This window comes from Oncorhynchus mykiss, chromosome 9 (assembly GCF_057628025.1).
Source record: "Oncorhynchus mykiss isolate SJ-2025 chromosome 9, ASM5762802v1, whole genome shotgun sequence".
Taxonomy (NCBI): Eukaryota; Metazoa; Chordata; class Actinopteri; order Salmoniformes; family Salmonidae; genus Oncorhynchus; species Oncorhynchus mykiss.
The window spans coordinates 6,919,306-6,991,159 of record NC_143030.1 but is presented as its reverse complement, the minus strand read 5'-3'; the positions used below and the strand labels follow the sequence as shown (position 1 = coordinate 6,991,159).

At 47.3% G+C, this 71,854-nt stretch overlaps 2 protein-coding genes across 11 annotated transcripts; one reads left to right on the top strand and one right to left on the bottom strand.

Moving 5' to 3' along the window:
- Positions 1-2,004: 2,004 nt before the first annotated feature.
- Positions 2,005-31,138, top strand: LOC149980734 (thyroglobulin-like). 5 transcript variants are annotated; one of them, XM_090183366.1, is made up of 25 exons: positions 2,005-2,151; positions 3,834-3,870; positions 5,634-5,697; positions 6,348-6,479; positions 6,655-6,744; positions 8,470-8,601; positions 8,741-8,827; positions 9,989-10,123; positions 10,275-10,364; positions 11,963-12,094; positions 12,254-12,340; positions 13,437-13,571; positions 13,722-13,811; positions 16,928-17,059; positions 17,298-17,387; positions 20,877-21,008; positions 21,241-21,330; positions 24,134-24,265; positions 24,415-24,504; positions 27,589-27,720; positions 27,848-27,937; positions 28,319-28,453; positions 28,604-28,693; positions 30,304-30,435; positions 30,623-31,138. In XM_090183366.1, the coding sequence occupies exons 1-25, from the start codon at positions 2,105-2,107 to the stop codon at positions 30,712-30,714; spliced, it is 2,595 nt and encodes an 864-aa protein (XP_090039492.1). In that variant the 5' UTR covers positions 2,005-2,104; the 3' UTR covers positions 30,715-31,138. The 5 variants fall into 5 exon arrangements, with proteins under 5 accessions (XP_090039492.1, XP_090039496.1, XP_090039495.1 ...); XM_090183367.1 differs by having other exon boundaries at positions 2,057-2,151; positions 3,797-3,870; XM_090183368.1 differs by lacking the exon at positions 3,834-3,870 and having other exon boundaries at positions 2,013-2,151.
- A 3,417-nt stretch (positions 31,139-34,555) lies between these two features.
- On the bottom strand, positions 34,556-58,663 carry LOC149980733 (thyroglobulin-like). Of its 6 annotated transcripts, none has more exons than XM_090183371.1 (23): positions 58,525-58,641; positions 56,806-56,842; positions 54,990-55,053; positions 54,197-54,328; positions 53,892-53,981; positions 48,327-48,458; positions 48,096-48,185; positions 47,615-47,749; positions 47,390-47,479; positions 45,881-46,012; positions 45,628-45,717; positions 44,004-44,135; positions 43,763-43,852; positions 41,716-41,847; positions 41,487-41,576; positions 41,005-41,139; positions 40,800-40,889; positions 37,961-38,092; positions 37,728-37,817; positions 37,212-37,346; positions 36,987-37,076; positions 35,244-35,375; positions 34,556-35,102 (listed from the first exon to the last, which is right to left on the bottom strand). In XM_090183371.1, exons 1-23 carry the CDS (start codon positions 58,569-58,571, stop codon positions 35,011-35,013), a joined length of 2,379 nt encoding a protein of 792 aa, XP_090039497.1. In that variant the 5' UTR covers positions 58,572-58,641; the 3' UTR covers positions 34,556-35,010. The 6 variants fall into 6 exon arrangements, with proteins under 6 accessions (XP_090039497.1, XP_090039498.1, XP_090039499.1 ...); XM_090183372.1 differs by having other exon boundaries at positions 56,806-56,879; positions 58,525-58,619; XM_090183373.1 differs by lacking the exon at positions 56,806-56,842 and having other exon boundaries at positions 58,525-58,663.
- Between the last annotated feature and the right edge of the window lie 13,191 nt (positions 58,664-71,854).

Here is a 71,854-nt window from a genome sequence, read left to right as displayed (position 1 = left end):
AGCTTGTTAGCATCGGCCTGCTAACTGTCGGAATCGCCGTGTCCCCAGTCAGCCCAACCACTCACTGGATCCATATATTCACTTGGCTACGCATGCCTCTCTCTAATATCAATATGCCTCGTCCATTACTGTCCTGGATAGCTCCACTCCCACTCCCATAGGTGCTCACATTTGTTCACTTCTGTAACCATAAAAGCCTTGGTTTCATTCATGTTAACATTAGAAGCCTACTCCCCAAGTGTGTTTTACTCACTGCGTTAGCACACTCTGCCAACCCAGATGTCTTAGCCATGTCTGAATCCTGGCTCAGGAAAACCACCAAAAACCCTGAAATCTCCATCGCTAACTATAACATTTTCCGCCAAGATAGAACTGCCAAAGGGGGTGTTTCAATCTACTGCAAAGATAGATAGTAATACAGAACTCTGCAGAATAAGCTTAGACTTCTAAAAATGAACCTTTCCAGAAACAAGTCTCTCACTGTTGCCGCTTGCTATAGACCTCCATCTGTCCCCAGCTGTGCCCTCGGGCACCCTCATAGATGTCAACCTAACACACCCTCCAAATAACCCTCTGCTGTTTTCAATCAAGATCTCAGCGATCACTGCCTCATTGCCTGCATCCGTAATGGGTCTGCAACCAAACGACCACCCCTCATCACTGTCAAACGCTCCCTGAAAGATTTCTGCGAGCAGGCCTTTCTAATCCACCTGGCCGGGGTATCCTGGAATGACATTGACCTCATCCCGTCAGTAGATGATGCCTGGCTATTCTTTAAAAGTGCCTTTAAATAAGTATGCCCCTCTCAAAATGTAGAACTAGGAACAGATATAGTCCTTGGTTCACTCCAGACCTGTCTGCCGTTGACCAGCACAAAAACATCCTGTGGCGTTCTGCATTAGCATCGAATAGCCCCAGTGATATGCAACTTTTCAGGGAAGTTAAGAACAAATATACACAGGCAGTTAGAAAAGCTAAGGCAAGCTTTTTCAAACCGAAATTTCATCCTGTAGTACTAATTCAAAAAAGTTCTGGGACACTGTAAAGTCCATGGAGAATAACAGCACCTCCTCCCAGCTGCCCACTGCTCTGAGGCTAGGAAACACTGTCACCACCGATAAATCCACTATAATTGAGAATTTCAATAAGCATTTCTCTACGGCTGGCCATGCTTTCCACATGGCTACCCCTACCCCGGTCAACTGCCCGGCACCCTCCACAGCAACCCACCAAAGCCCCCACCATTTCTCCTTTACCCAAATCCAGATAGCTGATGTTCTGAAAGAGCTGCAAAATCTGGACCCCTACGAATCAGCCGGGCTAGACAATCTGGACCCTCTCTGTAAAAAGAGTGATTAGAGGGACAATAGTGCTGAGTACCAAGCAGTTAGCAAGTGTGGTAGACTACTAATCAAATCAAATCAAATCAAATGTATTTATATAGCCCTTCGTACATCAGCTGATATCTCAAAGTGCTGTACAGAAACCCAGCCTAAAACCCCAAACAGCAAGCAATGCAGGTGTAGAAGCACGGTGGCTAGGAAAAACTCCCTAGAAAGGCCAAAACCTAGGAAGAAACCTAGAGAGGAACCAGGCTATGTGGGGTTGCCAGTCCTCTTCTGGCTGTGCCGGGTGGAGATTATAACAGAACATGGCCAAGATGTTCAAATGTTCATAAATGACCAGCATGGTCCAATAATAATAAGGCAGAACAGTTGAAACTGGAGCAGCAGCACGGCCAGGTGGACTGGGGACAGCAAGGAGTCATCATGTCAGGTAGTCCTGGGGCATGGTCCTAGGGCTCAGGTCCTCCGAGAAAGAGAAAGAAAGAGAGAAGGAGAGAATTAGAGAACGCACACTTAGATTCACACAGGACACAGAATAGGACAGGAGAAGTACTCCAGATATAACAAACTGACCCTAGCCCCCCGACACATAAACTACTGCAGCATAAATACTGGAGGCTGAGACAGGAGGGGTCAGGAGACACTAATGACCATCACCAGAGCTTGGAGAAGCCTAACATGGTCACGTGGCATTTGACTGTCTTCATTTCCTGTAACAGTCACCATAACAGTCCTACTCCTTCCTCCATTTCCCAGAAATGAACCGGTTCAGATACATTGTTCAACACATCACACCAACAATAACGTAAGTAAATCAACACTTTAACCTCTGGATTCTTTCATGTATTTATTTGTATGGGATGTGAATCCGTTCCTGTAGTACAGTAAAGACAACTGTCCGTCTTCTACATCTTACTTGCAACGCCTTTCATCTACAATTACAGACAACAACAAAATATACACATCAAGAATTAGCTGAAAAGTAGTAACATTTAGTGAATGAGTATGTACACACAGACCTTGGTGGAACAGTTGATAGCAGGTGATAGCAGTGCCTGGTGGAGCCTCAGTACCCTGGATCTTCTGTCCAGAACTGATCACACAACAACAGTAACCTTCCAGAAATAGACATGTTGTATGTACAATCAATACACATTGAACTGTCACATTCAACTGAATTGAGAATTTTGTGCGTCAGTGTTAATCTGTAGAGCCCCAACATTGCTCGGGGGTGTATTGTCCATTGTCGTCACACGTGGGGATGTAGGCTCTAATTGAGCCATTTAAAGTGGCATCTCTAGCATCCTCACATGGGGTCTTGGGTCGTATCATAGAATCTGGAAACAGGTAACATTCATTGTAATGTGGACATAACATTGCAGGACAATATACATTTCTGGACATACATTCTGGAATATTGGGTTACGTCCCATATGGGCCCTATTCAGAAGTAGTTTATACGGAATAGGGTTTCATTTAAGATGATACCGAGGTACTTCATGGATAAATATTGAAATGCCGCTGCTTGTTTAAAAGCCCTGTGCAGTCAAAATACAGTTTCTGTCTTTTGTATAAAAGCTGATGAAACTAAGACTGAAAGTGAGGGTAAATTGTATCAGTGTTATTTCCTGATAGTTGCTAGACAATCCAATCATACATCCAGTTGAATGATCAAACCATTCATATCAGAATACCTCAGTCCAGCATCTAGATATACATCTCTGGAACTAGAGGAGTGGCAGGTAGCCTGCGGTTAGAGAGTTGGGCCAGTAGTTCAAATCAGTGAGATGACAAGTTGATATATCCATCTATATGCAAGGCACAACCTTCATTTCTCCAGTGTCAATGTTGATAATGGCTGACCTCTCAGAAGGTGTCCCATGGAGAACGGGTTATGAATAAAAACACATTTCCAAATCACACCTGCATATTAATAACCTCTTAAAGCTAGGGGGCAGCATTTTCACTTTTGGATTAATAGCGTGCCCAATTTCAACTTCCTGCTACTCATGCCAAGAATATAAGATATGCATATTATTCATAGATTTGGATAGAAAACTCCCCGTTTCTAAAACTGTTTGAATTATGTCTGTGAGTATAACAGAACTTATGTAGCAGGCAAAACCGCAAGGACTAACTGTTCAGATTTTTTTTTTTCCCCATCTCTCTTCCCTATATTGTCTTTACTATTGGAAATTTAATAGAAATATAAGTGTGTGTGAAGTAGGTGTGTTATGTTTATTTAAGATGTTTATTTAAGATAACGTCAGAGTTGATGTCTGAGTGATTAGAGGGACAATAGAATGCTGAGTACCAGGCAGTTAGCAGGTGTGGTAGGCTACTAATGACCATCACCAGCATCAGAGCTTTGAGAAGCCTAACTACTACATGGTCACGTGGCATTTGACTGCCTTCATGTTCTGTAACTTCCGGTGGGTGTGGTAATACAGTCACCATAAAGGTCCTCGTCCTTCCTCCATTTCCCAGAATTGGACTGGTTCAGAAAAATCACACCAACAATAACGTAAGTAATTCAACACTTTAATCTCTGGATTCCTTCATGTATTTATTTGTATGGGATGTGAATCCGTTCCTGTAGTACAGTAAACTGTCCGTCTTCTACATCTTACTTCCAACGCCTTTCATCTACAATTAGGAAGAAATACACAGCAATAACTAGCTGCAAAGTAGTAACATTTAGTGAATGAGTATGTATATACACACCTTGGTGGAACAGGTGATAGCAGTGCCTGGTGGAGTCTCAGTACCCTGGATCTTCTGTCCAGTAGTGGTCACACACCAACAGTAACCTACCAGAAATAGACATGTTAATAACCTGTTACATAATACAATATTTACACAAATATACATTTTACTGTAACATATTGAATTGTCACGTTAAACTGAATTGGAGCATTTATGGTGTGTGTGGTAACCTGTAGAGCCCCAACATTGCTCAGGGGTTTATTGTCCATTGTCGTCACACGTGGAGGATGTAGGCTCCAATTGAGCCATTTAAAGTGGCATCTCTAGCATCCTCACATGGGGTCTTTGGTCGTATCATAGCATCTGGACACAGGTAACATGCATTGTAATGTGGACATAACATTTCAGGACTATATACATTTCTGGACGCTGTTTGAGAGTTGGGCCAGTAGTTTAAATCAGAGCTTCCTGGCTAAATATTGAAGTTGTTTAAAAGCCCTGTGCAGTCAATTCTGGTTCTGTGTTTTGTAGAAGAGCTGATGAAACTAAGACTGGAAATTGTATCAGTGTTATTTCCTGATAGTTGCTAGACAATCCAATCATACATCCAGTTGAATGATCAAACCATTCATACCTCAGTCCAGCATCTAGATATACATCTCTGGAACTAGAGGAGTGGCAGGTAGCCTGCGGTTAGAGAGTTGGGTCAGTAGCTCAAATCAGTGAGGTGACAAGTTGACATATCTGTCTATGTGCCCATCAGCAAGGCACAACCTTAATTTCTCCAGTGTCAAGGTTGATAATGGCGGACCTCTGAGAGGGTGTCCCATGGGGAACCGATAATGAATAGAAACGCATTTCCAAATCACACCTGCGTATTAATTATTAATATTAAAACTCAGTTCACTTCACAGGAATATGTATCCTTCCCAAATGGCTCCTCACTCCTTGTGTAGTGAACTACCGTTGATCAGGGCCAACAATGCACTACATAGGGAATGGGAAGCATTATAGATAGTCAGAGACTGCCCATTTACTGCAAAGGTAACTATTAGTCTACACTCTTAAATTCAGGGGTCACTCCACAAAAATGGCACAACTACATAGTGCACTACGTTTGACAAGGGCACATAACATTTAGGTAACATTGGAGATGCAGATAGTCTATTAAATAATGATGCACTCTCACCATCTGCACTCTTCCAAGGGATTCACTGGGTGTCTCCCAGTACCATTTTTGTGAAGTGGCCCCCTGATTTTAAGAGCAGTAAATGGGTAGTCTCTGACGGTCTAAAATGCTTCCCATTCCCTATGTAGTGCATTCTAGGCCCTCGTCAATGGTGCCAGGCTAATCTATTGTATGTGGTTGAAGAAGTGATACCTGAGTTACATCAGAAGACTAGTAGCACCGTGTTGCCCATACTTCTTCTTGGGGTCCTCAGGACTGGGTTTAGAAAATGCTGCTTTGGCTGTTATTTCAGTTTTGTACCTAATAGTGGGTTTCTTTAACCTCTCCTCTAGTACCCACAGCCATTCCAGATGCTTTAAAATGCTCAACTAATCTCTCTTTCTCTCTCACAGGAGACTATAACCATGGCGATATTGACCATCATTCTGCTTGTCAGCACGGCTTTTGCTCTAGGAGGTAAGCGTGACATACCTCACACTTACTCACCAACATCTTAATTAAACATAACACACCTAATTCACACATGTAGGTATTAATATGCAGGTGTGAATTGGAAATGCGTTTTTATTCATAACCCGTTCTCCATGGGACACTCTCTGAGAGGTCAGCCATTATCAACCTTGACACTGGAGAAATGAAGGTTGTGCCTTGCTTAAGGGCACATACATGGATATATAAACTTGTCATCTCACTGATTTGAACTACTGGCCCAACTCTCTAACCGCAGGCTACCTGACACTCCTCTAGTTCCAGAGATGTATATCTAGATGCTGGACTGAGGTATTCTGATATGAATGGTTTGATCATTCAACTGGATGTATGATTGGATTGTCCAGCAATAACACTGATACAATTTCCAGTCTTAGTTTCTTCAGCTCTTCTACTAAACTGGAATTTGACTCCACAGGCGTTTTAAACAAGTAGCAGAATGAATGTTTAGCCAGGAAGTACCTAGGTATCATCTGAAATGGAACCCTATTCCGTATAAACTACTTCTGAATAGGGCCCATATGGGACGCACCCCAAGATTCCAGAATGTATGTCCAGAAATGTATATTGTCCTGCAATGTTATGTCCACATTACAGATAATGTTACCTGTTTCCAGATACTATGATACGACCCAAGACCCCATGTGAGATTGCTAGAGATGCCGTGCCACATGACCTAGTTGGAGCCTACATCCCCACGTGTGACGCTGCTGGACGATACACCCCTAAGCAATGTTGGGGCTCTACAGGTTAAAACACACACACACACACACACACACACACACACACACACACACACACACACACACACACACACACACACTAGAAATGCTCCAATTGAGTTGAACGTCACAATTCAACATGTTACAGTAAAATGTGTAAATATTATATATTTAACAGGTTATTAACATGTCTTTCTGGTAGGTTACTGTTGGTGTGTGACCAGTTCTGGACAGAAGATCCCGGGTACTGAGACTAAACCAGGCACTCCTAGAATCATCTGTTCCACCCAGAGTAAGTGAGGCCCTGTGGTCTCATCCAACACCATCACCACTTTAAACTCCAACACATCACTACTCTTGCTTCCTACCTTGGATCTCTTTATGCTTTCTTTACAAGATGCTCCACTGATTTCAGAATCATGATCTCTCTTCTTCCTGTGTCATGATCTCTCTTCTTCCTGTGTCATTATCTCTCTTCTTCCTGTGTCATTATCTCTCTTCTTCCTGTGTCATGATCTCTCTTCTTCTTGGGTCATTATATCTTCTTCCTGTGTCATTATCTTTCTTCTTTCTGTGTCATGATCTCTCTTCTTCCTGTGTTTTTCCACTTCCGACCATTCAGGTCATTAACCCTCATCCTCCCGCTACATACCATCAGAACTGACAGCTATATTGTTCTCAATCCTGCACAGCTGTTGCTTCACCAACTCATTCTTAATTTCCTGCATTTTTTCTGAACTACTCGCCGCCATTTCGTACCTCCAACTCTCCGTGCGGGGTTCCAGGGGGAGGGTTCTGACTGGACGGGTCCTTAAAAAGGAGAGGAGGGAGAATTTAACTCACAGGTAGGACAGAGAGAGACCCAGTGAAGACCTTTGAAGATCTCTGAAGGAGTGAAGCAACAACTGAAGATTTCAGAAATGTACATCTGAAATGGCTTCCTATTCTGTATAGGGCCCTTCTCCTGACCAGGGCCCTTCTCCTGACCAGGGCCCTTCTCCTGACCAGGGCCCTTCTCCTGATCAGGGCCCTTCTCCTGACCAGGGCCCTTCGGGGAACAGGGTCCCATATAGGATGCAGTCTCCTGACCTGGGCCCTTCGGGGAACAGGGTCCCATATAGGATGCAGTCTCCTGACCAGGGCCCTTCGGGGAACAGGGTCCCATATAGGATGCAGTCTCCTGAACAGGGCCCATAGGGGAACAGGGTCCCATATAGGATGCAGTCTCCTGACCAGGGCCCTTCGGGGAACAGGGTCCCTTATAGGATGCAGTCTCCTGACCAGGGCCCAAAGGGGAACAGGGTCCCTTATAGGATGCAGTCTCCTGACCAGGGCCCTTCGGGGAACAGGGTCCCTTATAGGATGCAGTCTCCTGACCAGGGCCCAAAGGGGAACAGGGTCCCTTATAGGATGCAGTCTCCTGACCAGGGCCCTTCAGGGAACAGGGTCCCATATAGGATGCAGTCTCCTGACCAGGGCCCATAGGGGAACAGGGGCCCATATAGGATGCTGTCTCCTGACCAGGGCCCTTCGGGGAACAGGGTCTCATATAGGATGCAGTCTCCTGACCAGGGCCCTTCGGGGAACAGGGTCCCATATAGGATGCAGTCTCCTGACCAGGGCCCAAAAGGGAACAGGGTCCCATATAGGATGCAGTCTCCTGATCAGGGCCTTTCGGGGAACAGGGTCCCATATAGGATGCTGTCTCCTGACCAGGGCCCATAGGGGAACAGGGTCCAATATAGGATGCAGTCTCCTGACCAGGGCCCTTCGGGGAACAGGGTCCCATATAGGGCACTGCTTCTGACCGGGCCAATAAGGGAATAGGGTCCCATATAGGATGCAGTCTCCTGACCAGAGCCCTTCGGGGAACAGGGTCCCATATAGGATGCAGTCTCCTGACCAGGGCCCAAAGGGAAACAGGGTCCCATATAGAACACAGTCCATGATTCCAGAATGTATATCCATCATTGTTATTTTATGTCCACATTACAATGTATGTTACCTGTGTGTCCAGATGATGCGATACGACCCAAGACCCCATGTGAGATTGCTAGAGATGCCGTGCCACATGGCATTGTTGGAGCCTACATCCCCACGTGTGACGCTGCTGGACGATACACCCCTGAGCAATGTTGGGGCTCTACAGGTTACCACACACACACACACACACACACACACACACACCATAAATGCTCCAATTGAGTTGAACGTGACAGTTCAATATGTTACAGTAAAATGTGTAAATATTATATATTTAACAGGTTATTAACATGTCTTTCTGGTAGGTTACTGTTGGTGTGTCGACAGTTCTGGACAGAAGATCCCGGGTACTGAGACGCCACCAGGCCCTGCTATCAACTGTTCCACCCTGAGTAAGTGAGGCCCTGTGGTCTCATCCAACACCATCCCCACTTTAAACTCCAACACATCACTACTCTTGCTTCCTACCTTGGACCTCTTTATGCTTTCTTTACAAGATGCTAAACTGATTTCTGTATCATGATCTCTCTTCTTCCTGTGTCATTATATCTTCTTCCTGTATCATGATCTCTCTTCTTTCTGTGTCATGATCTCTCTTCTTCCTGTGTCATGATCTCTCTTCTTCCTGTGTCATGATCTCTCTTCTTCCTGTGTCATGATCTCTCTTCTTTCTGTGTCATGATCTCTCTTCTTCCTGTGTCATGATCTCTCTTCTTCCTGTGTCATTATCTCTCTTCTTCCTGTGTCATTATCTCTCTTCTTCCTGTGCCATTATCTCTCTTCTTCTTGTGCCATTATCTCTTCTTCCTGTGTCATTATCGCTCTTCTTCTTGTGCCATTATCTCTTCTTCCTGTGTCATTATCTCTCTTCTTCTTGTGCCATTATCTCTCTTCTTCCTGTGCCATTATCTCTATTCTTCCTGTGCCATTATCTCTCTTCTTCTTGTGTCAATATCTCTCTTCTTCCTGTGTCTTTCCACTACCGACCATTCAGGTCATTAACCCTCATCCTCCCGCTACACACCATCAGATCTGACAGCCATATTGTTTTCATTCCAGCACATATTTTTCTTCACCGACTCTTTCTTAATTTCCTGCATTTCGTCCTACTTCTGGACAGGGCCCATAGGGGAACATGGGCCAATAGGGGAACAGGGCCAATAGGGGAACAGGGCCCATAGGGGAACAGGGCCCAATAGGGGAACAGGGCCCAATAGGGGAACAGGGGCCCAATAGGGGAACAGGGGCCCAATAGGGGAACAGGGGCCCAATAGGGGAACAGGGGCCCAATAGGGGAACAGGGGCCCAATAGGGGAACAGGGGCCCAATAGGGGAACAGGGGCCCAATAGGGGAACAGGGGCCCAATAGGGGAACAGGGGCCCCTAGGGGAACAGGGGACCATAGGGGAATAGGGGCCCATAGGGGAACAGAGCCCCATAGGGGACTCAACCCAAGATTCCAGATCCAGCCAGAGCTTCCAGGATGTTTGTCCAGCAATGTATGTTATACTATGTAATGTCATCGTTACAAATAATTTTATCTGTGTGTTTAGATGGTATGATACGACCCAAGACCCCCTGTGAGATTGCTAGAGAAATTGCTTTGAAAAACCTCAGTCCTGGAGTCTACGTCCCCACGTGTGACGCCACTGGACGATACACCCCTGAGCAATGTTCAGGCTCTACAGGTTAAAACACACACACACACACACCACACACACACACGCACACACACACTATAAATGCTCCAATTGAGTTGAACGTGACAATTCAATATGTTACAGTAAAATGTGTAAATATTATTTATATTAACAGGTTATTAACATGTCTTTCTGGTAGGTTACTGTTGGTGTGTGACCAGTTCTGGACAGAAGATCCCGGGTACTGAGACTCCACCAGGCACTCCTAGATTCAACTGTTCCACCCTGAGTAAGTGAGGCCCTGTGGTCTCATCCAACACCATCACCACTTTAAACTCCAACACATCACTACTCTTGCTTCCTACCTTGGATCTCTTTATGCTTTCTTTAAAAGATGCTAAACTGATTTCTGTATCATGATCTCTCTTCTTCCTGTGTCAGTATCTCTCTTCTTTCTGTGTCATGATCTCTCTTCTTCCTGTGTTTTTCCACTTCCGACCATTCAGGTCATTAACCCTCATCCTCCCGCTACATACCATAAGAACTGACAGCTATATTGTTGTCAATCCTGCACAGCTGTTGCTTCACCAACTCATTCTTAATTTCCTGCATTTTTTCTGAACTACTCGCCGCCATTTCGTACCTCCAACTCTCCGTGCGGGGTTCCAGGGGGAGGGTTCTGACTGGACGGGTCCTTAAAAAGGAGAGGAGGGAGAATTTAACTCACAGGTAGGACAGAGAGAGAGAGACCCAGTGAAGACCTTTGAAGATCTCTGAAGGAGTGAAGCAACAACTGAATATTTCAGAAATGTACATCTGAAATGGCTTCCTATTCTGTATAGGGCCCTTCTCCTGACCAGGGCCCTTCTCCTGACCAGGGCCCTTCTCCTGATCAGGGCCCTTCTCCTGACCAGGGCCCTTCGGGGAACAGGGTCCCATATAGGATGCAGTCTCCTGACCAGGGCCCTTCGGGGAACAGGGTCCCATATAGGATGCAGTCTCCTGACCAGGGCCCTTCGGGGAACAGGGTCCCATATAGGATGCAGTCTCCTGAACAGGGCCCATAGGGGAACAGGGTCCCATATAGGATGCAGTCTCCTGACCAGGGCCCTTCGGGGAACAGGGTCCCTTATAGGATGCAGTCTCCTGACCAGGGCCCAAAGGGGAACAGGGTCCCTTATAGGATGCAGTCTCCTGACCAGGGCCCTTCGGGGAACAGGGTCCCTTATAGGATGCAGTCTCCTGACCAGGGCCCAAAGGGGAACAGGGTCCCTTATAGGATGCAGTCTCCTGACCAGGGCCCTTCAGGGAACAGGGTCCCATATAGGATGCAGTCTCCTGACCAGGGCCCATAGGGGAACAGGGGCCCATATAGGATGCTGTCTCCTGACCAGGGCCCTTCGGGGAACAGGGTCTCATATAGGATGCAGTCTCCTGACCAGGGCCCTTCGGGGAACAGGGTCCCATATAGGATGCAGTCTCCTGACCAGGAAACAAAAGGGAACAGGGTCCCATATAGGATGCAGTCTCCTGATCAGGGCCCTTCGGGCAACAGGGTCCCATATAGGATGCTGTCTCCTGACCAGGGCCCATAGGGGAACAGGGTCCAATATAGGATGCAGTCTCCTGACCAGGGCCCTTCGGGGAACAGGGTCCCATATAGGGCACTGCTTCTGACCGGGCCAATAAGGGAATAGGGTCCCATATAGGATGCAGTCTCCTGACCAGAGCCCTTCGGGGAACAGGGTCCCATATAGGATGCAGTCTCCTGACCAGGGCCCAAAGGGAAACAGGGTCCCATATAGAACACAGTCCATGATTCCAGAATGTATATCCATCATTGTTATTTTATGTCCACATTACAATGTATGTTACCTGTGTGTCCAGATGATGCGATACGACCCAAGACCCCATGTGAGATTGCTAGAGATGCCGTGCCACATGGCATTGTTGGAGCCTACATCCCCACGTGTGACGCTGCTGGACGATACACCCCTGAGCAATGTTGGGGCTCTACAGGTTACCACACACACACACACACACACACACAAACACACACACACACACACACACACACCATAAATGCTCCAATTGAGTTGAACGTGACAGTTCAATATGTTACAGTAAAATGTGTAAATATTATATATTTAACAGGTTATTAACATGTCTTTCTGGTAGGTTACTGTTGGTGTGTCGACAGTTCTGGACAGAAGATCCCGGGTACTGAGACGCCACCAGGCCCTGCTATCAACTGTTCCACCCTGAGTAAGTGAGGCCCTGTGGTCTCATCCAACACCATCCCCACTTTAAACTCCAACACATCACTACTCTTGCTTCCTACCTTGGACCTCTTTATGCTTTCTTTACAAGATGCTAAACTGATTTCTGTATCATGATCTCTCTTCTTCCTGTGTCATTATATCTTCTTCCTGTATCATGATCTCTCTTCTTCCTGTGTCATGATCTCTCTTCTTCCTGTGTCATGATCTCTCTTCTTCCTGTGTCATGATCTCTCTTCTTCCTGTGTCATGATCTCTCTTCTTTCTGTGTCATGATCTCTCTTCTTCCTGTGTCATGATCTCTCTTCTTCCTGTGTCATTATCTCTCTTCTTCCTGTGTCATTATCTCTCTTCTTCCTGTGCCATTATCTCTCTTCTTCTTGTGCCATTATCTCTTCTTCCTGTGTCATTATCTCTCTTCTTCTTGTGCCATTATCTCTTCTTCCTGTGTCATTATCTCTCTTCTTCTTGTGCCATTATCTCTCTTCTTCCTGTGCCATTATCTCTATTCTTCCTGTGTCTTTCCACTACCGACCATTCAGGTCATTAACCCTCATCCTCCCGCTACACACCATCAGATCTGACAGCCATATTGTTTTCATTCCAGCACATATTTTTCTTCACCGACTCTTTCTTAATTTCCTGCATTTCGTCCTACTTCTGGACAGGGCCCATAGGGGAACATGGGCCAATAGGGGAACAGGGCCAATAGGGGAACAGGGCCCATAGGGGAACAGGGCCCAATAGGGGAACAGGGCCCAATAGGGGAACAGGGGCCCAATAGGGGAACAGGGGCCCAATAGGGGAACAGGGGCCCAATAGGGGAACAGGGGCCCAATAGGGGAACAGGGGCCCAATAGGGGAACAGGGGCCCAATAGGGGAACAGGGGCCCAATAGGGGAACAGGGGCCCCTAGGGGAACAGGGGACCATAGGGGAATAGGGGCCCATAGGGGAACAGAGCCCCATAGGGGACTCAACCCAAGATTCCAGATCCAGCCAGAGCTTCCAGGATGTTTGTCCAGCAATGTATGTTATACTATGTAATGTCATCGTTACAAATAATGTTATCTGTGTGTTTAGATGGTATGATACGACCCAAGACCCCCTGTGAGATTGATAGAGAAAATGCTTTGAAAAACGTCAGGCCTGGAGTCTACGTCCCCACGTGTGACAACACTGGACGATACACCCCTGAGCAATGTTCAGGCTCTACAGGTTAAAACACACACACACACACACCACACACACACACGCACACACACACTATAAATGCTCCAATTGAGTTGAACGTGACAATTCAATATGTTACAGTAAAATGTGTAAATATTATATATTTAACAGGTTATTAACATGTCTTTCTGGTAGGTTACTGTTGGTGTGTGACCAGTTCTGGACAGAAGATCCCGGGTACTGAGACTAAACCAGGCACTCCTAGATTCAACTGTTCCACCCTGAGTAAGTGAGGCCCTGTGGTCTCATCCAACACCATCACCACTTTAAACTCCAACACATCACTACTCTTGCTTCCTACCTTGGATCTCTTTATGCTTTCTTTAAAAGATGCTAAACTGATTTCTGTATCATGATCTCTCTTCTTCCTGTGTCAATATCTCTCTTCTTTCTGTGTCATGATCTCTCTTCTTTCTGTGTCATGATCTCTCTTCTTCCTGTGTTTTTCCACTTCCGACCATTCAGGTCCTTAACCCTCATCCTCCCGCTACATACCATCAGAACTGACAGCTATATTGTTGTCAATCCTGAACAGCTGTTGCTTCACCAACTCATTCTTAATTTCCTGCATTTTTTCTGAACTACTCGCCGCCATTTCGTACCTCCAACTCTCCGTGCGGGGTTCCAGGGGGAGGGTTCTGACTGGACGGGTCCTTAAAAAGGAGAGGAGGGAGAATTTAACTCACAGGTAGGACAGAGAGAGAGAGACCCAGTGAAGAGCTTTGAAGATCTCTGAAGGAGTGAAGCAACAACTGAAGATTTCAGAAATGTACATCTGAAATGGCTTCCTATTCTGTATAGGGCCCTTCTGCTGATCAGGGCCCTTCTCCTGATCAGGGCCCTTCTCCTGATCAGGGCCCTTCTCCTGATCAGGGTACTTCTCCTGACCAGGGCCCTTCTCCTGACCAGGGCCCTTCTCCTGACCAGGGCCCTTCGGGGAACAGGGTCCCATGTAGGATGCAGTCTCCTGACCAGGGCCCAAAGGGGAACAGGGTCCCTTATAGGATGCATTCTCCTGACCAGGGCCCTTCGGGGAACAGGGTCCCATGTAGGATGCAGTCTCCTGACCAGGGCCCTTCGGGGAACATGGTCCCATATAGGATGCAGTCTCCTGACCAGGGCCCTTCGGGGAACAGGGGCCCATATAGGATGCTGTCTCCTGACCAGGGCCCTTCGGGGAACAGGGGCCCATATAGGATGCTGTCTCCTGATCAGGGCCCTTCTCCTGATCAGGGCCCTTCTCCTGATCAGGGCCCTTCTCCTGATCAGGGTACTTCTCCTGACCAGGGCCCTTCTCCTGACCAGGGCCCTTCTCCTGACCAGGGCCCTTCTCCTGACCAGGGCCCTTCGGGGAACAGGGTCCCATGTAGGATGCAGTCTCCTGACCAGGGCCCAAAGGGGAACAGGGTCCCTTATAGGATGCATTCTCCTGACCAGGGCCCTTCGGGGAACAGGGTCCCATGTAGGATGCAGTCTCCTGACCAGGGCCCTTCGGGGAACAGGGTCCCATATAGGATGCAGTCTCCTGACCAGGGCCCATAGGAGAACAGGGTCCCATATAGGATGCAGTCTCCTGACCAGGGCCCAAAGGGGAACAGGGTCCCCTATAGGATTCAGTCTCCTGACCAGGGCCCTTCGGGGAACAGGGTCCCATGTAGGATGCAGTCTCCTGACCAGGGCCCTTCGGGGAACAGGGTCCCATATAGGATGCAGTCTCCTGACCAGGGCCCTTCGGGGAACAGGGGCCCATATAGGATGCTGTCTCCTGACCAGGGCCCTTCGGGGAACAGGGGCCCATATAGGATGCTGTCTCCTGATCAGGGCCCAAAGGGGAACAGGGTCCCCTATAGGATTCAGTCTCCTGACCAGGGCCCAAAGGGGAACAGGGTCCCATATAGGATGCAGTCTCCTGACCAGGGCCCTTCGGGGAACAGGGGCCCATATAGGATGCAGTCTCCTGACCAGGGCCCAAAGGGGAACAGGGGCCCATATAGGATGCTGTCTCCTGACCACGGCCCTTCAGGGAACAGGGGCCCATATAGGATGCTGTCTCCTGACCAGGGCCCTTCAGGGAACAGGGGCCCATATAGGATGCAGTCTCCTGATCAGGGCCCTTCAGGGAACAGGGGCCCATATAGGATGCTGTCTCCTGACCAGGGCCCTTCGGGGAACAGGGGCCCATATAGGAGGCAGTCTCCTGACCAGGGCCCTTCGGGGAACAGGGGCCCATATAGGATGCAGTCTCCTGACCAGGGCCAATAAGGGAATAGGGTCCCATATAGGATGCTGTCTCCTGACCAGGGCCCATAGGGGAACAGGGGCCCATATAGGATGCTGTCTCCTGACCAGGGCCCTTCGGGGAACAGGGTCCCATATATGATGCAGTCTCCTGACCAGGGCCCTTCGGGGAACAGGGTCCCATATAGGATGCAGTCTCCTGACCAGGGCCCTTCGGGGAACAGGGTCCCATATAGGATGCAGTCTCCTGACCAGGGCCCAAAGGGGAACAGGGTCCAATATAGGATGCAGTCTCCTGACCAGGGCCCTTAGAGGAACAGGGGCCCATATAGGATGCAGTCTCCTGACCAGGGCCCTTCGAGGAACAGGGTCCCATATAGGATGCAGTCTCCTGACCAGGGCCCAAAGGGAACAGTGTCCCAAATAGGAAGCAGTCTCCTGACCAGGGCCCTTCGGGGAACAGGGTCCCATATAGGATGCAGTCTCCTGACCAGGGCCCTTCGGGGAACAGGGTCCCATATAGGAAGCAGTCTCCTGACCAGGGCCCTTCGGGGAACAGTGTCCCATATAGGATGCAGTCTCCTGACCAGGGCCCTTCGGGGAACAGGGTCCCATATAGGATGCAGTCTCCTGACCAGGGCCCAAAGGGGAACAGGGTCCCAAAGGGGAACAGGGTCCCATATAGGATGCAGTCTCCTGACCAGGGCCAATAAGGGAATAGGGTCCCATATAGGATGCAGTCTCCTGACCAGGGCCAATAAGGGAATAGGGTCCCATATAGGATGCAGTCTCCTGACCAGGGCCAATAAGGGAATAGGGTCCCATATAGGATGCAGTCTCCTGACCAGGGCCCTTAGGGGAACAGTGTCCCATATAGGATGCAGTCTCCTGACCAGGGCCCATAGGGGAACAGGGTCCCTTATAGGAAGCAGTCTCCTGACCAGGGCCCTTCGGGGAAAAGGGTCCCTTATAGGATGCAGTCTCCTGACCAGGGCCCAAAGGGGAACAGGGTCCCATATAGAACACAGTCCATGATTCCAGAATGTATATCCATCATTGTTATTTTATGTCCACATTACAATGTATGTTACCTGTGTGTCCAGATGATGCGATACGACCCAAGACCCCATGTGAGATTGCTAGAGATGCAGTGCCACATGACCTAGTTGGAGCCTACATCCCCACGTGTGACGCTGCTGGACTATACACCCCTGAGCAATGTTGGGGCTCTACAGGTTAAAACACACACACACACACACACACACACACACACACACACACACACACACACACACACACACACACACACACACACACACACACACACACACACACACACACACACACACACACACACACACACACACAAACTATAAATGCTCCAATTGATTTGAACATGACAATTCAATATGTTACAGTAAAATGTGTAAATATTATTTATATTAACAGGTTATTAACATGTCTTTCTGGTAGGTTACTGTTGGTGTGTGACCAGTTCTGGACAGAAGATCCCGGGTACTGAGACTCCACCAGGCACTCCTAGAATCATCTGTTCCACCCAGAGTAAGTGAGGCCCTGTGGTCTCATCCAACACCATCACCACTTTAAACTCCAACACATCACTACTCTTGCTTCCTACCTTGGATCTCTTTATGCTTTCTTTAAAAGATGCTAAACTGATTTCTGTATCATGATCTCTCTTCTTCCTGTGTCAATATCTCTCTTCTTTCTGTGTCATGATCTCTCTTCTTCCTGTGTTTTTCCACTTCCGACCATTCAGGTCATTAACCCTCATCCTCCCGCTACATACCATAAGAACTGACAGCTATATTGTTCTCAATCCTGAACAGCTGTTGCTTCACCAACTCATTCTTAATTTCCTGAATTTTTCATTTCGTACCTCCAACTCTCCGGGCGGGGTTCCAGGGGGAGGGTTCTGACTGGACGGGTCCTTAAAACCTCTTACTTCTACCCCTTCCTTTTTCGAAAATTCTGTTAAAAATCGCGCAACTTTTCAGCGTCCTGCTACTCATGCCAGGAATATAGTATATGCATATGATTAGTATGTGTGGATAGAAAACACTCTGAAGTTTATAAAACTGGTTAAATCACGGCTGTGACTATAACAGATCGTGTGTTTCATTGAAAAACGCAAGAAAAACTGCTCTCTGAAAGCTAAAAAAAATTTCCATAAGTCACTTCCACCAGTTATTAAAAGAGAACAGAATTTAATGGCGACCTGCCTGCAATTCATACAAATTCCGCACGATGGCGCCATTGTCCTAATTTTCAATTGAATTAATTGTTGGAAAATCCTTCTATCTGACCTCCATTTTCCCAGTCTTCACCCGGATGCAGTTGAGGGAGATATCAGATGGCATTGTTTTTGCAAGTGAAGACCTATTGAAAAGACATCGCCCTGTAATCATTTTGATAGATTATAAACGTTTACTAATACCTAAAGTTGGATTACAAAAGGATTTCGAAGTGTTTTGTGAAAGTTTATCGTCTACTTTTTTAATTTTAAAAAATTACGCAGCGTTTAAAAACGATGATTTTTTCTGAATGACACAGATCCCATACTAAGCTATTTTGGGTATATATGGACCGATTTAAACGAAAAAAAGACCCAATAGTGATGTTTATGGGGCATATAGGAGTGCCAAGAAAGAAGCTTGTCAAAGGTAATGAATGTTTTATATTTTATTTCTGCGTTTTGGGTAGCGCCGGCTACCGCAAAATCTGTTGTTTACGTGTCGAGCTGGCATTTTGGGGGGTGCATGCTATCAGATAATAGCTTCTCATGCTTTCGCCGAAAAGCATTTTAAAAATCTGACTTGCTGGCTAGGTTCACAACGAGTGTAGCTTTAATTCAATACCCTGCTTGTGAATTTTGATCAAAGATTGAGTTGTAACGAGTACATTTAGCATTTAGCGTAGCGCATTTGAATTTCCAGGGGCATACTTGAGACGTCTGCGTCTCAAGTATGGTCAAGAAGTTAAAAAGGAGAGGAGGGAGAATTTAACTCACAGGCAGGACAGAGAGAGACCCAGTGAAGAGCTTTGAAGATCTCTGAAGGAGTGAAGCAACAACTGAAGATTTCATAAATGTACATCTGAAATGACTTCCTATTCCGTATAGGGCCCTTCTCCTGATCAGGGCCCTTCTCCTGACCAGGGCCCTTCTCCTGACCAGGGCCCTTCAGGGAACAGGGGCCCATATAGGATGCAGTCTCCTGACCAGGGCCCATAGGAGAACAGGGTCCCATATAGGATGCAGTCTCCTGACCAGGGCCCAAAGGGGAACAGTGTCCCCTATAGGATTCAGTCTCCTGACCAGGGCCCTTCGGGGAACAGGGTCCCATGTAGGATGCAGTCTCCTGACCAGGGCCCTTCGGGGAACAGGGTCCCATATAGGATGCAGTCTCCTGACCAGGGCCCTTCGGGGAACAGGGGCCCATATAGGATGCTGTCTCCTGACCAGGGCCCTTCGGGGAACAGGGGCCCATATAGGATGCTGTCTCCTGATCAGGGCCCAAAGGGGAACAGGGTCCCCTATAGGATTCAGTCTCCTGACCAGGGCCCAAAGGGGAACAGGGTCCCATATAGGATGCAGTCTCCTGACCAGGGCCCTTCGGGGAACAGGGGCCCATATAGGATGCAGTCTCCTGACCAGGGCCCAAAGGGGAACAGGGGCCCATATAGGATGCTGTCTCCTGACCACGGCCCTTCAGGGAACAGGGGCCCATATAGGATGCTGTCTCCTGACCAGGGCCCTTCAGGGAACAGGGGCCCATATAGGATGCAGTCTCCTGATCAGGGCCCTTCAGGGAACAGGGGCCCATATAGGATGCTGTCTCCTGACCAGGGCCCTTCGGGGAACAGGGGCCCATATAGGAGGCAGTCTCCTGACCAGGGCCCTTCGGGGAACAGGGGCCCATATAGGATGCAGTCTCCTGACCAGGGCCAATAAGGGAATAGGGTCCCATATAGGATGCTGTCTCCTGACCAGGGCCCATAGGGGAACAGGGGCCCATATAGGATGCTGTCTCCTGACCAGGGCCCTTCGGGGAACAGGGTCCCATATATGATGCAGTCTCCTGACCAGGGCCCTTCGGGGAACAGGGTCCCATATAGGATGCAGTCTCCTGACCAGGGCCCTTCGGGGAACAGGGTCCCATATAGGATGCAGTCTCCTGACCAGGGCCCAAAGGGGAACAGGGTCCAATATAGGATGCAGTCTCCTGACCAGGGCCCTTAGAGGAACAGGGGCCCATATAGGATGCAGTCTCCTGACCAGGGCCCTTCGAGGAACAGGGTCCCATATAGGATGCAGTCTCCTGACCAGGGCCCAAAGGGAACAGTGTCCCAAATAGGAAGCAGTCTCCTGACCAGGGCCCTTCGGGGAACAGGGTCCCATATAGGATGCAGTCTCCTGACCAGGGCCCTTCGGGGAACAGGGTCCCATATAGGAAGCAGTCTCCTGACCAGGGCCCTTCGGGGAACAGTGTCCCATATAGGATGCAGTCTCCTGACCAGGGCCCTTCGGGGAACAGGGTCCCATATAGGATGCAGTCTCCTGACCAGGGCCCAAAGGGGAACAGGGTCCCAAAGGGGAACAGGGTCCCATATAGGATGCAGTCTCCTGACCAGGGCCAATAAGGGAATAGGGTCCCATATAGGATGCAGTCTCCTGACCAGGGCCAATAAGGGAATAGGGTCCCATATAGGATGCAGTCTCCTGACCAGGGCCAATAAGGGAATAGGGTCCCATATAGGATGCAGTCTCCTGACCAGGGCCCTTAGGGGAACAGTGTCCCATATAGGATGCAGTCTCCTGACCAGGGCCCATAGGGGAACAGGGTCCCTTATAGGAAGCAGTCTCCTGACCAGGGCCCTTCGGGGAAAAGGGTCCCTTATAGGATGCAGTCTCCTGACCAGGGCCCAAAGGGGAACAGGGTCCCATATAGAACACAGTCCATGATTCCAGAATGTATATCCATCATTGTTATTTTATGTCCACATTACAATGTATGTTACCTGTGTGTCCAGATGATGCGATACGACCCAAGACCCCATGTGAGATTGCTAGAGATGCAGTGCCACATGACCTAGTTGGAGCCTACATCCCCACGTGTGACGCTGCTGGACTATACACCCCTGAGCAATGTTGGGGCTCTACAGGTTAAAACACACACACACACACACACACACACACACACACACACACACACACACACACACACACACACACACACACACACACACACACACACACACACACACACACACACACACACACACACACACAAACTATAAATGCTCCAATTGATTTGAACATGACAATTCAATATGTTACAGTAAAATGTGTAAATATTATTTATATTAACAGGTTATTAACATGTCTTTCTGGTAGGTTACTGTTGGTGTGTGACCAGTTCTGGACAGAAGATCCCGGGTACTGAGACTCCACCAGGCACTCCTAGAATCATCTGTTCCACCCAGAGTAAGTGAGGCCCTGTGGTCTCATCCAACACCATCACCACTTTAAACTCCAACACATCACTACTCTTGCTTCCTACCTTGGATCTCTTTATGCTTTCTTTAAAAGATGCTAAACTGATTTCTGTATCATGATCTCTCTTCTTCCTGTGTCAATATCTCTCTTCTTTCTGTGTCATGATCTCTCTTCTTCCTGTGTTTTTCCACTTCCGACCATTCAGGTCATTAACCCTCATCCTCCCGCTACATACCATAAGAACTGACAGCTATATTGTTCTCAATCCTGAACAGCTGTTGCTTCACCAACTCATTCTTAATTTCCTGAATTTTTCATTTCGTACCTCCAACTCTCCGGGCGGGGTTCCAGGGGGAGGGTTCTGACTGGACGGGTCCTTAAAACCTCTTACTTCTACCCCTTCCTTTTTCGAAAATTCTGTTAAAAATCGCGCAACTTTTCAGCGTCCTGCTACTCATGCCAGGAATATAGTATATGCATATGATTAGTATGTGTGGATAGAAAACACTCTGAAGTTTATAAAACTGGTTAAATCACGGCTGTGACTATAACAGATCGTGTGTTTCATTGAAAAACGCAAGAAAAACTGCTCTCTGAAAGCTAAAAAAAATTTCCATAAGTCACTTCCACCAGTTATTAAAAGAGAACAGAATTTAATGGCGACCTGCCTGCAATTCATACAAATTCCGCACGATGGCGCCATTGTCCTAATTTTCAATTGAATTAATTGTTGGAAAATCCTTCTATCTGACCTCCATTTTCCCAGTCTTCACCCGGATGCAGTTGAGGGAGATATCAGATGGCATTGTTTTTGCAAGTGAAGACCTATTGAAAAGACATCGCCCTGTAATCATTTTGATAGATTATAAACGTTTACTAATACCTAAAGTTGGATTACAAAAGGATTTCGAAGTGTTTTGTGAAAGTTTATCGTCTACTTTTTTAATTTTAAAAAATTACGCAGCGTTTAAAAACGATGATTTTTTCTGAATGACACAGATCCCATACTAAGCTATTTTGGGTATATATGGACCGATTTAAACGAAAAAAAGACCCAATAGTGATGTTTATGGGGCATATAGGAGTGCCAAGAAAGAAGCTTGTCAAAGGTAATGAATGTTTTATATTTTATTTCTGCGTTTTGGGTAGCGCCGGCTACCGCAAAATCTGTTGTTTACGTGTCGAGCTGGCATTTTGGGGGGTGCATGCTATCAGATAATAGCTTCTCATGCTTTCGCCGAAAAGCATTTTAAAAATCTGACTTGCTGGCTAGGTTCACAACGAGTGTAGCTTTAATTCAATACCCTGCTTGTGAATTTTGATCAAAGATTGAGTTGTAACGAGTACATTTAGCATTTAGCGTAGCGCATTTGAATTTCCAGGGGCATACTTGAGACGTCTGCGTCTCAAGTATGGTCAAGAAGTTAAAAAGGAGAGGAGGGAGAATTTAACTCACAGGCAGGACAGAGAGAGACCCAGTGAAGAGCTTTGAAGATCTCTGAAGGAGTGAAGCAACAACTGAAGATTTCATAAATGTACATCTGAAATGACTTCCTATTCCGTATAGGGCCCTTCTCCTGATCAGGGCCCTTCTCCTGACCAGGGCCCTTCTCCTGACCAGGGCCCTTCAGGGAACAGGGTCCCATATAGGATGCAGTCTCCTGACCAGGGCCCTTCGGGGAACAGGGTCCCATATAGGATGCAGTCTCCTGACCAGGGCCCTTTGGGAACAGGGTCCCATATAGGATGCAGTCTCCTGATCAGGGCCCTTCAGGGAACAGGGTCCCATATAGGATGCAGTCTCCTGACCAGGGCCCTTCGGGGAACAGGGGCCCATATAGGATGTAGTCTCCTGACCAGGGCCCTTCGGGGAACAGGGTCCCATATAGGATGCAGTCGCTTGACCAGGGCCCTTCAGGGAACAGGGTCCCATATAGGATGCAGTCTCCTGACCAGGGCCAATAGGGGAACAGGGTCCCATATAGGATGCAGTCTCCTGACCAGGGCCCTTCGGGGAACATGGTCCCATATAGGATGCAGTCTCCTGACCAGGGCCCAAAGGGGAACAGGGTCCCATAGGGGATCAGGGTCCCATAGGGGAACAGGGTCCCATATAGGATGTAGTCTCCTGACCAGGGCCAATAGGGGAACAGGGTCCCATATAGGCATATAGGATGCAGTCTCCTGACCAGGGCCCTTCGGGGAACAGGGTCCCATATAGGCATATAGGATGCAGTCTCCTGACCAGGGCCCAAAAGGGAACAGGGTCCCATATAGGATGCAGTCTCGTGACCAGGGCCCTTCGGGGAACAGGGTCCCATATAGGATGCAGTCTCCTGACCAGGGCCCTTCGGGGAACAGGGTCCCATATAGGATGCAGTCTCCTGACCAGGGCCCAAAGGGGAACAGGGTCCCATAGGGGATTCAGTCTCCTGACCATTGCCAATAGGGGAACAGGGTCCCTTATAGGATGCAGTCTCCTGACCAGGGCCCTTCGGGGAACAGGGTCCCTTATAGGATGCAGTCTCCTGACCAGGGCCCTTCAGGGAACAGGGTCCAGTATAGGATGCAGTCTCCTGACCAGGGCCCTTCGGGGAACAGGGTCCCATATAGGATGCAGTCTCCTGACCAGGGCCCAAAGGGGAACAGGGTCCCATATAGGATGCAGTCTCCTGACCAGGGCCCTTCGGGGAACAGGGTCCCATATAGAACACAGTCCATGATTCCAGAATGTATATCCATCATTGTTATTTTATGTCCACATTACAATGTATGTTACCTGTGTGTCCAGATGATGCGATACGACCCAAGACCCCATGTGAGATTGCTAGAGATGCCGTGCCACATGGCATAGTTGGAGCCTACATCCCCACGTGTGACGCTGCTGGACAATACACCCCTGAGCAATGTTGGGGCTCTACAGGTTAAAAAACACACACACACACACACACACACACACACACACACACACTAGAAATGCTCCAATTGAGTTGAACGTGACAATTCAATATGTTACAGTAAAATGTGTAAATATTATATATTTAACAGGTTATTAACATGTCTTTCTGGTAGGTTACTGTTGGTGTGTGACCAGTTCTGGACAGAAGATCCCGGGTACTGAGTCTCCACCAGGCACTCCTCCAATCAGATGTTCCACCCAGAGTAAGTGAGGCCCTGTGGTCTCATCCAACACCATCACCACTTTAAACTCCAACACATCACTACTCTTGCTTCCTACCTTGGATCTCTTTATGCTTTCTTTACAAGATGCTAAACTGATTTCTGTATCATGATCTCTCTTCTTCCCGTGTCATTATCTCTCTTCTTCCTGTGTCATGATCTCTCTTCTTCCTGTGTCATTATCTCTCTTCTTCCTGTGTCATTATCTCTCTTCTTCCTGTGCCATTATCTCTTCTTCCTGTGTCATGATCTCTCTTCTTCCTGTGTCATGATCTCTCTTCTTCCTGTGTCATGATCTCTCTTCTTCCTGTGTCATTATCTCTCTTCTTTCTGTGTCATGATCTCTCTTCTTCCTGTGTTTTTCCACTTCCGACCATTCAGGTCATTAACCCTCATCCTCCCGCTACATACCATAAGAACTGACAGCTATATTGTTGTCAATCCTGAACAGCTGTTGCTTCACCAACTCATTCTTAATTTCCTGAATTTTTTCTGAACTACTCGCCGCCATTTCGTACCTCCAACTCTCCGGGCGGGGTTCCAGGGGGAGGGTTCTGACTGGACGGGTCCTTAAAACCTCTTACTTCTACCCCTTCCTTTTTCGAAAATTCTGTTAAAAATCGCGCAACTTTTCAGCGTCCTGCTACTCATGCCAGGAATATAGTATATGCATATGATTAGTATGTGTGGATAGAAAACACTCTGAAGTTTATAAAACTGGTTAAATCACGGCTGTGACTATAACAGATCGTGTGTTTCATTGAAAAACGCAAGAAAAACTGCTCTCTGAAAGCTAAAAAAAATTTCCATAAGTCACTTCCACCAGTTATTAAAAGAGAACAGAATTTAATGGCGACCTGCCTGCAATTCATACAAATTCCGCACGATGGCGCCATTGTCCTAATTTTCAATTGAATTAATTGTTGGAAAATCCTTCTATCTGACCTCCATTTTCCCAGTCTTCACCCGGATGCAGTTGAGGGAGATATCAGATGGCATTGTTTTTGCAAGTGAAGACCTATTGAAAAGACATCGCCCTGTAATCATTTTGATAGATTATAAACGTTTACTAATACCTAAAGTTGGATTACAAAAGGATTTCGAAGTGTTTTGTGAAAGTTTATCGTCGACTTTTTTCATTTTAAAAAATTACGCAGCGTTTAAAAACGATGATTTTTTCTGAATGACACAGATCCCATACTAAGCTATTTTGGGTATATATGGACCGATTTAAACGAAAAAAAGACCCAATAGTGATGTTTATGGGGCATATAGGAGTGCCAAGAAAGAAGCTTGTCAAAGGTAATGAATGTTTTATATTTTATTTCTGCGTTTTGGGTAGCGCCGGCTACCGCAAAATCTGTTGTTTACGTGTCGAGCTGGCATTTGGGGGGTGCATGCTATCAGATAATAGCTTCTCATGCTTTCGCCGAAAAGCATTTTAAAAATCTGACTTGCTGGCTAGGTTCACAACGAGTGTAGCTTTAATTCAATACCCTGCTTGTGAATTTTGATCAAAGATTGAGTTGTAACGAGTACATTTAGCGTAGCGCATTTGCATTTCCAGGGGCATACTTGAGACGTCTGCGTCTCAAGTATGGTCAAGAAGTTAAAAAGGAGAGGAGGGAGAATTTAACTCACAGGCAGGACAGAGAGAGACCCAGTGAAGAGCTTTGAAGATCTCTGAAGGAGTGAAGCAACAACTGAAGATTTCAGAAATGTACATCTGAAATGACTTCCTATTCCGTATAGGGCCCTTCTCCTGATCAGGGCCCTTCTCCTGATCAGGGCCCTTCTCCTGACCAGGGCACTTCTCCTGACCAGGGCCCTTCTCCTGACCAGGGCCCTTCTCCTGACCAGGGCCCTTCTCCTGACCAGGGCCCTTCTCCTGACCAGGGCCCTTCAGGGAACAGGGTCCCATATAGGATGCAGTCTCCTGACCAGGGCCCTTCAGGGAACAGGGTCCCATATAGGATGCAGTCTCCTGACCAGGGCCCAAAGGGGAACAGGGTCCCATATAGGATGCAGTCTCCTGACCAGGGCCCTTTGGGAACAGGGTCCCATATAGGATGCAGTCTCCTGACCAGGGCCCTTCGGGGAACAGGGGCCCATATAGGATGCAGTCTCCTGACCAGGGCCCTTCGGGGAACAGGGTCCCATATAGGATGCAGTCGCTTGACCAGGGCCCTTCAGGGAACAGGGTCCCATATAGGATGCAGTCTCCTGACCAGGGCCAATAGGGGAACAGGGTCCCATATAGGATGCAGTCTCCTGACCAGGGCCCTTCGGGGAACATGGTCCCATATAGGATGCAGTCTCCTGACCAGGGCCCAAAGGGGAACAGGGTCCCATAGGGGATCAGGGTCCCATAGGGGAACAGGGTCCCATATAGGATGTAGTCTCCTGACCAGGGCCAATAGGGGAACAGGGTCCCATATAGGCATATAGGATGCAGTCTCCTGACCAGGGCCCTTCGGGGAACAGGGTCCCATATAGGCATATAGGATGCAGTCTCCTGACCAGGGCCCAAAAGGGAACAGGGTCCCATATAGGATGCAGTCTCGTGACCAGGGCCCTTCGGGGAACAGGGTCCCATATAGGATGCAGTCTCCTGACCAGGGCCCTTCGGGGAACAGGGTCCCATATAGGATGCAGTCTCCTGACCAGGGCCCAAAGGGGAACAGGGTCCCATAGGGGATTCAGTCTCCTGACCATTGCCAATAGGGGAACAGGGTCCCTTATAGGATGCAGTCTCCTGACCAGGGCCCTTCGGGGAACAGGGTCCCTTATAGGATGCAGTCTCCTGACCAGGGCCCTTCAGGGAACAGGGTCCAGTATAGGATGCAGTCTCCTGACCAGGGCCCTTCGGGGAACAGGGTCCCATATAGGATGCAGTCTCCTGACCAGGGCCCAAAGGGAAACAGGGTCACATATAGGATGCAGTCTCCTGACCAGGGCCCTTCGGGGAACAGGGTCCCATATAGAACACAGTCCATGATTCCAGAATGTATATCCATCATTGTTATTTTATGTCCACATTACAATGTATGTTACCTGTGTGTCCAGATGATGCGATACGACCCAAGACCCCATGTGAGGATGCTAGAGATGCCGTGCCACATGGCATAGTTGGAGCCTACATCCCCACGTGTGACGCTGCTGGACAATACACCCCTGAGCAATGTTGGGGCTCTACAGGTTAAAAAACACACACACACACACACACACACACACACACACTATAAATGCTCCAATTGAGTGGAACATGACAATTCAAGATGTTACAGTAAAATGTGTAAATATTATATATTTGTCTTTCTGGTAGGTTACTGTTGGTGTGTGACCAGTACTGGACAGAAGATCCCGGGTACTGAGTCTCCACCAGGCACTCCTCCAATCAGATGTTCCACCCAGAGTAAGTGAGGCCCTGTGGTCTCATCCAACACCATCACCCATAGGGCCCATAGGGGAACATGGTCCCATAGGGGAACAGGGCCCATAGGGGAACAGGGCCCATAGGGGAACAGGGCCCCATAGGGGAACAGGGCCCAATAGGGGAACAGGGGCCCAATAGGGGAACAGGGGCCCAGTAGGGGAACAGGGGCCCAATAGGGGAACAGGGGCCCCTAGGGGAACAGGGGCCCCTAGGAGAAAAGGGGCCCACAGGGGAACAGGGGCCCATAGGGGACTCAACCCAAGATTCCAGATCCAGCCAGAGCTTCCAGGATGTTTGTCCAGCAATGTATGTTCTACTATGTAATGTCATCGTTACAAATAATGTTATCTGTGTGTTTAGATGGTATGATACGACCCAAGACCCCCTGTGAGATTGATAGAGAAAATGCTTTGAAAAACGTCAGGCCTGGAGTCTACGTCCCCACGTGTGAAATCACTGGACGATACACCCCTGAGCAATGTTCAGGCTCTACAGGTTAAAACACACACACACACACACCACACACACACACGCACACACACACTATAAATGCTCCAATTGAGTTGAACGTGACAATTCAATATGTTACAGTAAAATGTGTAAATATTATATATTTAACAGGTTATTAACATGTCTTTCTGGTAGGTTACTGTTGGTGTGTGACCAGTACTGGACAGAAGATCCCGGGTACTGAGACTCCACCAGTCACTCCTAGAATCATCTGTTCCACCCTGAGTAAGTGAGGCCCTGTGGTCTCATCCAACACCATCACCACTTTAAACTCCAACACATCACTACTCTTGCTTCCTACCTTGGATCTCTTTATGCTTTCTTTACAAGATGCTAAACTGATTTCTGTATCATGATCTCTCTTCTTCCTGTGTCATGATCTCTCTTCTTCCTGTGTCATTATCTCTCTTCTTCCTGTGTCATTATCTCTCTTCTTCCTGTGTCATTATCTCTCTTCTTCCTGTGTCATTATCTCTTCTTCCTGTGTCATTATCTCTCTTCTTTCTGTGTCATGATCTCTCTTCTTCCTGTGTTTTTCCACTTCCGACCATTCAGGTCATTAACCCTCATCCTCCCGCTACATACCATAAGAACTGACAGCTATATTGTTGTCAATCCTGAACAGCTGTTGCTTCACCAACTCATTCTTAATTTCCTGCATTTTTTCTGAACTACTCGCCGCCATTTCGTACCTCCAACTCTCCGTGCGGGGTTCCAGGGGGAGGGTTCTGACTGGACGGGTCCTTAAAAAGGAGAGGAGGGAGAATTTAACTCACAGGTAGGACAGAGAGAGAGAGACCCAGTGAAGACCTTTGAAGATCTCTGAAGGAGTGAAGCAACAACTGAAGATTTCAGAAATGTACATCTGAAATGTCTTCCTATTCCGTATAGGGCCCTTCTCCTGACCAGGGCCCTTCGGGGAACAGGGTCCCTTATAGGATGCAGTCTCCTGACCAGGGCCAATAGGGGAACAGTGTCCCATATAGGATGCACTCTCCTGACCAGGGCCAATAGGGGAACAGTGTCCCATATAGGATGCAGTCTCCTGACCAGGGCCCATAGGGGAACAGGGTCCCATATAGGATGCAGTCTCCTGACCAGGGCCCAAAGGGGAACAGGGTCCAATATAGGATGCAGTCTCCTGACCAGGGCCAATAGGGGAACAGTGTCCCATATAGGATGCAGTCTCCTGACCAGGGCCCAAAAGTGAACAGGGTCCCATTTAGGATGCAGTCTCCTGACCAGGGCCCAAAGGGGAACAGGGTCCAATATAGGATGCAGTCTCCTGACAAGGGCCAATAGGGGAACAGTGTCCCATATAGGATGCAGTCTCCTGACCAGGGCCCAAAAGGGAACAGGGTCCCATATAGGATGCAGTCTCCTGACCAGGGCCCAAAGGGAACAGTGTCCCATATAGGAAGCAGTCTCCTGACCAGGGCCCTTCGGGGAACAGGGTCCCATATAGGATGCAGTCTCCTGACCAGGGCCCAAAGGGGAACAGGGTCCCATATATGATGCAGTCTCCTGACCAGGGCCCTTCGGGGAACAGGGTCCCATATAGGATGCAGTCTCGTGACCAGGGCCCAAATGGGAACAGGGTCCCATATAGGATGCAGTCTCCTGACCTGGGCCCAAAGGGGAACAGGGTCCCATATAGGATGCAGTCTCCTGACCAGGGCCGAAATGGGAACAGGGTCCCATATAGGATGCAGTCTCCTGACCAGGGCCCAAAGGGGAACAGGGTCCCATATAGGATGCAGTCCATGATTCCAGAATGTATATCCATCATTGTTATTTTATGTCCACATTACAATGTATGTTACCTGTGTGTCCAGATGATGCGATACGACCCATGACCCCATGTGAGATTGCTAGAGATGCCGTGACACATGACCTAGTTGGAGCCTACATCCCCACGTGTGACGCTGCTGGACAATACACCCCTGAGCAATGTTGGGGCTCTACAGGTTAAAACACACACACACACACACACACACACACACACACACACACACACACACACACACACACACACACACACACACACACACACTATAAATGCTCCAATTGAGTTCAACATGACAATTCAATATGTTACAGTAAAATGTGTAAATATTATATATTTAACAGGTTATTAACATGTCTTTCTGGTAGGTTACTGTTGGTGTGTGACCAGTTCTGGACAGAAGATCCCGGGTACTGAGACTCCACCAGGCACTACTATCAACTGTTCCACCAAGGTGTAAATGAGGCCCTGTGGTCTCATCCAACACCATCCCCACTTTAAACTCCAACACATCACTACTCTTGCTTCCTACCTTGGACCTCTTTATGCTTTCTTTACAAGATGCTAAACTGATTTCTGTATCATGATCTCTCTTCTTCCTGTGTCCCTCTGTCATGACATCTCTTCATCTCTTCTAATTTAATTCTAATTATGGCGGCTGTGGTCCCCAAAAGACATCCAAATGTCATTCCAATATATACAGGAGTTCAGCAGAGTCCACAATCAGAAACATGCTACTCTGAGTCTGAAGAATTGTTCCAGACCACAGAGGGATGAAAGACCCCTTGACTGAGTCTACATCGTCACATTTCACTAAATCATTCCATTGTTTGCTTCATGCATTATATCATCCTGTAAAATAAAGGACATGCTCTTCATCTTTACATGAGTAAATGTTGTATTAGAACTTGTAGGATGAAAGATGATTCATATTCCCTGGTTTTGTTACATGTTGATGCCATCTGATCTTTCAGGGCCAGACTGATCTATTAGTGGTTAGGGTACTTCACATTTATACCAATATTTGGAGTCAGGGAAGGAAACTTGCCTGAACATGGTCAGTACAGTATTAGCTAGAATGTATGGGTGATTCACATCATTGCCCTCTGTGAATAGGACATCCAAGAAGTGAAATGAATAACTTTAGTGGGGTAAGTAAATGTTCAGCCTACAATTTGCTAACTAGATAATTTTATAACTAAAACACACCACATGACAAAGTATGTGGTCACCTGCTCGTCAAACATCTCATTCCAAAATCATGGAGTTGGTCCCCCCTTTTGTTATAACTACCTCAAGTCTTCTGGGAAGGCCTTGCACTAGATGTCAGAACATTGCTGTGGGGGACGTGCTTCCATTCAGCCACAACAGCATTAATGAGGTCGGGCACTGATTTTAGGCGATTAGGCCTGGCTCGTAGTTGGCGTTCCGATTCATCCCAAAATAATTTGATGGGGTTGAGGTCAGGGCTCTGTGCAGGCCAGTCAAGTTCTTCCACACCAATCTCAAAAAACATTTTATGTATAAACCTGCACGGGGGGGATTGTCATGCTGAAACAGGAAAGGGCCTTCCACAAACTCAAAGTTGGAAGCACAGAATCGTCTACAATGTCATTGTATGCAGTAGCGTTAAGATTTGCCTTCACTGGAATTAAGGGGCCCGAACCATGAACAACGGCACCAGACCATTATTCCTCCTCCACCAAACTTTATTTGGCACTATGCATTCGGGCAGGTCGCATTTCTCCAAACAGATGTCAAAGAAAAGCTCTCACGCACACACACACACAGCAAGGATGGAGTGACACAGTGCGGTGCTTTAAAGACACACAGAGCCGGCATTACCATAATCTCTAGGCTGTGCCAAGTTCAATGAGATGCCCTGCTAGACCGTAGCTCGCTCGGTCTGAGCGCAGCGACCGTGAAAAAAAGTAGAGAGAGAACCGTTAGTGTTAGAAGCACAATTGACGATCTGTGCAAGCCTAACCTTGACCATGTGGCATTAACCCTTAACAGTGAAAACATTATTTTTTTTAATCTCACAGTTTACATTGACATCTCTCCCCATAGGAATACATTGCCTTTTCTTCTAAAGTCAACCTGAAGCCTATGTGGGTTATGAATGCCTTATGAACCTGTCTTCGATGAAAATCCATCAGGCCACTATGAGGTCTCCTTGTGTTGATTCTAAGCTTCCTGAAGCAACCGGAAGTGGTTAAAATCACCCTAAAAGTTTTGCCATACCCAACCTGCAGTTTGCGAGAAATATTACAAACCTGGATTCTGTAAAAGCCTACCCCAATGAGGATATGGGTTGACTTTTAGCTTCCTGTACCATAATTGGGGTCAAAGGGGCTGTTTTGAACGTTAAAAAAGTCTGATCTTTCCAAAACTTCAAATGTCTGATTATGCAACCATCATGAACTGTAAATCAGTCATTCATCCCATCAGATTTCCAAGAAAAACTCACACACACACACACACACACACACACAGCAAGGATGGAGTGACACAGTGTGGGGCTCAGAGACACAGAGCCTGCAATAGTTACCAAACTATCAAAGAACAGTCACACCTAGAGCTCTGAAAATGTAGAAACCTGTTATAGAGCTCAAGTTGATAGTGCACGGTGAGTTGTGGCTCTAGAACGTTCTCAGATTGAGAAACAGCCTCGTGCATTTGCAATAACTTCAATTCATTTTCACCATTACGAAAATGACGACATTTAGAAAAGTCCCAGAGCCACTAGACTAGGTGCATTAAAACCGCATCGGCACATAAAGACGGACCCCAACGTTTGTGTCCGATAGCTCATTCAGGGACCCCGTAGCAACTCCCGGAAAATGTGGATTATCAGCACCAATTAAGGTCGCGGCTCGGGCTCCAAATTACCTATTGAGCTGAAACTTGGGATTTGAGGTCGCCTCAGCTAGGCCTACACATAATGTCAGAACTGGACCCGCAGAAAGATAGTAACTACGTGTTATATGCTTTATTATGGTTTAACCTTTTGTGACTAGGGGGCAGTATTTTCATTTTTGGAAAAATAACGTTTCCGTAGTAAACAGGATATTTTGTCAGGACAAGATGCTAGAATATGCATATAATTATGCATATAATTGACAGTTTAGGTTAGAAAACACTCTAAAGTTTCCAAAACTGTAACTGACATTATGTGTAGGCCTAGCTGAGGCGACCTCAAATCCCAAGTTTCAGCTCAATAGGTAATTTGGAGCCCGAGCCGCGACCTTAATTGGTGCTGATAATCCACATTTTCCGAGCGAGCTACGGTCTAGCAGGGCATCTCGTTGAACTCGGCACAGCCTAGAGATTATGGTAATGCCATTGCCGGCTCTGTGTGTCTTTAAAGCACCGCACTGTGTCACTCCATCCTTGCTGTGTGTGTGTGTGCGTGAGAGCTTTTCTTTGACATCTGTTTGGAGAAATGCGACCTGCCCGAATGCATAGTGCCAAATAAAGTTTGGTGGAGGAGGAATAATGGTCTGGTGCCGTTGTTCATGGTTCGGGCCCCTTAATTCCAGTGAAGGCAAATCTTAACGCTACTGCATACAATGACATTGTAGACGATTCTGTGCTTCCAACTTTGAGTTTGTGGAAGGCCCTTTCCTGTTTCAGCATGACAATCCCCCCGTGCAGGTTTATACATAAATTGTTTTTTGAGATTGGTGTGGAAGAACTTGACTGGCCTGCACAGAGCCCTGACCTCAACCCCATCAAATTATTTTGGGATGAATCGGAACGCCAACTACGATTCAGGCCTAATCGCCTAAAATCAGTGCCCGACCTCATTAATGCTGTTGTGGCTGAATGGAAGCACGTCCCCCACAGCAATGTTCTGACATCTAGTGCAAGGCCTTCCCAGAAGACTTGAGGTAGTTATAACAAAAGGGGGGACCAACTCCATGATTTTGGAATGAGATGTTTAACGAGCAGGTGACCACATACTTTGTCATGTGGTGTGTTTTAGTTATAAAATGATCTAGTTAGCAAATTATAGGCTGAACATTTACTTACCCCACTAAAGTTATTAATTTAACTTCTTGGATGTCCTGTTCACAGAGGGCAATGATGTGAATCACCCACACATTCTAGCTAATACTGTACTGACCATGTTCAGGCAAGTTTCCTCCCTGCCTCCAAATATTGGTATAAATGTGAAGTACCCTAACCACTAATAGATCAGTCTGTCCCTGAAAGATCAGATGGCATCAACATGTAACAAAACCAGGGAATACGAATCATCTTTCATCCTACAAGTTCTAATACAACATTTACTCATGTAAAGATGAAGAGCATGTCCTTTATTTTACAGGATGATATAATGCATGAAGCAAACAATGGAATGATTTAGTGAAATGTGACGATGTAGACTCAGTCAAGGGGTCTTTCATCCCTCTGTGGTCTGGAACAATTCTTCAGACTCAGAGTAGCATGGTTCTGATTGTGGACTCTGCTGAACTCCTGTATATATTGGAGTGACATGTCGATCTCTTTGGAGGACCAAAGCCGCCATAATTATAATTAAATTAGAAGAGATGAAGAGATGTCATGACAGAGGGACACAGGAAGAAGAGAGATCGTGATACAGAAAGACAGGAAGAAGAGAGATCATGATACAGAAATCAGTTTAGCATCTTGTAAAGAAAGCATAAAGAGGTCCAAGGTAGGAAGCAAGAGTAGTGATGTGTTGGAGTTTAAAGTGGGGATGGTGTTGGATGAGACCACAGGGCCTCATTTACACCTTGGTGGAACAGTTGATAGCAGTGCCTGGTGGAGTCTCAGTACCCGGGATCTTCTGTCCAGAACTGGTCACACACCAACAGTAACCTACCAGAAAGACATGTTAATAACCTGTTAAATATATAATATTTACACATTTTACTGTAACATATTGAATTGTCACGTTCAACTCAATTGGAGCATTTATAGTGTGTGTGTGTGTGTGTGTGTGTGTGTGTGTGTTTTAACCTGTAGAGCCCCAACATTGCTCAGGGGTGTATGGTCCATTGGCGTCACACGTTGGGATGTAGGCTCCAACTAGGTCATGTGGCACGGCATCTCTAGCAATCTCACATGGGGTCATGGGTCGAATCACATCATCTGGACACACAGGTAACATACATTGTAATGTGGACATAACATAACAATGATGGATATACATTCTGGAATCATGGACTGCATCCTATATGGGACCCTGTTCCCCTTTGGGCCCTGGTCAGGAGACTGCATCCTATATGGGACCCTGTTCCCCTTTGGGCCCTGGTCAGGAGACTGCATCCTATATGGGACCCTGTTCCCCGAAGGGCCCTGGTCAGGAGACTGCATCCTATATGGGACCCTGTTCCCCTTTGGGCCCTGGTCAGGAGACTGCATCCTATATGGGACCCTGTTCCCATTTGGGCCCTGGTCACGAGACTGCATCCTATATGGGACCCTGTTCCCCGAAGGGCCCTGGTCAGGAGACTGCATCCTATATGGGACCCTGTTCCCCTTTGGGCCCTGGTCAGGAGACTGCATCCTATATGGGACCCTGTTCCCCTTTGGGCCCTGGTCAGGAGACTGCATCCTAAATGGGACCCTGTTCCCTTTTGGGCCCTGGTCAGGAGACTGCATCCTATATGGGACACTGTTCCCCTATTGGCCCTGGTCAGGAGACTTCATCCTATATTGGACCCTGTTCCCCTTTGGGCCCTGGTCAGGAGACTGCATCCTATATGGGACCCTGTTCCCCTATGGGCCCTTGTCAGGAGACTGCATCCTATATGGGACACTGTTCCCCTATTGGCCCTGGTCAGGAGACTGCATCCTATAAGGGACCCTGTTCCCCGAAGGGCCCTGGTCAGGAGAAGGGCCCTGGTCAGGAGAAGGGCCCTGGTCAGGAGAAGGGCCCTGATCAGGAGAAGGGCCCTATACGGAATAGGAAGTCATTTCAGATGTACATTTCTGAAATCTTCAGTTGTTGCTTCACTCCTTCAGAGATCTTCAAAGGTCTTCACTGGGTCTCTCTCTCTCTCTCCTGCCTGTGAGTTAAATTCTCCCTCCTCTCCTTTTTAAGGACCCGTCCAGTCAGAACCCTCCCCCTGGAACCCCGCACGGAGAGTTGGAGGTACGAAATGGCGGCGAGTAGTTCAGAAAAAATTCAGGAAATTAAGAATGAGTTGGTGAAGCAACAGCTGTTCAGGATTGAGAACAATATAGCTGTCAGTTCTTATGGTATGTAGCGGGAGGATGAGGGTTAATGACCTGAATGGTCGGAAGTGGAAAAACACAGGAAGAAGAGAGATCATGACACAGAAAGAAGAGAGATACTGACACAGGAAGAAGAGAGATCATGACACAGAAAGAAGAGAGATAATGACACAGGAAGAAGAGAGATCTTGACACAGGAAGAAGAGAGATAATGACACAGGAAGAAGAGAGATCATGACACAGAAAGAAGAGAGATAATGACACAGGAAGAAGAGATAATGACACAGGAAGAAGAGAGATAATGACACAGGAAGAAGAGAGATAATGACACAGGAAGAAGAGAGATAATGACACAGGAAGAAGAGAGATCATTACACAGGAAGAAGAGAGATCATGATACAGAAATCAGTTTAGCATCTTGTAAAGAAAGCATAAAGAGATCCAAGGTAGGAAGCAAGAGTAGTGATGTGTTGGAGTTTAAAGTGGTGATGGTGTTGGATGAGACCACAGGGCCTCACTTACTCTGGGTGGAACAGATGATTCTAGGAGTGACTGGTGGAGTCTCAGTACCCGGGATCTTCTGTCCAGAACTGGTCACACACCAACAGTAACCTACCAGAAAGACATGTTAATAACCTGTTAAATATATAATATTTACACATTTTACTGTAACATACTGAATTGTCACGTTCAACTGAATTGGAGCATTTATGGTGTGTGTGTGTGTGTGTGTGTGCGTTTTTTAACCTGTAGAGCTCCAACATTGCTCAGGGGTGTATCGTCCAGTGTTGTCACACGTGGGGACGTAGACTCCAGGCCTGACGTTTTTCAAAGCATTTTCTCTATCAATCTCACAGGGGGTCTTGGGTCGTATCATACCATCTAAACACACAGATAACATTATTTGTAACGATGACATTACATAGTAGAACATACATTGCTGGACAAACATCCTGGAAGCTCTGGCTGGATCTGGAATCTTGGGTTGAGTCCCCTATGGGCCCCTGTTCCCCTGTGGGCCCCTTTTCTCCTAGGGGCCCCTGTTCCCCTAGGGGCCCCTGTTCCCCTATTGGGCCCCTGTTCCCCTACTGGGCCCCTGTTCCCCTATTGGGCCCCTGTTCCCCTATTGGGCCCTGTTCCCCTATGGGGCCCTGTTCCCCTATGGGCCCTGTTCCCCTATGGGCCCTGTTCCCCTATGGGACCCTGTTCCCCTATGGGCCCTATGGGTGATGGTGTTGGATGAGACCACAGGGCCTCACTTACTCTGGGTGGAACATCTGATTGGAGGAGTGCCTGGTGGAGACTCAGTACCCGGGATCTTCTGTCCAGAACTGGTCACACACCAACAGTAACCTACCAGAAAGACATGTTAATAACCTGTTAAATATATAATATTTACACATTTTACTGTAACATATTGAATTGTCACGTTCAACTCAATTGGAGCATTTCTAGTGTGTGTGTGTGTGTGTGTGTGTGTGTGTGTGTTTTTTAACCTGTAGAGCCCCAACATTGCTCAGGGGTGTATTGTCCAGCAGCGTCACACGTGGGGATGTAGGCTCCAACTATGCCATGTGGCACGGCATCTCTAGCAATCTCACATGGGGTCTTGGGTCGTATCGCATCATCTGGACACACAGGTAACATACATTGTAATGTGGACATAAAATAACAATGATGGATATACATTCTGGAATCATGGACTGTGTTCTATATGGGACCCTGTTCCCCGAAGGGCCCTGGTCAGGAGACTGCATCCTATATGGGACCCTGTTCCCCTTTGGGCCCTGGTCAGGAGACTGCATCCTATATGGGACCCTGTTCCCCGAAGGGCCCTGGTCAGGAGACTGCATCCTATACTGGACCCTGTTCCCTGAAGGGCCCTGGTCAGGAGACAGCATCCTATAAGGGACCCTGTTCCCCGAAGGGCCCTGGTCAGGAGACTGCATCCTATAAGGGACCCTGTTCCCCTATTGGCAATGGTCAGGAGACTGAATCCCCTATGGGACCCTGTTCCCCTTTGGGCCCTGGTCAGGAGACTGCATCCTATATGGGACCCTGTTCCCCGAAGGGCCCTGGTCAGGAGACTGCATCCTATATGGGACCCTGTTCCCCGAAGGGCCCTGGTCACGAGACTGCATCCTATATGGGACCCTGTTCCCCGAAGGGCCCTGGTCAGGAGACTGCATCCTATATGCCTATATGGGACCCTGTTCCCCGAAGGGCCCTGGTCAGGAGACTGCATCCTATATGCCTATATGGGACCCTGTTCCCCTATTGGCCCTGGTCAGGAGACTACATCCTATATGGGACCCTGTTCCCCTATGGGACCCTGATCCCCTATGGGACCCTGTTCCCCTTTGGGCCCTGGTCAGGAGACTGCATCCTATATGGGACCCTGTTCCCTGAAGGGCCCTGGTCAAGCGACTGCATCCTATATGGGACCCTGTTCCCCGAAGGGCCCTGGTCAGGAGACTACATCCTATATGGGCCCCTGTTCCCCGAAGGGCCCTGGTCAGGAGACTGCATCCTATATGGGACCCTGTTCCCTGAAGGGCCCTGATCAGGAGACTGCATCCTATATGGGACCCTGTTCCCAAAGGGCCCTGGTCAGGAGACTGCATCCTATATGGGACCCTGTTCCCCGAAGGGCCCTGGTCAGGAGACTGCATCCTATATGGGACCCTGTTCCCTGAAGGGCCCTGATCAGGAGAAGGGCCCTGGTCAGGAGAAGGGCCCTGATCAGGAGAAGGGCCCTATACGGAATAGGAAGTCATTTCAGATGTACATTTATGAAATCTTCAGTTGTTGCTTCACTCCTTCAGAGATCTTCAAAGCTCTTCACTGGGTCTCTCTCTGTCCTGCCTGTGAGTTAAATTCTCCCTCCTCTCCTTTTTAACTTCTTGACCATACTTGAGACGCAGACGTCTCAAGTATGCCCCTGGAAATTCAAATGCGCTACGCTAAATGCTAAATGTACTCGTTACAACTCAATCTTTGATCAAAATTCACAAGCAGGGTATTGAATTAAAGCTACACTCGTTGTGAACCTAGCCAGCAAGTCAGATTTTTAAAATGCTTTTCGGCGAAAGCATGAGAAGCTATTATCTGATAGCATGCACCCCCCAAAATGCCAGCTCGACACGTAAACAACAGATTTTGCGGTAGCCGGCGCTACCCAAAACGCAGAAATAAAATATAAAACATTCATTACCTTTGACAAGCTTCTTTCTTGGCACTCCTATATGCCCCATAAACATCACTATTGGGTCTTTTTTTCGTTTAAATCGGTCCATATATACCCAAAATAGCTTAGTATGGGATCTGTGTCATTCAGAAAAAATCATCGTTTTTAAACGCTGCGTAATTTTTTAAAATTAAAAAAGTAGACGATAAACTTTCACAAAACACTTCGAAATCCTTTTGTAATCCAACTTTAGGTATTAGTAAACGTTTATAATCTATCAAAATGATTACAGGGCGATGTCTTTTCAATAGGTCTTCACTTGCAAAAACAATGCCATCTGATATCTCCCTCAACTGCATCCGGGTGAAGACTGGGAAAATGGAGGTCAGATAGAAGGATTTTCCAACAATTAATTCAATTGAAAATTAGGACAATGGCGCCATCGTGCGGAATTTGTATGAATTGCAGGCAGGTCGCCATTAAATTCTGTTCTCTTTTAATAACTGGTGGAAGTGACTTATGGAAAATTTTTTTAGCTTTCAGAGAGCAGTTTTTCTTGCGTTTTTCAATGAAACACACGATCTGTTATAGTCACAGCCGTGATTTAACCAGTTTTATAAACTTCAGAGTGTTTTCTATCCACACATACTAATCATATGCATATACTATATTCCTGGCATGAGTAGCAGGACGCTGAAAAGTTGCGCGATTTTTAACAGAATTTTCGAAAAAGGAAGGGGTAGAAGTAAGAGGTTTTAAGGACCCGTCCAGTCAGAACCCTCCCCCTGGAACCCCGCCCGGAGAGTTGGAGGTACGAAATGAAAAATTCAGGAAATTAAGAATGAGTTGGTGAAGCAACAGCTGTTCAGGATTGAGAACAATATAGCTGTCAGTTCTTATGGTATGTAGCGGGAGGATGAGGGTTAATGACCTGAATGGTCGGAAGTGGAAAAACACAGGAAGAAGAGAGATCATGACACAGAAAGAAGAGAGATATTGACACAGGAAGAAGAGAGATCATGATACAGAAATCAGTTTAGCATCTTTTAAAGAAAGCATAAAGAGATCCAAGGTAGGAAGCAAGAGTAGTGATGTGTTGGAGTTTAAAGTGGTGATGGTGTTGGATGAGACCACAGGGCCTCACTTACTCAGGGTGGAACAGTTGAATCTAGGAGTGCCTGGTTTAGTCTCAGTACCCGGGATCTTCTGTCCAGAACTGGTCACACACCAACAGTAACCTACCAGAAAGACATGTTAATAACCTGTTAAATATATAATATTTACACATTTTACTGTAACACATTGAATTGTCAAGTTAAACTGAATTGGAGCATTTATGGTGTGTGTGGTAACCTGTAGAGCCTGAACATTGCTCAGGGGTGTATTGTCCATCGTTGTCACACGTGGGGACGTAGACTCCAGGCCTGACGTTTTTCAAAGCATTTTCTCTATCAATCTCACAGGGTGTCTTGGGTCGTATCATACCATCTAAACACACAGATAACATTATTTGTAACGATGACATTACATAGTAGAACATACATTGCTGGACAAGCATCCTGGAAGCTCTGGCTGGATCTGGAATCTTGGGTTGAGTCCCCTATGGGCCCCTGTTCCCCTGTGGGCCCCTGTTCCCCTAGGGGCCCCTGTTCCCCTATTGGGCCCCTGTTCCCCTACTGGGCCCCTGTTCCCCTACTGGGCCCCTATTCCCCTACTGGGCCCCTGTTCCCCTACTGGGCCCCTGTTCCCCTATGGGCCCTGTTCCCCTATGGGCCCTGTTCCCCTATGGGCCCTATGGGTGATGGTGTTGGATGAGACCACAGGGCCTCACTTACTCTGGGTGGAACATCTGATTGGAGGAGTGCCTGGTGGAGACTCAGTACCCGGGATCTTCTGTCCAGTACTGGTCACACACCAACAGTAACCTACCAGAAAGACATGTTAATAACCTGTTAAATATAAATAATATTTACACATTTTACTGTAACATCTTGAATTGTCATGTTCCACTCAATTGGAGCATTTATAGTGTGTGTGTGTGTGTGTGTGTGTGTGTTTTTTAACCTGTAGAGCCCCAACATTGCTCAGGGGTGTATTGTCCAGCAGCGTCACACGTGGGGATGTAGGCTCCAACTATGCCATGTGGCACGGCATCTCTAGCAATCTCACATGGGGTCTTGGGTCGTATCGCATCATCTGGACACACAGGTAACATACATTGTAATGTGGACATAAAATAACAATGATGGATATACATTCTGGAATCATGGACTGTGTTCTATATGGGACCCTGTTCCCCGAAGGGCCCTGGTCAGGAGACTGCATCCTATATGGGACCCTGTTCCCCTTTGGGCCCTGGTCAGGAGACTGCATCCTATATGGGACCCTGTTCCCCGAAGGGCCCTGGTCAGGAGACTGCATCCTATACTGGACCCTGTTCCCTGAAGGGCCCTGGTCAGGAGACTGCATCCTATAAGGGACCCTGTTCCCCGAAGGGCCCTGGTCAGGAGACTGCATCCTCTATGGGACCCTGTTCCCCGAAGGGCCCTGGTCACGAGACTGCATCCTATATGGGACCCTGTTCCCTTTTGGGCCCTGGTCAGGAGACTGCACCCTATATGCCTATATGGGACCCTGTTCCCCGAAGGGCCCTGGTCAGGAGACTGCATCCTATATGCCTATATGGGACCCTGTTCCCCTATTGGCCCTGGTCAGGAGACTACATCCTATATGGGACCCTGTTCCCCTATGGGACCCTGATCCCCTATGGGACCCTGTTCCCCTTTGGGCCCTGGTCAGGAGACTGCATCCTATATGGGACCATGTTCCCCGAAGGGCCCTGGTCAGGAGACTGCATCATATATGGGACCCTGTTCCCCTATTGGCCCTGGTCAGGAGACTGCATCCTATATGGGACCCTGTTCCCTGAAGGGCCCTGGTCAAGCGACTGCATCCTATATGGGACCCTGTTCCCCGAAGGGCCCTGGTCAGGAGACTGCATCCTATATGGGCCCCTGTTCCCCGAAGGGCCCTGGTCAGGAGACTGCATCCTATATGGGACCCTGTTCCCTGAAGGGCCCTGATCAGGAGACTGCATCCTATATGGGACCCTGTTCCCAAAGGGCCCTGGTCAGGAGACTGCATCCTATATGGGACCCTGTTCCCCGAAGGGCCCTGGTCAGGAGACTGCATCCTATATGGGACCCTGTTCCCCTAAGGGCCCTGGTCAGGAGACTGCATCCTTTATGGGACCCACACAGATAACATTCTTTGTAACGATGGCATTACATAGTAGAACATACATTGCTAGACAAACATCCTGGAAGCTCTGGCTGAATCTGGAATATTGGGTTGAGTCCCCTATGGGCCCCTGTTCTCCTATGGGCCCTGTTCCCCTATGGGCCCCTGTTCCCCTATGGGCCCCTGTTCTCCTAGGGGACCCTGTTCCCCTATTGGGCCCCTGTTCCCCTATTGGGCCCCTGTTCCCCTATGGGCCCCTGTTCCCCTATGGGCCCCTGTTCTGCTAGGGGACCCTGTTCCCCTATTGGGCCCCTGTTCCCCTATTGGGCCCCTGTTCCCCTATTGTGCCCTGTCCAGAAGAAGGACGAAATGCAGGAAATTAAGAAAGAGTCGGTGAAGAAAAAGATGTGCTGGAATGAAAACAATATGGCTGTCAGATCTGATGGTATGAAGCGGGAGGACGAGGGTTAATGACCTGAATGGTCGGAAGTGGAAAGACACAGGAAGAGAAAGATATTGACACAGGAAGAAGAGAGTTAATGACACAGGAAGAAGAGAGATCATAATACAGAAAGAAGAGAGATAATGACACAGGAAGAAGAGAGATAATGGCACAGGAAGAAGAGAGAATGGCAGAAGAAGAAGAGATCATGATACAGAAAGAAGAGAGATCATGACACAGGAAGAAGAGAGATCATGACACAGAAAGAAGAGAGATATTGACACAGGAAGAAGAGAGATCATGATACAGAAATCAGTTTAGCATCTTTTAAAGAAAGCATAAAGAGATCCAAGGTAGGAAGCAAGAGTAGTGATGTGTTGGAGTTTAAAGTGGTGATGGTGTTGGATGAGACCACAGGGCCTCACTTACTCAGGGTGGAACAGTTGAATCTAGGAGTGCCTGGTTTAGTCTCAGTACCCGGGATCTTCTGTCCAGAACTGGTCACACACCAACAGTAACCTACCAGAAAGACATGTTAATAACCTGTTAATATAAATAATATTTACACATTTTACTGTAACATACTGAATTGTCATGTTCAACTCAATTGGAGCATGTGTGTGTGTATGTGTGTGTGTGTGTGTGTGTGTGTGTGTGTGTGTGTTTTAACCTGTAGAGCCCCAACATTGCTCAGGGGTGTATTGTCCAGTGGCGTCACACGTGGGGATGTAGCCTCCAATTGGGCCATGTGGCACGGCATCTCTAGCAATCTCACATGGGGTCTTGGGTCGTATCGCATCATCTGGACACACAGGTAACATACATTGTAATGTGGACATAAAATAACAATGATGGATATACATTCTGGAATCATGGACTGTGTTCTATATGGGACCCTGTTCCCCGAAGGGCCCTGGTCAGGAGACTGCATCCTATATGGGACCCTGTTCCCCTTTGGGCCCTGGTCAGGAGACTGCATCCTATATGGGACCCTGTTCCCCTATGGGCCCTGGTCAGGAGACTGCATCCTATATGGGACCCTGTTCCCTGAAGGGCCCTGGTCAGGAGACTGCATCCTATATGGGACCCTGTTCCCCTTTGGGCCCTGGTCAGGAGACTGCATCCTATATGGGACCCTGTTCCCCTTTGGGCCCTGGTCAGGAGACTGCATCCTATATGGGACCCTGTTCCCCTTTGGGCCCTGGTCAGAAGACAGCATCCTTTATTGGACCCTGTTCCCTGAAGGGCCCTGGTCAGGAGACAGCATCCTTTATTGGACCCTGTTCCCCGAAGGCCCTGGTCAGGAGACTGCATCCTATATGGGACCCTGTTCCCTGAAGGGCCCTGGTCAGGAGACTGCATCCTATATGGGACCCTGTTCCCCTTATTGGCCCTGGTCAGGAGACTGCATCCTATATGGGACCCTGTTCCCCGAAGGGCCCTGGTCAGGAGACTGCATCCTATAAGGGACCCTGTTCCCCGAAGGGCCCTGGTCAGGAGACAGCATCCTATATGGGACCCTGTTCCCCGAAGGGCCCTGGTCAGGAGACTGCATCCTATATGGGACCCTGTTCCCCGAAGGGCCCTGGTCAGGAGACAGCATCCTATATGGGACCCTGTTCCCCTTTGGGCCCTGGTCAGGAGAAGGGCCCTGGTCAAGAGAAGGGCCCTGGTCAGGAGAAGGGCCCTATACGGAATAGGAAGTCATTTCAGATGTACATTTCTGAAATCTTCAGTTGTTGCTTCACTCCTTCAGAGATCTTCAAAGGTCTTTACTGGGTCTCTCTCTCTCTCTCCTGCCTGTGAGTTAAATTCTCCCTCCTCTCCTTTTTAAGGACCCGTCCAGTCAGAACCCTCCCCCTGGAACCCCGCACGGAGAGTTGGAGGTACGAAATGGCGGCGAGTAGTTCAGAAAAAATGCAGGAAATTAAGAATGAGTTGGTGAAGCAACAGCTGTGCAGGATTGAGAACAATATAGCTGTCAGTTCTTATGGTATGTAGCGGGAGGATGAGGGTTAAGGACCTGAATGGTCGGAAGTGGAAAAACACAGGAAGAAGAGAGATCATGACACAGAAAGAAGAAAGATACTGACACAGGAAGAAGAGAGATCATGATACAGGAAGAAGAGAGATCATGAGACAGAAAGACAGGAAGAAGAGAGATCATGATTCTGAAATCAGTTTAGCATCTTGTAATGAAAGCATAAAGAGGTCCAAGGTAGGAAGCAAGAGTAGTGATGTGTTGGAGTTTAAAGTGGGGATGGTGTTGGATGAGACCACAGGGCCTCACTTACTCTGGGTGGAACATCTGATTGGAGGAGTGCCTGGTGGAGTCTCAGTACCCGGGATCTTCTGTCCAGAACTGTCGACACACCAACAGTAACCTACCAGAAAGACATGTTAATAACCTGTTAAATATATAATATTTACACATTTTACTGTAACATCTTGAATTGTCACGTTCAACTCAATTGGAGCATTTATAGTGTGTGTGTGTGTGTGTGTGTGTGTGTGTGTGTGTGTGTGTGTGTGTCTGTGTGTTTTAACCTGTAGAGCCCCAACATTGCTCAGGGGTGTATCGTCCAGCAGCGTCACACGTGGGGATGTAGGCTCCAACTATGCCATGTGGCACGGCATCTCTAGCAATCTCACATGGGGTCTTGGGTCGTATCGCATCATCTGGACACACAGGTAACATACATTGTAATGTGGACATAAAATAACAATGATGGATATACATTCTGGAATCATGGACTGTGTTCTATATGGGACCCTGTTCCCCTTTGGGCCCTGGTCGGGAGACTGCATCCTATAAGGGACACTGTTCCCTGAAGGGCCCTGTTCAGGAGACTGCATCCTATATGGGACCCTGTTCCCTGAAGTGCCCTGGTCAGGAGACTGCATTCTATATGGGACCCTGTTCCCCTTTGGGCCCTGGTCAGGAGACTGCATCCTATAAGGGACCCTGTTCCCCGAAGAGCCCTGGTCAGGAGACTGCATTCTATATGGAACCCTGTTCCCCTATGAGACCCTGTTCCCCTTTGGGCCCTGGTCAGGAGACTGCATCCTATATGGGACCCTATTCCCTTATTGGCCCTGGTCAGAAGCAGTGCCCTATATGGGACCCTGTTCCCCGAAGGGCCCTGGTCAGGAGGAGTGCCCTATATGGGACCCTGTTCCCCGAAGGGCCCTGGTCAGGAGGAGTGCCCTATATGGGCCCTGTTCCCCTATGGGCCCTGGTCAGGAGGAGTGCCCTATATGGGCCCTGTTCCCCTATGGGCCCTTGTCAGGAGACTGCATCCTATATGGGACCCTGTTCAGGAGAAGGGCCCTGGTCAGGAGAAGTGCCCTGGTCAGGAGAAGTGCCCTGGTCAGGAGAAGGGCCCTGGTCAGGAGAAGGGCCCTGGTCAGGAGAAGGGCCCTGGTCAGGAGAAGGGCCCTGGTCAGGAGAAGGGCCCTATACAGAATAGGAAGCCATTTCAGATGTACATTTCTGAAATCTTCAGTTGTTGCTTCACTCCTTCAGAGATCTTCAAAGGTCTTCACTGGGTCTCTCTCTCTCTGTCCTACCTGTGAGTTAAATTCTCCCTCCTCTCCTTTTTAAGGACCCGTCCAGTCAGAACCCTCCCCCTGGAACCCCGCACGGAGAGTTGGAGGTACGAAATGGCGGCGAGTAGTTCAGAAAAAATGCAGGAAATTAAGAATGAGTTGGTGAAGCAACAGCTGTTCAGGATTGACAACAATATAGCTGTCAGTTCTGATGGTATGTAGCGGGAGGATGAGGGTTAATGACCTGAATGGTCGGAAGTGGAAAAACACAGGAAGAAGAGAGATCATGACACAGAAAGAAGAGAGATACTGACACAGGAAGAAGAGAGATCATGACACAGGAAGAAGAGAGATCATGATACAGAAAGAAGAGAGATCATGATACAGAAATCAGTTTAGCATCTTGTAAAGAAAGCATAAAGAGATCCAAGGTAGGAAGCAAGAGTAGTGATGTGTTGGAGTTTAAAGTGGGGATGGTGTTGGATGAGACCACAGGGCCTCACTTACTCAGGGTGGAACAGATGATTGGAGCAGGGCCTGGTGGCGTCTCAGTACCCGGGATCTTCTGTCCAGAACTGTCGACACACCAACAGTAACCTACCAGAAAGACATGTTAATAACCTGTTAAATATATAATATTTACACATTTTACTGTAACATACTGAATTGTCACGTTCAACTGAATTGGAGCATTTATGGTGTGTGTGTGTGTGTGTGTGTGCGTTTTTTAACCTGTAGAGCTCCAACATTGCTCAGGGGTGTATCGTCCATTGTTGTCACACGTGGGGACGTAGACTCCAGGCCTGACGTTTTTCAAAGCATTTTCTCTATCAATCTCACAGGGGGTCTTGGGTCGTATCATACCATCTAAACACACAGATAACATTATTTGTAACGATGACATTACATAGTAGAACATACATTGCTGGACAAACATCCTGGAAGCTCTGGCTGGATCTGGAATCTTGGGTTGAGTCCCCTATGGGCCCCTGTTCCCCTGTGGGCCCCTTTTCTCCTAGGGGCCCCTGTTCCCCTAGGGGCCCCTGTTCCCCTATTGGGCCCCTGTTCCCCTACTGGGCCCCTGTTCCCCTATTGGGCCCCTGTTCCCCTATTGGGCCCTGTTCCCCTATGGGGCCTGTTCCCCTATGGGACCCTGTTCCCCTATGGGCCCTATGGGTGATGGTGTTGGATGAGACCACAGGGCCTCACTTACTCTGGGTGGAACATCTGATTGGAGGAGTGCCTGGTGGAGACTCAGTACCCGGGATCTTCTGTCCAGTACTGGTCACACACCAACAGTAACCTACCAGAAAGACATGTTAATAACCTGTTAAATATATAATATTTACACATTTTACTGTAACATATTGAATTGTCACGTTCAACTCAATTGGAGCATTTATAGTGTGTGTGTGTGTGTGTGTGTGTGTGTGTGTTTTTTAACCTGTAGAGCCCCAACATTGCTCAGGGGTGTATTGTCCAGCAGCGTCACACGTGGGGATGTAGGCTCCAACTATGCCATGTGGCACGGCATCTCTAGCAATCTCACATGGGGTCTTGGGTCGTATCGCATCATCTGGACACACAGGTAACATACATTGTAATGTGGACATAAAATAACAATGATGGATATACATTCTGGAATCATGGACTGTGTTCTATATGGGACCCTGTTCCCCGAAGGGCCCTGGTCAGGAGACTGCATCCTATATGGGACCCTGTTCCCCGAAGGGCCCTGGTCAGGAGACTGCATCCTATACTGGACCCTGTTCCCTGAAGGGCCCTGGTCAGGAGACTGCATCCTATAAGGGACCCTGTTCCCCGAAGGGCCCTGGTCAGGAGACTGCATCCTACAAGGGACCCTGTTCCCCTATTGGCAATGGTCAGGAGACTGAATCCCCTATGGGACCCTGTTCCCCTTTGGGCCCTGGTCAGGAGACTGCATCCTATATGGGACCCTGTTCCCCGAAGGGCCCTGGTCAGGAGACTGCATCCTATATGGGACCCTGTTCCCCGAAGGGCCCTGGTCACGAGACTGCATCCTATATGGGACCCTGTTCCCTTTTGGGCCCTGGTCAGGAGACTGCATCCTATATGCCTATATGGGACCCTGTTCCCCGAAGGGCCCTGGTCAGGAGACTGCATCCTATATGCCTATATGGGACCCTGTTCCCCTATTGGCCCTGGTCAGGAGACTACATCCTATATGGGACCCTGTTCCCCTATGGGACCCTGATCCCCTATGGGACCCTGTTCCCCTTTGGGCCCTGGTCAGGAGACTGCATCCTATATGGGACCATGTTCCCCGAAGGGCCCTGGTCAGGAGACTGCATCCTATATGGGACCCTGTTCCCCTATTGGCCCTGGTCAGGAGACTGCATCCTATATGGGACCCTGTTCCCTGAAGGGCCCTGGTCAAGCGACTGCATCCTATATGGGACCCTGTTCCCCGAAGGGCCCTGGTCAGGAGACTGCATCCTATATGGGCCCCTGTTCCCCGAAGGGCCCTGGTCAGGAGACTGCATCCTATATGGGACCCTGTTCCCTGAAGGGCCCTGATCAGGAGACTGCATCCTATATGGGACCCTGTTCCCAAAGGGCCCTGGTCAGGAGACTGCATCCTATATGGGACCCTGTTCCCCGAAGGGCCCTGGTCAGGAGACTGCATCCTATATGGGACCCTGTTCCCTGAAGGGCCCTGGTCAGTAGACTGCATCCTATATGGGACCCTGTTCCCTGAAGGGCCCTGGTCAGGAGAAGGGCCCTGGTCAGGAGAAGGGCCCTGATCAGGAGAAGGGCCCTGGTCAGGAGAAGTGCCCTGGTCAGGAGAAGGGCCCTGATCAGGAGAAGGGCCCTGATCAGGAGAAGGGCCCTATACGGAATAGGAAGTCATTTCAGATGTACATTTCTGAAATCTTCAGTTGTTGCTTCACTCCTTCAGAGATCTTCAAAGCTCTTCACTGGGTCTCTCTCTGTCCTGCCTGTGAGTTAAATTCTCCCTCCTCTCCTTTTTAAGGACCCGTCCAGTCAGAACCCTCCCCCTGGAACCCCGCACGGAGAGTTGGAGGTACGAAATGGCGGTGAGTAGTTCAGAAAAAATTCAGGAAATTAAGAATGAGTTGGTGAAGCAACAGCTGTTCAGGATTGACAACAATATAGCTGTCAGTTCTTATGGTATGTAGCGGGAGGATGAGGGTTAATGACCTGAATGGTCAGAAGTGGAAAAACACAGGAAGAAGAGAGATCATGACACAGGAAGAAGAGATAATGGCACAGGAAGAAGAGAGATAATGACACAGGAAGAAGAGAGATCATGACACAGGAAGAAGAGATAATGGCACAGGAAGAAGAGAGATAATGACACAGGAAGAAGAGAGATAATGACACAGGAAGAAGAGAGATCATGACACAGGAAGAAGAGAGATAATGACACAGGAAGAAGAGAGATAATGACACAGGAGGAAGAGAGATCATGCTACAGATATCAGTTTAGCATCTTGTAAAGAAAGCATAAAGAGATCCAAGGTAGGAAGCAAGAGTAGTGATGTGTTGGAGTTTAAAGTGGTGATGGTGTTGGATGAGACCACAGGGCCTCACTTACTCAGGGTGGAACAGTTGAATCTAGGAGTGCCTGGTGGAGTCTCAGTACCCGGGATCTTCTGTCCAGAACTGGTCACACCAACAGTAACCTACCAGAAAGACATGTTAATAACCTGTTAAATATATAATATTTACACATTTTACTGTAACATATTGAATTGTCACGTTCAACTCAATTGGAGCATTTATAGTGTGTGTGTGTGTGTGTGTGTGTGTGTGTGTGTGTGTGTGTGTGTGTGTGTATGTGTGTGTGTGTGTGTGTGTGTGTGTTTTAACCTGTAGAGCCCCAACATTGCTCAGGGGTGTATCGTCCAGCAGCGTCACACGTGGGGATGTAGGCTCCAACTAGGTCATGTGGCACTGCATCTCTATCAATCTCACATGGGGTCTTGGGTCGTATCGCATCATCTGGACACACAGGTAACATACATTGTAATGTGGACATAAAATAACAATGATGGATATACATTCTGGAATCATGGACTGTGTTCTATATGGGACCCTGTTCCCCTTTGGGCCCTGGTCAGGGGACTGCATCCTATAAGGGACCCTTTTCCCCGAAGGGCCCTGGTCAGGAGGCTGCATCCTATAATGGGACACTGTTCCCCTTTGGGCCCAGGTCAGGAGACTGACTGCATCCTATATGGGACCCTGTTCCCCCGAAGGGCCCTGGTCAGGAGACTGCATCCTATAAGGGACCCTTTTCCCCGAAGGGCCCTGGTCAGGAGACTGCTTCCTATATGGGACACTGTTCCCTTTGGGCCCTGGTCAGGAGACTGCATCCTATATGGGACCCTGTTCCCCGAAGGGCCCTGGTCAGGAGACTGCATCCTATAAGGGACACTGTTCCCCTTTGGGACCCTGTTCCCCTTTGGGCCCTGGTCAGGAGACTGCATCCTATATGGGACCCTGTTCCCCCGAAGGGCCCTGGTCAGGAGACTGCATCCTATAAGGGACCCTGTTCCCCGAAGGGCCCTGGTCAGGAGACTGCATCCTATATGGGACCCTGTTCCCCGAAGGGTCCTGGTCAGGAGACTGCATCCTATATGGGACCCTGTTCCCCGAAGGGCCCTGGTCAGGAGACTGCATCCTATATGGGACACTGTTCCCCGAATGCCCTGGTCAGGAGACTGCTTCCTATATGGGACCCTGTTCCCCGAAGGGCCCTGGTCAGGAGACTGCATCCTATATGGGACCCTGTTCCCCGAAGGGCCCTGGTCAGGAGACTGCTTCCTATATGGGACACTGTTCCCTTTGGGCCCTGGTCAGGAGACTGCATCCTATATGGGACCCTGTTCCCCGAAGGGCCCTGGTCAGGAGACTGCATCCTATATGGGCCCCTGTTCCCCGAAGGGCCCTGGTCAGGAGACTGCATCCTATATTGGACCCTGTTCCCCTTTGGGCCCTGGTCAGGAGACTGCATCCTATATGGGACCCTGTTCCCCGAAGGGCCCTGGTCAGGAGACTGCATCCTATATGGGACCCTGTTCCCCGAAGGGCCCTGGTCAGGAGACTGCATCATATATGGGACCCTATTCCCTTATTGGCCCTGGGCAGGAGACTGCATCCTATATGGGCCCCTGTTCCCCGAAGGGCCCTGGTCAGGAGACTGCATCCTATATGGGCCCCTGTTCCCCGAAGGGCCCTGGTCAGGAGACAGCATCCTATATGGGCCCCTGTTCCCCGAAGGGCCCTGATCAGGAGACTGCATCCTATATGGGCCCCTGTTCCCTTTTGGGCCCTGGTCAGGAGACAGCATCCTATATGGGCCCCTGTTCCCTGAAGGGCCGTGGTCAGGACACAGCATCCTATATGGGCCCCTGTTCCCCTTTGGGCCCTGGTCAGGAGACTGCATCCTATATGGGCCCCTGTTCCCCTTTGGGCCCTGGTCAGGAGACTGCATCCTATATGGGACCCTGTTCCCCTTTGGGCCCTGGTCAGGAGACTGAATCCTATAGGGGACCCTGTTCCCCTTTGGGCCCTGGTCAGCTGACTGCATCCTATATGGGACCCTGTTCCCCGAAGGGCCCTGGTCAGGAGACTGCATCCTACATGGGACCCTGTTCCCCGAAGGGCCCTGGTCAGGAGACTGCATCCTATAAGGGACCCTGTTCCCCTTTGGGCCCTGGTCAGGAGACTGCATCCTACATGGGACCCTGTTCCCCTATGGGCCCTGGTCAGGAGAAGAGCCCTGGTCAGGAGAAGGGCCCTGGTCAGGAGAAGTACCCTGATCAGGAGACAGCATCCTATATGGGCCCCTGTTCCCCGAAGGGCCCTGGTCAGGAGACAGCATCCTATATGGGCCCCTGTTCCCCGAAGGGCCCTGATCAGGAGACTGCATCCTATATGGGCCCCTGTTCCCTGAAGGGCCCTGGTCAGGAGACAGCATCCTATATGGGCCCCTGTTCCCTGAAGGGCCGTGGTCAGGAGACAGCATCCTATATGGGCCCCTGTTCCCCTTTGGGCCCTAGTCAGGAGACTGCATCCTATATGGGCCCCTGTTCCCTGAAGGGCCCTGGTCAGGAGACTGCAGCCTATATGGGACCCTGTTCCCCGAAGGGCCCTGGTCAGGAGAAGTGCCCTGGTCAGGAGAAGTGCCCTGGTCAGGAGAAGGGCCCTGGTCAGGAGAAGGGCCCTGGTCAGGAGAAGGGCCCTGATCAGGAGAAGGGCCCTGGTCAGGAGAAGTGCCCTGGTCAGGAGAAGGGCCCTGGTCAGGAGAAGGGCCCTGGTCAGGAGAAGGGCCCTATACAGAATAGGAAGCCATTTCAGATGTACATTTCTGAAATCTTCAGTTGTTGCTTCACTCCTTCAGAGATCTTCAAAGGTCTTCACTGGGTCTCTCTCTCTCTGTCCTACCTGTGAGTTAAATTCTCCCTCCTCTCCTTTTTAAGGACCCGTCCAGTCAGAACCCTCCCCCTGGAACCCCGCACGGAGAGTTGGAGGTACGAAATGGCGGCGAGTAGTTCAGAAAAAATGCAGGAAATTAAGAATGAGTTGGTGAAGCAACAGCTGTGCAGGATTGAGAACAATATAGCTGTCAGTTCTTATGGTATGTAGCGGGAGGATGAGGGTTAATGACCTGAATGGTCGGAAGTGGAAAAACACAGGAAGAAGAGAGATCATGACACAGAAAGAAGAGAGATAATGACACAGGAAGAAGATATAATGACACAAGAAGAAGAGAGATCATGACACAGGAAGAAGAGAGATAATGACACAGGAAGAAGAGAGATCATGACACAGGAAGAAGAGAGATAATGACACAGGAAGAAGAGAGATCATGATTCTGAAATCAGTGGAGCATCTTGTAAAGAAAGCATAAAGAGATCCAAGGTAGGAAGCAAGAGTAGTGATGTGTTGGAGTTTAAAGTGGTGATGGTGTTGGATGAGACCACAGGGCCTCACTTACTCTGGGTGGAACAGATGATTCTAGGAGTGCCTGGTTTAGTCTCAGTACCCGGGATCTTCTGTCCAGAACTGGTCACACACCAACAGTAACCTACCAGAAAGACATGTTAATAACCTGTTAAATATATAATATTTACACATTTTACTGTAACATATTGAATTGTCACGTTCAACTCAATTGGAGCATTTATAGTGTGTGTGTGTGTGTGTGTGTGTGTGTGTGTGTGTGTGTGTGTGTGTGTGTGTGTGTGTGTGTGTGTGTGTGTGTGTGTGTGTGTGTGTGTGTGTGTGTGTGTGTGTTTTAACCTGTAGAGCCCCAACATTGCTTAGGGGTGTATCGTCCAGCAGCGTCACACGTGGGGATGTAGGCTCCAACTAGGTCATGTGGCACGGCATCTCTAGCAATCTCACATGGGGTCTTGGGTCGTATCATAGTATCTGGAAACAGGTAACATTATCTGTAATGTGGACATAACATTGCAGGACAATATACATTTCTGGACATACATTCTGGAATCTTGGGGTGCGTCCCATATGGGCCCTATTCAGAAGTAGTTTATACGGAATAGGGTTCCATTTCAGATGATGCCTAGGTACTTCCTTGCTAAATATTCATTCTGCTACTTGTTACAAACGCATGTGGAGTTAAATTCCAGTTTAGTAGAAGAGCTGAAGAAACTAAGACTGGAAATTGTATCAGTGTTATTGCCTGATAGTTGCTAGACAATCCAATCATACATCCAGTTGAATGATCAAACCATTCATATCAGAATACCTCAGTCCAGCATCTAGATATACATCTCTGGAACTAGAGGAGTGTCAGGTAGCCTGCGGTTAGAGAGTTGGGCCAGTAGTTCAAATCAGTGAGATGACAAGTTTATATATCCATGTATGTGCCCTTAAGCAAGGCACAACCTTCATTTCTCCAGTGTCAATGTTGATAATGGCTGACCTCTCAGAGAGTGTCCCATGGAGAACGGGTTATGAATAAAAACGCATTTCCAATTCACACCTGCATATTAATACCTACATGTGTGAATTAGGTGTGTTATGTTTAATTAAGATGTTGGTGAGTAAGTGTGAGGTATGTCACGCTTACCTCCTAGAGCAAAAGCCGTGCTGACAAGCAGAATGATGGTCAATATCGCCATGGTTATAGTCTCCTGTGAGAGAGAAAGAGAGATTAGTTGAGCATTTTAAAGCATCTGGAATGGCTGTGGGTACTAGAGGAGAGGTTAAAGAAACCCACTATTAGGTACAAAACTGAAATAACAGCCAAAGCAGCATTTTCTAAACCCAGTCCTGAGGATCCCAAGAAGAAGTATGGGCAACACGGTGCTACTAGTCTTCTGATGTAACTCAGGTATCACTTCTTCAACCACATACAATAGATTAGCCTGGCACCATTGACGAGGGCCTAGAATGCACTACATAGGGAATGGGAAGCATTTTAGACCGTCAGAGACTACTCATTTACTGCTCTTAAAATCAGGGGGCCACTTCACAAAAATGGTACTGGGACACACCCTGTGAATCCCTTGGAAGAGTGCAGATGGTGAGAGTGCATCATTATTTAATAGACTATCTGCATCTCCAATGTTACCTAAATGTTATGTGCCCTTGTCAAATGTAGTGCACTATGTAGTTGTGCCATTTTTGTGGAGTGACCCCTGAATTTAAGAGTGTAGACTAATAGTTACCTTTGCAGTAAATGGGCAGTCTCTGACTATCTATAATGCTTCCCATTCCCTATGTAGTGCATTGTTGGCCCTGATCAACGGTAGTTCACTACACAAGGAGTGAGGAGCCATTTGGGAAGGATACATATTCCTGTGAAGTGAACTGAGTTTTAATATTAATAATTAATACGCAGGTGTGATTTGGAAATGCGTTTCTATTCATTATCGGTTCCCCATGGGACACCCTCTCAGAGGTCCGCCATTATCAACCTTGACACTGGAGAAATTAAGGTTGTGCCTTGCTGATGGGCACATAGACAGATATGTCAACTTGTCAGCTCACTGATTTGAGCTACTGACCCAACTCTCTAACCGCAGGCTACCTGCCACTCCTCTAGTTCCAGAGATGTATATCTAGATGCTGGACTGAGGTATTCTGATATGAATGGTTTGATCATTCAACTGGATGTATGATTGGGTTGTCTAGCAACTATCAGGAAATAACACTGATACAATTTACCCTCACGTTTTGTCTTAGTTTCATCAGCTCTTCTACAAAACACAGAACCAGAATTGACTGCACAGGGCTTTTAAACAACTTCAATATTTAGCCAGGAAGCTCTGATTTGAACTACTGGCCCAACTCTCAAACAGCGTACAGAAATGTATATAGTCCTGAAATGTTATGTCCACATTACAATGCATGTTACCTGTGTCCAGATGCTATGATACGACCAAAGACCCCATGTGAGGATGCTAGAGATGCCGCTTTAAATGGCTCAATTGGAGCCTACATCCTCCACGTGTGACGACAATGGACAATAAACCCCTGAGCAATGTTGGGGCTCTACAGGTTAACACCGACGCACATGCAGACACTAAATCCTCCAATTCAGTTGAATGTGACAATTCAATGTGTATATGAATCATGTCTCTTTCTGGTAGGTTACTGTTGGTGTGTGAACCGTTCTGGACAGAAGATCCAGGGTACTGAGACTCCACCAGGCACTGCTATCACCTGTTCCACCAAGGTGTGTATATACATACTCATTCACTAAATGTTACTACTTTGCAGCTAGTTATTGCTGTGTATTTCTTCCTAATTGTAGATGAAAGGCGTTGGAAGTAAGATGTAGAAGACGGACAGTTGTCTTTACTGTACTACAGGAAGGGATTCACATCCCGTACAAATAAATACATGAAGGAATCCAGAGATTAAAGTGTTGAATTACTTACGTTATTGTTGGTGTGATTTTTCTGAACCAGTCCAATTCTGGGAAATGGAGGAAGGACGAGGACCTTTATGGTGACTGTATTACCACACCCACCGGAAGTTACAGAACATGAAGGCAGTCAAATGCCACGTGACCATGTAGTAGTTAGGCTTCTCAAAGCTCTGATGCTGGTGATGGTCATTAGTAGCCTACCACACCTGCTAACTGCCTGGTACTCAGCATTCTATTGTCCCTCTAATCACTCAGACATCAACTCTGACGTTATCTTAAATAAACATCTTAAATAAACATAACACACCTACTTCACACACACTTATATTTCTATTAAATTTCCAATAGTAAAGACAATATAGGGAAGAGAGATGGGGGAAAAAAAAAATCTGAACAGTTAGTCCTTGGGGTTTTGCCTGCTACATAAGTTCTGTTATACTCACAGACATAATTCAAACAGTTTTAGAAACGGGGAGTTTTCTATCCAAATCTATGAATAATATGCATATCTTATATTCTTGGCATGAGTAGCAGGAAGTTGAAATTGGGCACGCTATTAATCCAAAAGTGAAAATGCTGCCCCCTAGCTTTAAGAGGTTATTAATATGCAGGTGTGATTTGGAAATGTGTTTTTATTCATAACCCGTTCTCCATGGGACACCTTCTGAGAGGTCAGCCATTATCAACATTGACACTGGAGAAATGAAGGTTGTGCCTTGCATATAGATGGATATATCAACTTGTCATCTCACTGATTTGAACTACTGGCCCAACTCTCTAACCGCAGGCTACCTGCCACTCCTCTAGTTCCAGAGATGTATATCTAGATGCTGGACTGAGGTATTCTGATATGAATGGTTTGATCATTCAACTGGATGTATGATTGGATTGTCTAGCAACTATCAGGAAATAACACTGATACAATTTACCCTCACTTTCAGTCTTAGTTTCATCAGCTTTTATACAAAAGACAGAAACTGTATTTTGACTGCACAGGGCTTTTAAACAAGCAGCGGCATTTCAATATTTATCCATGAAGTACCTCGGTATCATCTTAAATGAAACCCTATTCCGTATAAACTACTTCTGAATAGGGCCCATATGGGACGTAACCCAATATTCCAGAATGTATGTCCAGAAATGTATATTGTCCTGCAATGTTATGTCCACATTACAATGAATGTTACCTGTTTCCAGATTCTATGATACGACCCAAGACCCCATGTGAGGATGCTAGAGATGCCACTTTAAATGGCTCAATTAGAGCCTACATCCCCACGTGTGACGACAATGGACAATACACCCCCGAGCAATGTTGGGGCTCTACAGATTAACACTGACGCACAAAATTCTCAATTCAGTTGAATGTGACAGTTCAATGTGTATTGATTGTACATACAACATGTCTATTTCTGGAAGGTTACTGTTGTTGTGTGATCAGTTCTGGACAGAAGATCCAGGGTACTGAGGCTCCACCAGGCACTGCTATCACCTGCTATCAACTGTTCCACCAAGGTCTGTGTGTACATACTCATTCACTAAATGTTACTACTTTTCAGCTAATTCTTGATGTGTATATTTTGTTGTTGTCTGTAATTGTAGATGAAAGGCGTTGCAAGTAAGATGTAGAAGACGGACAGTTGTCTTTACTGTACTACAGGAACGGATTCACATCCCATACAAATAAATACATGAAAGAATCCAGAGGTTAAAGTGTTGATTTACTTACGTTATTGTTGGTGTGATGTGTTGAACAATGTATCTGAACCGGTTCATTTCTGGGAAATGGAGGAAGGAGTAGGACTGTTATGGTGACTGTTACAGGAAATGAAGACAGTCAAATGCCACGTGACCATGTTAGGCTTCTCCAAGCTCTGGTGATGGTCATTAGTGTCTCCTGACCCCTCCTGTCTCAGCCTCCAGTATTTATGCTGCAGTAGTTTATGTGTCGGGGGGCTAGGGTCAGTTTGTTATATCTGGAGTACTTCTCCTGTCCTATTCTGTGTCCTGTGTGAATCTAAGTGTGCGTTCTCTAATTCTCTCCTTCTCTCTTTCTTTCTCTTTCTCGGAGGACCTGAGCCCTAGGACCATGCCCCAGGACTACCTGACATGATGACTCCTTGCTGTCCCCAGTCCACCTGGCCGTGCTGCTGCTCCAGTTTCAACTGTTCTGCCTTATTATTATTGGACCATGCTGGTCATTTATGAACATTTGAACATCTTGGCCATGTTCTGTTATAATCTCCACCCGGCACAGCCAGAAGAGGACTGGCCACCCCACATAGCCTGGTTCCTCTCTAGGTTTCTTCCTAGGTTTTGGCCTTTCTAGGGAGTTTTTCCTAGCCACCGTGCTTCTACACCTGCATTGCTTGCTGTTTGGGGTTTTAGGCTGGGTTTCTGTACAGCACTTTGAGATATCAGCTGATGTACGAAGGGCTATATAAATACATTTGATTTGATTTGATTTGATTAGTAGTCTACCACACTTGCTAACTGCTTGGTACTCAGCACTATTGTCCCTCTAATCACTCTTTTTACAGAGAGGGTCCAGATTGTCTAGCCCGGCTGATTCGTAGGGGTCCAGATTTTGCAGCTCTTTCAGAACATCAGCTATCTGGATTTGGGTAAAGGAGAAAGGTGGGGGCTTTGGTGGGTTGCTGTGGAGGGTGCCGGGCAGTTGACCGGGGTAGGGGTAGCCATGTGGAAAGCATGGCCAGCCGTAGAGAAATGCTTATTGAAATTCTCAATTATAGTGGATTTATCGGTGGTGACAGTGTTTCCTAGCCTCAGAGCAGTGGGCAGCTGGGAGGAGGTGCTCTTATTCTCCATGGACTTTACAGTGTCCCAGAACTTTTTTGAATTAGTACTACAGGATGCAAATTTCGGTTTGAAAAAGCTTGCCTTAGCTTTTCTAACTGCCTGTGTATATTTGTTCTTAACTTCCCTGAAAAGTTGCATATCACGGGGGCTATTCGATGCTAATGCAGAACGCCACAGGATGTTTTTGTGCTGGTCAACGGCAGACAGGTCTGGAGTGAACCAAGGACTATATCTGTTCCTAGTTCTACATTTTGAGAAGGGCATACTTATTTAAAGGCACTTTTAAAGAATAGCCAGGCATCATCTACTGACGGGATGAGGTCAATGTCATTCCAGGATACCCCGGCCAGGTGGATTAGAAAGGCCTGCTCGCAGAAATCTTTCAGGGAGCGTTTGAAAGTGATGAGGGGTGGTCGTTTTGTCGCAGACCCATTACGGATGCAGGCAATGAGGCAGTGATCGCTGAGATCTTGATTGAAAACAGCAGAGGGTTATTTGGAGGGTGTGTTAGGTTGACATCTATGAGGGTGCCCGAGGGCACAGCTGGGGACAGATGGAGGTCTATAGCAAGCGGCAACAGTGAGAGACTTGTTTCTGGAAAGGTTCATTTTTAGAAGTCTAAGCTTATTCTGCAGAGTTCTGTATTACTATCTATCTTTGCAGTAGATTGAAACACCCCCTTTGGCAGTTCTATCTTGGTGGAAAATGTTATAGTTAGCGATGGAGATTTCAGGGTTTTTGGTGGTTTTCCTGAGCCAGGATTCAGACATGGCTAAGACATCTGGGTTGGCAGAGTGTGCTAACGCAGTGAGTAAAACACACTTGGGGAGTAGGCTTCTAATGTTAACATGAATGAAACCAAGGCTTTTATGGTTACAGAAGTGAACAAATGTGAGCACCTATGGGAGTGGGAGTGGAGCTATCCAGGACAGTAATGGACGAGGCATATTGATATTAGAGAGAGGCATGTGTAGCCAAGTGAATATATGGATCCAGTGAGTGGTTGGGCTGACTGGGGACACGGCGATTCCGACAGTTAGCAGGCCGATGCAAACAAGCTAACAGTTAGTAGGCCGGGGCTAAACAAGCTAGCAGTTAGCAGGCCGATGCTAACAAGCTAACAGTTAGTAGGCCGGGGCTAAACAAGCTAGCAGTTAGCAAGCCGGGTTAGCAAGAAAGCAAGCAGTTAGCAGCGGCTAAAAGATACAGACCGGGCAGGCAAGCTAGCAGTTAGCAGGCCGGGGCAGGAAACCTAGCAGTTAGCAGGCCGGGGTCTGCAAGCTAGCAGTTAGTAGCCCGGTGCAAGCTAGCAGTTCGCAGGCCGGGTTAGCAAGCAGTTAGCAGACTGGGTTAGCTAGCAGTTAGCAGACTGGGTTAGCTAGCAGTTAGCAGGGGCTAGCAGTTAGCAGACCGGGCAAGCTAGCAGTTAGCAGACCGGGGCCGGCAAGCTAGCAATTAGCAGACCGGGTTAGCCAGCAAGCAGATAGCAGGGGCTAGAAAGTTAGCCTTTGGGGGACGTTGCGATGGGGGTAAGTCTGTTTTAGCCTCTTCGTGAGGTGACGTCGATAGACCAGTCGTGGAATTACTTGGGTTCCAAGTAGTTCTAGGTAGTTAGCTGGTTAGCAGAATGGGCCTTCAGCGGGCGTCGCGCCTGAGGGGCCTGTTGGAGTCCTCGGGCAGATTATGTCGATATTCAAGTCGTAGGGGATCTGCGGGGTTCCGTGCCCCGTACCGGCTGTAGAAGGGGTCCGGAGATTGTAGCCCAGGAGTATGCTTCGGTGGTAGCACAGGATCCCTGACCGGGCTAGCTTCAAGCTAATTGGTGCTTGGTCTGGGATGGAAATGCTAGCCAGGAGTAGTGATCCGGGATTGCGGTTAGCTAGTTGTGAAGATCCAGATGAAAATGTTCAGTTTGTGGTAGGAATCAGGGGATAAAAGTAATAGAGAATTTAGAAGTTGAAGTTTAGCAAATGATTTTAAATGATAGATATATGAAAAAAAAATATGTAAAACGATATATGCAAGAGACACAACAGGACAAAGACATCTGACTGCTACGCCATCTTGGATTCATAGGGTCTGAGCCGTATCTCTATATAACAGGGTCTGAGCCATATCTCCATACAACAGGGTCTGAGCCATATCTCCAGATAACAGAGTCTGAGCCATATCTCCATACAACAGGGTCTGAGCCATATCTATATATAACAGGGTCTGAGCCATATCTCTATAAAACAGGGTCTGAGCCATATCTCCAGATATCAGGGTCTGAGCCATATATCTGTATATCAGGGTCTGAGCCATATCTCTGTATATCAGGGTCTGAGCCATATCTCTGTATAACAGGGTCTGAGCCATATCTCTGTATATCAGGGTCTGAGCCATATCTCTGTATAACAGGGTCTGAGCCATATCTCTGTATAACAGGGTCTGAGCCATATCTCTGTATAACAGGGTCTGAGCCATATCTCTGTATAACAGGGTCTGAGTCATATCTCTGTATAACAGGGTCTGAGCCATATCTCTGTGTAAAAGGGTCTGAGCCATATCTCTGTATAACAGGGTCTGAGCCATATCTCTATATGACAGGGTCTGAGCCATAACTCTATATAACAGGGTCTGAGCCGTATCTCTATATATCAGGGTCTGAGCCGTAACTCTATACATCAGGGTCTGAGCCATATCTCCAGATAACAGGGTCTGAGCCATATCTCCATGTAACAAGGGCTGAGCCATATCTCTATATAACAGGGGCTGAGCCATATCTCTATATAACAGGGGCTGAGCAGTATCTCTATATAACAGGGGCTGAGCCGTAGCTCTATATAACAGGGGCTGAGCCGTATCTCTATATAACAGGGTCTGAGCCGTATCTCCATGTAACAGGGTCTGAGCCGTATCTCTATATAACAGGGGCTGAGCCGTATCTCTATGTAACAGGGTCTGAGCCATATCTCTATATAAAGGGGTCTGAGCCGTATCTCTATATAACGGTTGGCTGAGCAGATCTCATAACAGGGTCTGAGTCTTATCTCTATATAACAGAGTCTGAGCCGTATCTCCATATAACAGGGTCTGAGCCGTATATCTATATAACAGGGTCTGAGCCGTATCTCCATATAACAGGGTCTGAGCCGTATCTCCATATAACAGTGTCTGAGCCGTATCTCTATATAACAGGGGCTGAGCCGTATCTCTAACAGGGTCTGAGCCGTATCTCTGTATAACAGGGTCTGAGCCATATCTCTATATAACAGGGTCTGAGCCATATCTCATAACAGGGTCTGAACCATATCTCTATATAACGGGGTCTGAGCCGTATCTCTATATAACGGGGTCTGAGCCGTATCTCTAACAGGGTCTGAGCCGTATCTCCATATAACAGGGTCTGAGCCATATCTCTATATAACAGGGTCTGAGCCATATCTCTATATAACAGGGTCTGAGCCATATCTCTATATAAAGGGGTCTGAGCCATATCTCTAAATAACAGGGTCTGAGCCATATCTCCATATAAAGGGGTCTGAGCCGTATCTCTAAATAACAGGGTCTGAGCCATATCTCTATATAACAGGGTCTGAGCCATATCTCATAACAGGGTCTGAGCCATATCTCTATATAACAGGGGCTGAGCCGTATCTCTATATAACAGGGGCTGAGCCGTATCTCATAACAGGGTCTGAGCCGTATCTCTATATAACAGGGCCTGAGCCGTATCTCTATATAACAGGGTCTGAGCCGTATCTCCATGTAACAAGGGCTGATACACTAATACACTAGTATGACCCCACCATCAATACACTAATATAACCCCACCATCAATACACTAACATGACCTCACCATCAATACACTAATATGACCCCACCATCAATACAGTAATATAACCCCACCATCAATACACTAATATGACCCCACCATCAATACACTGATATGACCCCACCATCAGTACACTGATATGACCACACCATCAATACACTAATATGACCTCACCATCAATACACACTAATATGACCCCACCATCAATACAGTAATATAACCCCACCATCAATACACTAATATGACCCCACCATCAATACACTGATATGACCCCACCATCAGTACACTGATATGACCCCACCATCAATACACTGATATGAACCCCACCATCAGTACACTGATATGACCCCACCATCAGTACACTGATATGACCCCACCATCAGTACACTGATATGACCCCACCATCAATACACTGATATGACCCCACCATCAATTGACACTATTTTGACCCCACCATCAATACACTGATATGACCCCACCATCAATACACTAATATGACCCCACCATCAATACACTAATATGACCCCACCATCAATACACTAATATGACCCCACCATCAATAGACACTAATATGACCCCACCATCAATACACACTAATATGACCCCACCATCAATACACTGATATGACCCCACCATCAATAGACACTAATATGACCCCACCATCAATACACTGATATGACCCCACCATCAAGACCCTAATTTGACCCCAACATCAATAGACAGTACGGCTGTATTGCTTTTCACACAAGACTCGTCTGAAGGTAGACCAGTTTGAATGTATACAGTTTATTAGGTACACCCATCTAGTTCTGGGTTGGACCCTCCCATTGCCTCCAGAAAAGCCTGAATTCTTCAGGGCTTGGATACATTGCTCAATTGGTATCAAGGGACTTAACGTGTACCTGGGAAACATCATTACACCTCCTCCACCAGCCTGTACCGTTGACACCAGGCAGGATGTGGCCGTGGACTGATGCAGCTTCCACCAAATCCTGACTCTGCCATCAGCATGATGCAACAGGAACCGGGATACATCAGGCCAGGCGATGTTTTCCACTCAATTATCCAGCTTGCATGAAAACCTGCCATTCTCTTTCGACCTTTCATCAATGAGCTGTTTTCGCCCTAAAGACCTGCCACTGACTGGAAGATGTATGTTTGTCACACCATTCCCCTTGCTGACAGGTGTATAAAATCGAGCACGCAGCCGTGCAATCTCCATAGACAAACATTGACAGTAGAATTGCCTAACACAAGAGTTCAGTGACTTTCAATGTGGCACCATCGTAGGAAACTGCCTTTTCAACAAGTCAGTTTGTAAAAAGTCTGCCAGGAGAACGCTAACTGCCCGAATGCATCGTGCCAACTGTAAAGTTTGTGGAGGAATAATGGTCAGAGGCTGTTCATGGTTCGGGCCCTTAGTTTCAGTGAAGGCAAATCTTAATGCTACTGAGTACAATGACATTGTAGACAATTCTGTGCTTCCAACTTTGTGGCATCAGTTTGGGGAAGGCCCTTTCCTGTTTCAGCATGACAATTCCCCCGTGCAGGTTTAAACAGAAATGGTTTGAGATTGGTGTGGAAGAACTTGACTGGCCTGCACAGAGCCCTGACCTCAACTCCATCGAATTAATTGAAACACTAACGACGAACCAGGCCTAATCGCCTTAAATCAGTGCCAGACGTCACTAATGCTGTTGTGGCTGAATGGAAGCACGTCCCCCACAGCAATGTTCCAACATCTAGTGTAAAGCCTTCCCAGAACAGTGGAAGCTGTTATAGCAGCAATGTTCCAACATCTAGTGTAAAGCCTTCCCAGAAGAGTGGAGGCTGTTATAGCAAAGGGGGGGGGACCAACTCCATGATTTTGGAATGAGATGTTTGACAAGCAGGTGTTCATATACTTTATCATGTGGTGTGTGTTTTAGTTATAAAATTAACTGGTTAGCAAATTTTGGGCTGAACATTTACTTACCCCCTTAAAGTTGATGTGAATCACCCATACATTCTAGCTCGCTAATACTGTACTGACCATGTTCATTTTCTGGCAAGCTTCCTCCAAACATTGGCATGAACATGAAGTTCCCTAACCATTAATAGATCATAGTCTGGCCCTAAATATCAGATGGCAGCAAATGTAACCAAACCAGGAGATGTACCATCTTCCATCAAGTCATCCTACAAGTTCTAATACAACATTTACTCATGTAAAGATGAAGAGCATTCAAGGGGTCAAGGGTGAAGGGGTCTTGTCAAGGGACTCAGTCAAGGGGTCTTTCATCCCTCTGTGGTCTGGAACAATTCTTCAGACTCAGAGTAGCATGGTTCTGATTCTGGACTCTGCTGAACTCCTGTATATATTGGAGTGACATGTCGATGTCTATGGAGGACCAAAGCTGTCATAATTAGTATATAAAGAGAAATCCACACAAAGGAAATACTGACACATTTGATTCCAGAGTCCAAGTCCTGCAATCAGAGTTAGGATGCTAATATTTTGTAAACTCTTTCAGTTGTGTTCTGTGGTTGTCACTGAGTAGGCTGATGCCCCACATCATGGACCCAAGAGCCCTAAGCATTAAAAAGGCCTTGCCTGTGCACATGACACAACCCCCGTCCATCTTTCTGATTTCCACCAATCAGAGTTGATGTCAGAGTGATTAGAGGGACAATAGAGTGCTGAGTACCAGGCAGTTAGCAGGTGTGGTAGGCTACTAATGACCATCACCAGCATCAGAGCTTTGAGAAGCCTAACTACTACATGGTCACGTGGCATTTGACTGCCTTCATGTTCTGGAACTGCCGGTGTGGTGGTAATACAGTCACCATAACAGTCCTACTCCTTCCTCCAGTTCCCAGAATTGGACTGGTTGAGAAAAATCACACCAACTATAAAGTAAGTAAATCAACGGTTTAATCTCTGGATTCCTTCCTGTATTTATTTGTATGTAACGTGAATCAGTCATTGTCGTCACACGTGGGGATGTAGGCTCCAATTGAGCCATTTAAAGCGGCATCTCTAGCATCCTCACATGGGGTCTTTGGTCGTATCATAGCATCTGGACACAGGTAACATGCATTGTAATGTGGACATAACATTTCAGGACTATATACATTTCTGTACGCTGTTTGAGAGTTGGGCCAGTAGTTCAAATCAGAGCTTCCTGGCTAAATATTGAAGTTGTTTAAAAGCCCTGTGCAGTCAATTCTGGTTCTGTGTTTTGTAGAAGAGCTGATGAAACTAAGACAAAACGTGAGGGTAAATTGTATCAGTGTTATTTCCTGATAGTTGCTAGACAACCCAATCATACATCCAGTTGAATGATCAAACAATTCATATCAGAATATCAGAGTCCAGCATCTAGACACCAATATACTTCTCTGGAACTAGAGGAGTGGCAGGTAGCCTGCTGATTGAGAGTTGGACCAGTAGCTCAAATCAGTGAGCTGACAAGTTGAAATATCCATCTATCAACCAGTGTCAAGGTTGATAATGGCTGACCTCTCAGAGGGTGTCCCACGGAGAACCGATGATGAATAGAAACGCATTTCCAAATCACACCTGCGTATTAATTATTAATATTAAAACTCAGTTCACTTCACAGGAATATGTATCCTTCCCAAATGGCTCCTCATTCCTTATGTAGTGAACTACCTTTGACAAGGGCCAAAAATACACTAAATAGGGAATGGGAAGCATTTTAGACAGTCAGAGACTAACCATTTACTGCAAAGGTAACTAGTAGTCTACGCTCTTAAATTCAGGGGGCCACTCCACAAAAATTGCCCAACTATATAGTGCACTACGTTTGACACGGGCCAAATATCATCAAGGTACTATTTGAGATGCATATGAGATTTTACAGCAGAAGTCAAGATACCCCCCAAAAAACGACTTTAGTAGTACTTAAAGTAGTTCTACTTAAGTTCTTTACCAAACGAACTAATGGCCCGACATCGGGATCTCTCTTTGGGTTAATGAGGCAACTAGTCACACCTGTGACAGGTCCTTTAAAAGGAGAGGTGGAAGAGGTAGACCATAACTTACAGACAACAGAGAGGGAGACATCCAGTGAATCCCTTGGAAGAGTGCAGAAGGTGAGAGTGCATCATTATGTAATAGACTATTTGCATCTAAAATGTTACCAACATGTTTATTTATTTATCTGTTATTTTACCAGGTAAGTTGACTGAGAACATGTTCTCATTTGCAGCAACAACCTGGGGAATAGTTACAGGGGAGAGGAATGAGCCAACTTTAAACTGGAGATTATTAGGTGATTGTTTGAGGGTCAGATTGGGAATGTAGCCAAGACACTGGGGGTTTAACACCCCTACTCTGACAATAAGTGCCATGGGATATTTTTTTAGACCAGAGGAAAGAGTTCCTCCTACTGGCCCTCCAACACTTCCAGCAGCATCTGGTCTCCCATCCAGGAACTGACCAGGCCCAACCCTGCTTAGCTTTAGAAGCAAGCCAGCAGTGGTATGCAGGGTGGTATGCTGCTGGCATATGGCTCTGGTCAAATGTAGTGCACTATATAGTTGTACAATTTTTGTGAAGTGGCCCCCTGAATTTAAGAGCGTAGACTACTAGTTACCTTTGCAGTAAATGGGTAGTCTCTGACTATCTATAATGCTTCCCATTCCCTATGTAGTGCATTGTAGGCCCTAGTTCACTACACAAGGAGTGAGGAGCCATTTGGGAAGGATACATATTCCTGTGTGCCAGGCTAATCTATTGTACGTGGTTGAAGAAGTGATACCTGAGTTACATCAGAAGACTAGTAGCACCGTGTTGCCCATACTTCTTCTTGGGATCCTCAGGACTGGGTTTAGAAAATGCTGCTTTGGCTGTTTTTTCAGTTTTGTACCTAATAGTGGGCTTCCTTAACCTCTCCTCTAGTACCCACAGCCATTCCAGATGCTTTAAAATGCTCAACTAATCTCTCTTTCTCTCTCACAGGAGACTATCACCATGGCGATATTGACCATCATTCTGCTTGTCAGCACGGCTTTTGCTCTAGGAGGTAAGCGTGACATAACTCACACCTACATCTTAATTAAACATAACACACCTACTGCACACACACTTGTAGGTGTTAATACACAGGTGTTATTTGGAAATGTTATTCTATTCATTATCGGTTTTCCATGGAACACTCTCTGAGAGGTCCGCCATTATCAACATTGACACTGGAGAAATTAAGGTTGTGCCTTGCTTAAGGGCACATAGATGGATATATCAACTTGTCAGCTCACTGATTTGAACGACTGGCCCAACTCTCTAACCGCAGGCTACCTGCCACTCCTCTAGTTCCAGAGATGTATATTGGTGTCTAGATGCTGGACTGAGGTATTCTGATATGAATGGTTTGATCATTCAACTGGATGTATGATTGGGTTGTCTAACAACTATCAGGCAATAACACTGATAAAATTTCCAGTCTTAGTTTCATCAGCTCTTCTACTAAACTGGAATTTGACTCAACAGGCGTTTTAAACAAGTAGCAGAATGAATATTTAGCCATGAAGTACCTAGGTATCATCTGAAATGGAACCCTATTCCGTATAAACTACTTCTGAACATGGCCAATATGGGACGCACCCCAAGATTCCAGAATGTATGTCCAGGATTGTGTATTGTCCTGCAATGTTATGTCCACATTACAGATAATGTTACCTGTTTCCAGATACTATGATACGACCCAAGACCCCATGTGAGATTGCTAGAGATGCCGTGCCACATGACCTAGTTGGAGCCTACATCCCCACGTGTGACGCTGCTGGACGATACACCCCTGAGCAATGTTGGGGCTCTACAGGTTAAAACACACACACACACACACACACACACACACACACACACACACACACACACACACACACACACACACACACACACACACACACACACACACACACACACACACACACACACACTATAAATGCTCCAATTGAGTTGAACGTGACAATTCAATATGTTACAGTAAAATGTGTAAATATTATATATTTAACAGGTTATTAACATGTCTTTCTGGTAGGTTACTGTTGGTGTGTGACCAGTTCTGGACAGAAGATCGCGGGTACTGAGACGCCACCAGGCCCTGCTCCAATCATCTGTTCCACCCAGAGTAAGTGAGGCCCTGTGGTCTCATCCAACACCATCACCACTTTAAACTCCAACACATCACTACTCTTGCTTCCTACCTTGGATCTCTTTATGCTTTCTTTACAAGATGCTAAACTGATTTCTGTATCATGATCTCTCTTCTTCCTGTGTCATTATCTCTCTTCTTCCTGTGTCATGATCTCTCTTCTTCCTGTGTCATTATCTCTCTTCTTCCTGTGTCATGATCTCTCTTCTTCTTGTGTCATTATCTCTCTTCTTCCTGTGTCATTATATCTTCTTCCTGTGTCATTATCTCTCTTCTTCCTGCGTCATGATCTCTATTCATCCTGTGTCATGATCTCTATTCATCCTGTGTCATGATCTCTCTTCTTCCTGTGTCATTATCTCTCTTCTTCCTGTGTCATGATCTCTCTTCTTCCTGTCTTTCTGTGTCATTATCTCTATTCTTCCTGTGCCATTATTTATCTTCTTCCTGTGTCAATATCTCTCTTCTTCCTGTGTCATTATCTCTCTTCTTCCTGTGTCATGATCTCTCTTCTTCTTGTGTCATTATCTCTCTTCTTCCTGTGTCATTATATCTTCTTCCTGTGTCATTATCTCTCTTCTTCCTGCGTCATGATCTCTCCTCATCCTGTGTCATGATCTCTATTCATCCTGTGTCATGATCTCTCTTCTTCCTGTGTCATTATCTCTCTTCTTCCTGTGTCATGATCTCTCTTCTTCCTGTCTTTCTGTGTCATTATCTCTATTCTTCCTGTGCCATTATTTATCTTCTTCCTGTGTCAATATCTCTCTTCTTCCTGTGGTTTTCCACTACCGACCATTCAGGTCATTAACCCTCGTCCTCCCGCTTCATACCATCAGATCTGACAGCCATATTGTTCTCATTCCAGCACATCTTTTTCTTCACCGACTCTTTCTTAATTTCCTGCATTTCGTCCTACTTCTGGACAGGGCACATAGGGGAACAGGGGCCCAATAGGGGAACAGGGCCCCATAGGGGAACAGTGGCCCAATATGGGAACAGGGGCCCAATAGGGGAACAGGGGCCCAAAAGGGGAACAGGGGCCCCTAGGGGAACAGGGGCCCCTAGGGGAACAGGGCCCATAGGAGAACAGGGGCCCATAGGAGAACAGGGGCCCATAGGGGAACATGGGCCCATAGGGGAACAGGGCCCATAGGGGAACAGGGCCCCATAGGGGAACAGGGGCCCAATATGGGAACAGGGGCCCAATAGGGGAACAGGGGCCCAATAGGGGAATAGGGGCCCAAAAGGGGAACAGGGGCCCCTAGGGGAACAGGGGCCCCTAGGGGAACAGGGCCCATAGGAGAACAGGGGCCCATAGGAGAACAGGGGCCCATAGGGGACTCAACCCAAGATTCCAGATCCAGCCAGAGCTTCCAGGATGTTTGTCCAGCAATGTATGTTATACTATGTAAGGGAATACCCCCCTGAATTGTACAAAAAAGAATGGCAAGATATTGGCATTGGACAAACCATATACACGATGTCCAATACCACCCAAAGCGGCGTTGATTCGTGCAAAGTATATGGCAAATGCCATATGGCAATTGCCAATTGTAACACCTCAAAAATCCAACAGGAGACGAGTGCGCTCCACCGGGGTTTTTCATATTGTAATGTCATCGTTACAAATAATGTTATCTGTGTGTTTAGATGGTATGATACGACCCAAGACCCCCTGTGAGATTGATAGAGAAATTGCTTTGAAAAACGTCAGGCCTGGAGTCTACGTCCCCACGTGTGACGCCACTGGACGATACACCCCTGAGCAATGTTGGAGCTCTACAGGTTAAAACACACACACACACACACACACTATAAATGCTCCAATTGAGTTGAACGTGACAATTCAATATTTTACAGTAAAATGTGTAAATATTATATATTTAACAGGTTATTAACATGTCTTTCTGGTAGGTTACTGTTGGTGTGTGACCAGTTCTGGACAGAAGATCGCGGGTACTGAGACTCCACCAGGCCCTGCTCCAATCATCTGTTCCACCCAGACTATGTGAGGCCCTGTGGTCTCATCCATCACCATCACCACTTTAAACTCCAACACATCACTACTCTTGCTTCCTACCTTGGATCTCTTTATGCTTTCTTTACAAGATGCTCCACTGATTTCAGAATCATGATCTCTCTTCTTCCTGTGTCATTATCTCTCTTCTTCCTGTGTCATTATCTCTCTTCTTCCTGTGTCATGATCTCTCTTCTTCCTGTGTCATGATCTCTCTTCTTCCTGTGTTAATCCACTTCCGACC

What these genes read in the sequence shown, in the direction of transcription:
- LOC149980734 (XM_090183366.1), top strand. Translation starts at nt 2,105, where the DNA reads ATGAACCGGTTCAGATACATTGTTCAACACATCACACCAACAATAAC. An exon ending in AAAATCACACCAACAATAAC is followed by an intron (nt 3,871 to 5,633) that starts GTAAGTAATTCA and finishes TCTCTCTCACAG; the next exon opens with GAGACTATAACCATGGCGAT. An exon ending in GCAATGTTGGGGCTCTACAG is followed by an intron (nt 30,436 to 30,622) that starts GTTAAAACACAC and finishes TCTTTCTGGTAG; the next exon opens with GTTACTGTTGGTGTGTGACC.
- LOC149980733 (XM_090183371.1), bottom strand. Translation starts at nt 58,571, where the DNA reads ATGAACCGGTTCAGATACATTGTTCAACACATCACACCAACAATAAC. An exon ending in AATCATCTGTTCCACCCAGA is followed by an intron (nt 48,459 to 53,891) that starts GTAAGTGAGGCC and finishes CTGTGTGTCCAG; the next exon opens with ATGATGCGATACGACCCAAG. An exon ending in GCAATGTTGGGGCTCTACAG is followed by an intron (nt 37,818 to 37,960) that starts GTTAAAAAACAC and finishes TCTTTCTGGTAG; the next exon opens with GTTACTGTTGGTGTGTGACC.